This window comes from Diceros bicornis, chromosome 8 (genome assembly GCF_020826845.1).
Source record: "Diceros bicornis minor isolate mBicDic1 chromosome 8, mDicBic1.mat.cur, whole genome shotgun sequence".
Lineage (NCBI taxonomy): Eukaryota > Metazoa > Chordata > Mammalia > Perissodactyla > Rhinocerotidae > Diceros > Diceros bicornis.
Window position 1 is genome coordinate 5,230,405 of NC_080747.1, and position 60,948 is coordinate 5,291,352.

At 54.4% G+C, this 60,948-nt stretch overlaps 1 protein-coding gene across 1 annotated transcript; it reads left to right on the forward strand.

Annotated features, from left to right (window-relative positions):
* Positions 1-7,572: 7,572 nt before the first annotated feature.
* On the forward strand, positions 7,573-50,865 carry MAN2B2 (mannosidase alpha class 2B member 2). The gene is made up of 19 exons (XM_058547629.1): positions 7,573-7,710; positions 8,964-9,110; positions 11,700-11,805; positions 18,194-18,366; positions 20,069-20,157; positions 21,417-21,594; positions 24,891-25,083; positions 27,982-28,172; positions 29,228-29,366; positions 30,982-31,115; positions 32,734-32,996; positions 40,020-40,211; positions 40,686-40,938; positions 42,131-42,241; positions 42,316-42,508; positions 44,536-44,673; positions 47,231-47,343; positions 49,277-49,397; positions 50,603-50,865. Exons 1-19 carry the CDS (start codon positions 7,573-7,575, stop codon positions 50,698-50,700), a joined length of 2,970 nt encoding a protein of 989 aa, XP_058403612.1. The 3' UTR covers positions 50,701-50,865.
* Positions 50,866-60,948: the final 10,083 nt, after the last annotated feature.

Here is a 60,948-nt window from a genome sequence, read left to right on the forward strand (position 1 = left end):
CAGGGTGAAGCCAGGATTCAGTGCAGGCCAGGCCCTGGGCGGCCTGTCGCTGCTCCTGGTCCAGCCAGAAAGAAACCATCAGCCACTCAGGCCTCACAGAGGCCCCGGCCCAGGGCAACCTGAGCAGAGAAGCCAGCGCCTGTGCCGACGGCCCTAAACGCCTCCCAGGGTGGGCGAGTCCAATAGCCCACCCCTCCACTGGACACTCTTTTGGGCCCCTCTGGGCCTGCCGCTGTCACAGGGCTGTCACTCGCCAGCACAAGCCTCGCCCAGCAGGAGTGGCACGGGGGGGCGCAGGCGGCACGGGGGCCCTGAGTCAGCACCGTCGGGCGCTGGCGCTGGCTGCTACAGGAGCGGCTGGAGGCTGCGTGGGAACTGCCTGCCCTCATTAAACTCGTTGGCCTCAGGCCTCAAGCCTGACTTCGGCCACGCGGAGAGGTGGGCTCCACCATGCCTGTTCTCCTGATGAGACACCGCGGCTCAGAGGAGCGGAGCGTTCCCCAGGTTTGCGCAGCCTGCAGGGTTCCAACCTGGTTCTGTGGCGTCCCCTCAGGACCTCGAGAGCACAGGCTCTGGAGTGACCCGCGTATTTCTGAACCCAGCAGAGGCGCCCCTGCCCTGTGACCATGCTTGGGCCAGTGCTGGTGCTCTCCGAGTCCTGCTTCCGGCCCGCGTAGGCACGCCCTCCCTTCCCCTCACCTCTTTCCTACACCCCAGGGCTCCGTGCCGGGTCACGGCGGCCTGGAAGGCTGTGGGGGCTGTGGGGGTGAGGACAGGTGGGGGCTGTTGGGGTGGCACCAGGAGCAGCTGGGCTCAGGCGCCCTCGAGCCCTGCACTGACCTTCAGAAACTTCGAGGTCAGAGGCCCCGTTGAGCGCGCAAGGCTCCTCCTCCTCCTCCTCCTCCTCCTCCTCCCCCCCCCGTCCCTCTCCCCCTCCTCCCCCCTCCCTCTCTCCTCCTCCTGCTCCTCCTCCCTGCCGCTCTGCTCCCAGCACTGGCCCGGGGTGCTGGGTGCATGTGTGGGGTGAAGGCTGGTAGCATGCGGTGTAGGGCGGGGGCAAAGAGTGGGGAGGACACGCGGGATCTGGGGTCTGGACACTGGGTGCGGGACGAGGGCGTCGAGGTGCACAGGTTGGATCCCGGGGCCACTTGCGCTCCACTCTGCCCACCCTCCCTGTGGCCGCCTCCTCTGCGCCCTGTCGCTGCACTGGGGTCGCCAGCCTTATTATGATGCCCATTTTACTGATGAGAAACTGAGGCTGGGAGAGGGGAAGGGACTCAGTCAGAGTAAGCTGCCAAAATGGGACTTAAACTCTGGACTGTTCAACTCTGGTCTGAGATCCTTTTGTGTCCCCATTCTGCAACTGGGGCCCTGCTGGGCGCAGTGGTTGCTGCTCTCCCCGTCCCCCGGGAGTCTGGATGTCCTGTGAGGTGGGCAGGGCCTGAGGAAGCCAGTCCCCTGGAGGGAGGATAGAGGGTCCCCCCCAGGCGTGACCCTGAGGGACAGGTGGTGGACTGACCGTCTCCGGGTCCCAGCCGCCTCACCTGAAATGGGCACAACAAATACCCACTCAGGACACTAATGTTCCTACAGTGCAGGGGTGGATACACAGGGATACACACGGAGACACTGCCTGCCCTCCCCCCAGCCCCAGGAAGGCAGGGAGCGGGGCCGCCAGGGAGGGTGGAAAGCAGAGACTTGAGGAGCAGACTTGGAGAGAGCCCTGCAGGCTCCCCATCTGGCCCTGGCTCTCCTTCCACGCCGTGGCCCCAGGTCTGGGCGGCCTACTGGCCGTCTCCCCAGCACTCTGGCTCCTTCACCGCCCCACCCAGCACCCTGGACCCCTCTGTTTCTTCTGTCATCTAAGCCTCTGACCCCTTCCCTTTTCGTTGCTGGCCTTGGAGGCCCAGCTCCCTCACCCCCTCCTCCAGGAAGGCCTTCTGGTTCCTCCAGGAGCCCTCAAACCTCCCGAGCAGCTTCTCCCGTGGGCAGTGCCCCACCACGGCCATGGCCAGTCTTCCATCACCAGGGCATCCTGAGGCAGCACGTCTTCTGTTCTCTCACCTCCCAGCACAGAGCCTGGCACAACGTCAGGGGTCAGTAGGTGTTTACCGATAAATACTTGAAAGCAGGTCCCAGGCACAGCCGTGCGGCCCGGGGTGGAGCAGCCCTGCTGTATATTATTAGCAGAGTGCCCACCCTGGGTCAGGCACTGGGCAGTCGCTTTAATCCCCTAACAGTTTGATATTCAACAACCCTAAAGAGAGACCTAAATACCCCCATTGCACAGGTCAGAACCCCGAGGTTCTGGGCCAGCCTGCCAGGAGGTGGGCATCTCCCTGCTCCAGGCTTAGCCGACCTGAGCTCAGCAGGCAGAGGTGGAGTTGGAACGAGCTGCTGGGCCGAGCTCTCTACACTGCACCGTGTGTATCACCCATGCTCTCAGTGTAGATGGGAGACCGGCATGTCCACAGCAATTAAGTTCATGGGTCCTTCCAACAAAAAGTAGAGAGCTCCTCCTTTGTCGCAGGTGCTAGACGCAGTTGTGAACGAATGAAGCCTCATGGAGCATATAGTCAGGTGGGTGAGAACGATGTGGACCAAATACACAAATTAATTGGAATTAGATACATCAGTAAAGGCTAACGAGGAGGAGTGGAGGTTCATGGACGGTCTCTCTGAGAGTGCAGGACATGAAGGAGGAGTAGCAATCAGCCAGACTGAAAGTGGAGGAAGATGCTTCTGGGCATAGCAAACAGCATGTGCAAAGGGCCTGAGGTGGGAAAGGGCTTGAAGTGTAGGAAGGATTTGGCCACGCAGTGGTGGCGGTGGGAGGAAGCCAGCTCATTCCAGGTGGAGGAGACACAGCAGCCAGGACACACAGGGGAGAAAAGTCATGAGGATGGGAGCAGCGGGGCCTTCCAGCAGCTGCTAGAAGGAACGCAGGAGAAGAAGGTTGTGGGAGGTGAAGTCAGAAAGGCAGAGTGGGGCCAAGTCCAGAAGGGTCTGAAGTATAGGCTGTGGATCAGGCTTCCAGAGGGCAGACACTGGGAGCTAGGGAAGGCTGGAGGCAGAGGACGCTGCGTCCGTGCTGCTGATCGGGGAGGTCATGTGGCGCTGGCTGCAGCCCCAGGCAGTGTGCCCATTGAGGCACGCTGGTGTGAGCCCCCAGGCCTGTCCCGCTTGCTCTAGGGGATGGAGAACGCCGATGTCACAAGGACTAAACGGGAAATGGTGCAGGTGTGTCCATCCTGCAAACGCCCACACGCCCACAAAGAAAGGCCAGGCTGTTCCTTTTTCTAGATCACCCAGAACAAGTGAGTCATGGCACTTTTCATGTGGAGCTGTGACCCATTTTGAGAAGAGGTCACAGCCAGAGTACCCACGCGTGACACTGGGACAAGTTGACATTGCTGTGTGGGAGCTGCCAGCACCCTGTTCTTCTCCCAGTGCTTGGATTCAAAGGTGGAGCATTTGTGGTGCATCTCATCAGAGGGGGGACACAGCTGGCACCGGCTTTTTTTCTTAACAACAATTTGCTGCTAGTAACCAGAGTAACAGAACCCAGAACCGACAGTAGCCTCTTCCGGCTGGGCACACCAGAGCCTGTTCCTAGAAAGAATTGTTCCTACCCTGTGGCCTGTCCCCTCAGTGAGATGCCCCCTCCCCAGCGAAGGAAAGCCACCCCTCAGAGGCTGTCACAGAAGCTGCCCAGACTCTCTCCCCATTCCTGGGCACTTCCAGCCTCCAGAACAGCGAGAAAAGACATGTCTTTTGTGTAAGCCCCCAGTCTGTGGGATCTTGTTATGGCAGCTGAGGTAGACGAAGACGCAGGCCATGAAGGATGTGACACCAGGAGGCAGTGCTCACAGGCTGCAGAGATGGCTCTTGAAGGTGGAGAGCGTGTTGGCCTACACCGAGTGACAAAGACATGCCAGAACTGCCACGGCACATGGCTGAAGCAGGGATCAAAAGATTCAGGGAAGTGGGCGTGGGCTACAGTGAAAGTGGTCTGTAAGGTCAGAAGACCCACTGGGTGACAACGTGCCGCAGGAGGCCCAGGGGACACTCCATTGAGCGAGCACCAGCGTCACCAAAAAGCTCGGAGACGCGGCTGCCGCCGTGCGCTGGGCCTGACTGGAGAGGTGCCGCACAGCGCTGGGCTCCCTGGTGGCGCTGGCAGTGAGGCGATACAGAAATAAGGGGCCAGGGGCCTGCACGCCGCCGCCAGGAGCGAAGTCGGTGCAGTCACCATGCCACACGTCAAGGTCGGAATGGCAGCGAGACCCACTGTGCGCTGAGGAGGGGGTTACTAGAAAACAGAGCTCCTGGGACAAAATAGGTGGACAGCTGGCATGGGGACCCTCAGCATGTCCCCTCAGAAGTGGTGGAGGCTGGATGAGTTAGGAGGTGAGGGCAGCTGTCCAGTGAAAAGTCCCAACCCTTTGCCCAGTGTCCAGACTGGAGCCAGTTTTCAAATCCAAAGGCCACCGACGGGAGGAGGGACCAGGGTCCTGGGAGGAAGGAGTCTGGGACAGCCCGGCAGTAGCATACGGTCATGATCCCCCATCCCTTCCCCAAGGTGGCTATGGTCATTGACTCAGGTAACTGGCCACCGGGGAGAGGGGAATACCACATATGTTGAGGACTGTGACTTAAAACTACAGTAAACTTTTGTTATCGTCAGAGCTTCTGGGGTGAGGAATCCAGGAGTGGCTTGGCTGGGTGTTTCTGGCCCATGGTCTTTCATGAGGTTGCAGTTGAGGTGTTCATCAGGATTCCTGGAGCGGGGGCTGAGCTGGAGGACCGGCCTGCAGGCGGTTCACTGGCGCCGCTGGGGATTTCAAGCTGGCTGTGGGCAGGACGCCTCAGCTGCTCTCTACCTGGCCTCTCCACAGGCTGCTTGAGTGTCCCATGACGTGGCTGCTGCCTTCCTCCAGAGAGTGCTCCAAGAGAGGGCACAAAGTGACATCAGGGCAAGGGAGCCACTTTCACAAGGAGGCGTGACAGCGGGCACACGGCCATGGGGTCTGCTGGTCCTACTATGCGCCCTACCACCCAGAAGCCACCGGCCTGAGAGAGGAGCAGAACAGCCGGTTGAAGGCTCAGCTGAGCACCAGCTCAGAGACAGTGCCTGTGAAGCTGGGGCACCATCCTCCAGGAGGCATATACTCCCTGAATCAATGACCATTGTGTGGTGCCCCCAGTGGGTAGAACGTGAGGGAGGGAAGCAGGAGGAGCCTCATTTATCTTCACTCCCAGTGACCTACGTGGGGATTTGTGTCTCGTGTACAGCACTGGACTCTGCAGGTCCAGAGGTTCTGGTGTCCAAAAGGGGGTGATTCCGCCGGGTGACACAGCTACTGCTGCCACAGGTCACTTTGGGCTACTCACGCCAAGTGACCTGCAGGCAAGGGCAAGAGTCACCAGTCTAGCAGAGACAATTGTTCTGGAACATGGGGGGAGGCAGGCCCGGTGGACTGTCACAGGAGGCAAGAGAAGCCTCGACCTGGCACTCACGTGGGCTCTCTGGTTGCTGGTTTAGACAGTGAATAGACAGGAGAACGCTGTGGCTCGGGAAGGTGTGCTCACGGAGGGTCAGATCCCTTGGGAGTGGGGATCTGGGGTACCCCACCGGGTAAGCGCTCTCGTCCAGCACAGGTGCTGGTTGAGGGTGAAAGGCACCGAATGCGTAGCAGGGAGGGGGTAATCAGTATCAGTCACAATGCCGAGGTTAGCTGCAGCAGCACAGTAATGCAGAGGCCAGAGGAAATGACCAGGAACGGAAAGCTACGCGACACGGGACAGAGTCTCCACGCGGGTGCAGGCAGATGGGGCCGGAGTGGAAATAGCAGGAGCTGGGGCAGCTGGGCTGGCTTGCCTCTCTGTCCACGCGCTCCCAGGGCTTCTCTCCCGTCTCTACCCTCCCATGTGGGCTGGTTCGGGCTTCCTCGCAGCATGGCAGCCCAGGCTGCACGCGTGAGTGCTCCAGCGAGTAAGGCAGAAGCTGCCCTGCCATCCCTGACAGCCACGCAAGTCGCCCAGGACCACTTTGGCTACACTCTGTTGGTTACAAGTGAGTCTCAAGCCCACCAGCCTCGATGAGAGAAGACACAGAACCCCTCTTTCAGCAGGAGGAACGTCAAGGTCATATCCTATGACGTGCTCCCGGGATGGGTGATGTGATGGCTGTCTTCGGAAATACAGTCTGTGACACTGTTACATCAGCTAAACTCTGTGGCTTAGCCCATGGGAGTTATTTCTCTCTCGTAGCATGGTCTGTTGATTTCCTCTTGGTTCCATGGGGTCCTCCGGAGCCTCAGTCCATGGCTCTGACCTCCCTGAGGTCCTCAGAGTGCCCTCTATTCAGGCAGTGGATGAGGAAGAGGGGGGAGGATCATGCAGAAGGGGAGCACTCCCTCCACATCCCATCAGCTAAAACTCGGCTATGTGGCCACACTGAGTGCAGAGACGGCTGGGAGATGTAGTCTGGCTGTGTGTCCTGGAAGGCCATGAGGACGCAGACGTTGGTGGACCTTTTCCTCCGCTGCCTCAGGTGAGGCTCTGACCTGGGCCCTAGAGTGAGGGCCCTGGAGGTGGAGGGGCAGAGAGGGCGCAGCCTGGCCTGGAGATCGTGCTCTCCAGTTGGACGTGCTGAGGGAACGGACAGGGTGGCCAGCACGGGGAGAGGGAGCCACCGCTCTGGCTGCTCTAGAAGACGCCAGGCAGAGGCCTGGCCATTGGGTTCCCAGGCAGTACACCCCAAACCACAGACCCCTGCTCCCAGGGGCGGCACAGACGGGCTCCAGAAAACACTCTTGCCCCACCGGGCTGCACCATTGTGACCCCACCCTCCTCCAGGGGGACCGGAGATCCTGAGGTTGTCATCTCTCGTGCATTCCCTCACTGAACTCACAGCTCCTCTCCTGCATCTGTTTTATGGATGTGCCACCTGAGCCTCAGAGGTTAAACATTTTGCCAAGGTCGTCATCCAGTGATCTAGGTCTCACTGGGAAAGTTTCCACCAGGCTTACTCCTCCACTCGCTGTGTGACCTCGGGCAAGCCAAGTACTCTTTCTGAGAGCCAGATTTCCTCCTTAAAATGGAGATAGAATCCCTACTGCATGCCCCAGATTGAGAGTTCCATATGGAGCGGGAGGTTATCAGGGAGGGCTTCCTGATGGTGGCACTCCCCAAACTGAGCGTTGAGTTTTTCAGGGCATGCCCAAAGGGAGAAGCTCAGAGAGGCACAGACGAGGGGTGTGGGCACTGGGGTGAGGACGGGGCATCCCCAGGCTGGAGAGAAATCTGACAGGCTTCCCCGGGGCAGATGGCATTTGAGGTTTGGCTTCAAGGTAGACGGGGATGGCCAGGAAACTGGAGATGGGGGTGGAACGCTAAAAGGCAGAGAGCAAGTACCACCAGCCGGCACTGCTCAGGGAAAACACTGCTGCGAGGGCCCCTCCTCTTGCTCCCCCCTCCAAGGGGCGGGTGCCCAGGCAGCTGCCTAGGGGCCGGCCCCACAGGGGAGCTGGGAGTCACCAGTGCAGCCCCTGCCTGCTGGCCACTGGGATGGGACTGCTGTGCTGGCTGCCTCTGCTCGGGCAACTGGTGCTGCTGTGGCCCCCGGGGGCCCAGGCTGCAGACTCCATCAGGGTCTTCGTGGTGCCCCACAGCCACATGGATGTGGGCTGGATCTACACGGTCCAGGTAGGTGCCTGAGGCCTCCCGGGCCACTTCCCCCTTCCTTCCCTTCCAGACATCTTACTCACTGGCTCCTTCATGGTCTGTTTTCCCCACTAGAACGTTAGCCCACGGGGCGGAGGCTTCATTCATTTTCTTTACTGACATATTCTCACTGTGCCTGACACACGGAGTCGGCGCCCCAGGAATGTTTGTTGAATGAATGAATGATCGCAGAGAGAAAAAGAGGAAAAGCCTCTGATTTCCTTAGGTTTCTGGGGTAGGGGCCTGGATATTATTACCCAGGGCTCCTTCAGCTCTGTTTGGAATGAGGAAGGAAATAGATAAATAAATGAGCAAAGATCCTCTGTGATTATGGATATAACAACTTTACAAAAGACATGAACACGTGAGCGGCTGGTTTAATGAGCGAGAGGCAGGAAGAGGATTTGATGCTGAGTGTTAAGTCCGGTCCTGGGGTGCATTGGGCAGCCTCTGGAGGTGATTTTCACCTGCAAATGGAGATGGCTTAAGGGTGGGGGAAGTATGCTTGCTAGCCCCAGTTTTCAGAAGGGGAAACTGAGGCCCAGAGAGGGTCATTGTCTTGCCCAAGGTCACTCAGGAATAACTCACTTGTGCTGACCCCCTGCCCAGTGCTCTTTGCATTCCTTTAAGGAGCATCTCTGAGCACCACTGGGCGCCAGCCTGGAGACCCAGATGGGAAGCAGCTATGAATGCACTCATCCCTGGGAGCCCCCAGCCTGGGGGAGGCAGGCAGGTGGACCCACAGGGACAGCCCAAGGGAGCGGCTCTTCTCAGCTTCAGCTCTCAGCACCTGCTTCCCTTTCATTTCAGCCCAAGCAGGCCCCTTGGTGTCCCTGGACCTCACCCCCTCTCACCCCTGGGCTTGACTGCTGTTCCCCCATTGGACCCTCAGGGCCAGCTTGCACCCCTCTGGGAAGCTGTCCTGACCCCCAGGCTGGGCTGGCGCTTCGCTCTGCCCACAGAGAGTGTCATGGTCTGTTTCCTCGTCTCTGTTTCCTGGAGAGCACGTTCTCATCAGAGGTGGGCGAGCCACGCTGTTCTCTCAGTCCCGGCCCACACCGTGTGTCTGGTACAGAGTGGGTGCCGGGGGTCGTTTGCTGGGAGAGCAATGGGGAAGGCAGAGGAGGAGCCGTGTGCAGACGCCCTGCGGGAGGCGGGGGCCCAGGGGCGCTTTGTCACCCTGGATTTCACTCCCCGGTCCTTGGGGCCGGTGTGATGGTGTGCCCCCTCCTCAGGAAAGCATGGTGGCATACGCCGCCAACGTCTACACCTCGGTGGTGGAGGAGCTGGCCCGCAAGGAGCAGCGCCGCTTCATCGCCGTGGAGCAGGAGTTTTTCCGGCTGTGGTGGGACGGCATCGCCTCAGAGAAGCAGAAACACCAGGTAAGGCTGCCTGTGGGGTGGCCCTCGAGGGGCAGCGAGGGAGGGGCGGCGGGTGTCCCAGTGGAGACTGGGCAGGAGGCCCATGGGGCGTTCTCGCAGCGGCCATGGCTGCGCTGCGTGAACCACGAGGCCCACCCCGCACTGGGCTGTTCACAGCGCTGGTGTAGAGCAGGCGTGTGGTCCGCTCCATGCCCAAGACCATGTTTGCTTTTAATCCTGGCTTTTCGGTCATTTGTGAAAAATTGCAGCTCTGGCAACCCCACTGTGCACTCAGCTGGCGCTGAGTGGGGTCACCTCTGACTCCGGGCACTCCCGTGCTGGCCCTGGGCCCTGACACCCTCTTCCCTCATTTACGTATCAGTGTGGCCCCCGTGGGCACCCTGGCGACCCTGCTGAGGGTGCAGCCGTCTCTGTGGTTCAGAGGTGGACAGCAGATTGGCTTCGCACATGGCAGAGGGTCAGACAGGCCCTGTGCAGAGGCAGCCTGGGACCCAGTCGTGCCTCCACCACCTCCCAGTGTGACCACAGGTGGAGACTGGCATCTGTGAGCTGCAGGTTCCACATCTGTGACTTAGTCTCCTCCCCAGCATTCACCTCCCTTCAGAACAGTCACTGAACGTGAAGTTCAGAGAGGCCGAGGGGCCAGCCTGGTGGCGCACCGGTTATGTTCATGCGCTCCACTTCGGCGACCCAGGGTTCGAAGGTTCGCATCCCGGGCGCACACTGACGCACCGCTTGTCAAGCCATGCTGTGGAGGCGTCCCATATAAAGTAGAGGAAGACGGCCACGGATGTTAGCCCAGGACCAGTCTTCCTCAGCAAAAAGAGGAGGATTGGCAGATGTTAGCTCAGGGCTAATCTTCCTCACAAAAAAAAAAAACAAAAAAAGAGAGAGAGAGGCCAAGAGACTTGCTCAAAAGCTAAGCAAAGCTAAGAAGGTGAAGCGGGGAGTCCACCAGACCCCCCGAGGGGACGTCTTGAACCCGCAGCCTGTGGAGTCGTGAGGAGGAGCCTCACAGCCAGTGGCACCTCCACATGCCTGGCGCTGGGCTAGTACTCATTACACGTTACTTCACTGAATCCTCCCAACAGCCTGGATGGCAGGGATAGTTACCCCACTTGACGGAGATGCTCCATGTTCAGAGAGGGCAGGCGACTGGCCTATGGTCACACAGCTTACACTCAACCTGTGGGATTCTGAGCCGGACATGTCCGACTTGGAGCAAGCCTTTCCAGGGTGTCCAGTGGGCAGTCCATACTTCTTTACATGGACACCCCCAAACTGCATTGTCTGTCTCCTACCCCATGGAGAGAGGCATGGCCTGGCAAAGACCTGGGCAGGCCATGAACTGGCACAGCCTGCCGGAAGCAGGGATTTTTGTCTGTTTTGTTCATTGCTGAGTCTCCCTTGCCCGGACAGTGCCCGGCATGCAGAAGGTGCCCATTTAAAGCTATGTACAGGGGCTGGCCCTGCGGTGTAGCGGTTAGGTGCATGTGCTCTGCTGCTGGCGGCCCAGGTTCAGATCCCTGGCTTGCACCGATACACCACTTGTCAGGCCATGCTGTGGCGGTGTCCCATATAAAGTAGAGGAAGATGGGCACGGCTGTCAGCCCAGGGCCAGTCTTCCTCATTTTGCATAAATAAATAAATAAATAAAGCTGTGCACAGTAGGTCCCCACTCAATATCTGCCGAGTGAATGAAGTGAAATACTACACCTTCAGAGAGAAAATCGAAAATGCAGTCTCTACACGGCACGGGGGCCTCACTGCCACCTTCTCTGTCCACTGTTTAGGTTTCCATCCTTCCATTCACTCATTTATTTTAAAAATATTTATCAGCCAATCATGAGACAAACCCAAATTGAAGGCCATTCTACAAAATAACTAGCCTATAATCTTTGAAATTATCAACCCATTGAGGGGAAAAAAAAGACTAAGGAATTTCCGAATGAAAGGCTAATAGAGAGCAATGACAACTAAAAGCAAAGCGTGGTCTTAGATTGAATCTTGCACCAGAAAGAGGACATTAGTGAAACAATTGGCAAAATGTGAGTAAAGTCTGTAGATCAGGTAGTAGTGTTGAATTAATGTTAAGTTTCATGATTTTGATCATTATACTATGGTTATAACTATCCTGTTCTTACAAAACACGTACTGAAGTATTGGGGTAAAAGGGTTGCCATTGCTGATTTATTCTTTCAAATGGTTTAGAAAAACACACACCATGTATATAATGAGATTGGGAGTGTTAGGCAAATAGGTAAAAGGGTTAACAATGAATGAATCTGGGGAAAGGATATACAGGGGCTCTTTCTACAATTCTTGCATGTTTTCTGTAAGTTTGAAATTATTTCAGAAGTCAAAATTAGAAGCATATGTATATATTGATCAAGTAGCAGCCGCGGGCCAGGTGCTGTTCTAGGTGGTGGTACATGGTGCTGACCAGGACAGACAGACAGTGCCCTGCTTTTTCAGAAGCAATGAGGGCGCGGAGTCTGATGGAAGGCACCATGAGACACTGTAGGCATGTCCTCTGCAGACCACACCAAGCTTGGAGGTTGTAACCCAGCTTTTTTCCCTCTGCCCAAGGTCCGCCAGCTCCTGGCTGAAAGACGCCTGGAGTTTGTCATTGGAGGCCAGGTCATGCATGATGAGGCTGTGACCCACTTTGACGACCAGATCCTACAGCTCACAGGTTTGGTCACCCTTACCCATACCCAGTCCTGGGGTCTCCAGTCAAGCTGGGACTGGATGTCTGAACCCCAGTTCTGGGCTCCATCTTCCTGTCTTAGTGGGAGACTGTGACCAGTGAAAATAGTCATTGGCTAGTGTCATCTTCATGTCTGTGTCATTGAGTGCAGGGTGAAGAGTGTGAATGCTAGACAAGATGGCCTGGCTGTATCCTGGCTCTGCTAATTCCCAACCCTTTGACCCTGGGAAAGGGATGGAACCTCACCGTGCCTCAATTTCCTCATCTATAAAATGAATTTGATGGCAATACCTAATTCCAAGGGTTGTTGTGAGGATAAAATAGAATAATACAAATAAAACATTTTGAGTACAGTATGCAGTTCCTTGAAAATGAACAGTAAAGGTTAGATGCCATCACTACCATTACCACCACCACCACCACCACCACTATCACCATCACCACCACACCACCAGCACTACTCTACCACCACTGCCACCGCCATCACCGCCACCGCCATCACCGCCACCACCACCATCACCATCACCACCACCACCACCATCACCATCATCACCACCACCATCACCACCACCACCATCACCACTATCACCACCATCACTATCATCACCACACCACCAGCACTACCTCCACCACCACCACCACCATCACCACCACCACCGCTGCCACCACCACCACCATCACTACCATCACCATCACCACCACCACCACCATCACCACCACCATCACTACACCACCATCACCACTGCCACCACTGCCACCATCACCACCATCACTACCATCACCATCACCACCACCATCACCACCACCATCACCACACCACCATCACCACTGCCACCACCGCCACCGCCACCACAGCCACCACCACCACTATCGCCATCACCACCACCACCACCACCATCATCACCACCACCACCATCACCACTAACTCTACCATCATCAACATCTCCACAACACCATCAGCATCCACAGTTGTAGTGGGGCACTTTCCTCAGCATTTACCAAATGCTTACCATAAGAATTGCCTCACCCAGTCCTAATGGCAGGCTGCTGAGGGGGTATCATGATTCTCAGTCTCATTTTGCACATGAGACACTGAGACCAAAAGAGGACAAACAGAGGATGAGCCAGGATTGAATCCAGGCCTGTGATGGAAGCTCTAAGCCCACGGTCACTCCGCAACAGCGTGGACCCCAGTTGCCCCACATGTAAAACAGGGTAGAATTGGATGTTATCTAAGGCTCTTTTTAGCACTATCTCTCCTTCTCCCTCTTTATCTGGGGTCTTTTCCATATCTCAGTTTCTCACCGCCTTATTTCTAGACTTCGCCATCTCCATCTAGAAGGAGGTGTTGCGGACAGAACCTCAGACCCTCACCTCCCTTTCTTTTGTTCAAGATGACTTCCACACACAGAGCTCCTATCATGTGCCAGGAGCTTGCCCTGTGCCCCTTGCACATGCTCACACCCTCGGAGGGGGCCTATTACCCCCTGCAGCTGTGAAGGCAGCGAGGCTCAGACAGTGAGCCTCCCCACCCACAGCCACCAGCCGAGCCCACAGGCCGGTACTGGAACCTGGTTCCTGACTCCAAAGCCTGCACTCTTTCCATTTCCCCAGCTAAAATTTGAGCTAGGCATTTCAGTTTTGATGCTATAGCAAGATAAATGGGAATGTGACGGTAATCTCTTTTAGCTACTTTTTTATAAAACTCCCCAGTCTTCTTAATGCGAATCAGGGCCTCACTTCCTGGCCTCCCTCACCAGTCTCACCCCTTCTGCCTCCTGATGCCCTTTACCTGCTCCCACAACAATGTCTCCTGTACCTTTGGTCGTGATGTTTTCTCTTGTTTCCACCCGAACAGCTCAGCTCAGACTCAGCTCAGGAGTCTCATCTGCCAGGAAACCTCCTCTGGGTCCCCACAGTTCCTTGTCACCTCCCTTTTCACCTTGAAACTATAGCTGGCCTCTGACAGCAACCTGGGTCTGATTCATTTCTGGGTCCCCAGGGCTCAAGCACAGGGTCTGGTCAGACAAGTGTTGGTGGGTGTGGCAGGGCAGAGGTGGGCTCTGAGCTGCCCTGCCCTGGGGGTGCCCACAGTGGGGCAGCCCTCGCCTCTGGTCTCAGCTCACAGTGCCCACCGCCTGGAACGCCTGAGTGCTGACCCTGCAGGCCAGACCTAGAGCCTGGCAACCTGCGGCCCCAGCAAATGTGGGGTTGCATCACTTTGGGAAAGGAAGGCCCCCGGGCCCCTGTAGAGTGGTTTCTCCAGACTGGATTCCATGAGGCTCCATTTCCAAAACCACCCAAGCGCCCAGGGCCCTCCAGGGATGGATACTTGATTTCCTTTGACAACAATACCATGGTCTGGGTACAAGATGCACACTTATTTCTTTCAGTCCGCAGGGCAGCCCTGGAGATGGGTAGTCTGACAAATTCCTATTCGTAGAGGAGGAATTTGAGGCTCAAATGCTGCTGAAACTTACTCAAGTCACACCTCCAGCTAAGCGAGGGCTTGCAGATCTGACCCGAGCCCGGCAGGGACAGTGAGGTGACTTGTTAGCTAAGCCCCTCCCCCTGTGGCTGACCCAAACCCTTTCTCTCTGTTCTCCACTGGTTGCCTCAGAACAGCCAGGGAGCAGGTGGTAGTGTTAACAGCTCCATTTTACAGATGAGGACACGGGGGCACAGAGAGCTGCCGGGACTTGCGTGCAGTGAACTGCAGAGCTGAGCTCAAACCCCGGTCTGTGGGGCCTGCTCTGTCTCTAACTTGTGCCCCAGGGAGGGGGAGGGAGTGTGTGAGGTGGGGGAGGGGTGTGCATCAGACTCTCTGGTTTCTTTTCAAACCACACATCCCAGCTGTGCAGAGAACTGGCTGTGAGCAGTGTCCCCAGGGGTCCAGTGTTTCGCAGATTTAGGGGGTGAGGCGTGCTGGACCACCCCGCCCTGCTCCTGGGGCCCTGGCCCTCCACCTCACCTTTGTTGAGCCTCTGCTGCGAGTCAGGCCCTGGACGGGAAGGATGAAGCAGGCAGGCCACGTGGTCTCTGGGCTCAGGTCAAAATGACCTCCCAGTGGAATTTAGGATGGGTGGGATTAGGGTCCTGGGGTGTCTAGGCCGGTGACCTTGTCCTGGGGGTAGCCGGGGTTCTGAGGCAGCTCTTCAACAAAGACCCCTCCGGCTGCCCGCCAGAGCCCCGGGGCCGTCAGCCTCCAGTGAGCTCACTCTTCTCACCTTCCCTCCCCATCTCCTGCTCTTGGCATCACACAACACCCACCTTCATTTTAGACATGACATCTCTATGAGGAGAAAAGCATTTGTTCCCAACACCTCAGGGATTAGGAGAAGCTGGGTGTGCGCAGCAGCCCCTGCGACGGGATTTCTCATCCCCCTCCCATTCCCAGAAGTGACAGCTCCCCAGCTGGGAATCTCAGCAGAGGCCTGGCAGAGCGCCGGGTACCCGAGAGTCATCTCCCGCTACACCTGTCCTGAGTGGGAGAGAGCCCAGCTCAGACCTCAGAGGCCCAGGGCTCCACTGCAGGAGTGGAGAGGAGTAAGAGGTCCTGGTGGGGGCAAAGGAGACATCTGGACTGTGCTGGGCGGCCACTCTGGTCCTGGGTTATTCAAGCCCAAGCTCTTGGCCGTGTCCCCACCCCTCCACGCTGATCCCTGTACTCCCTCTGTCTCCTGCGTTGTTGCCTCTGGTCGATCTCCCTCCTCTCTGACTCCCGTCCAGCAGTACTAAAACTGGCTCAACACTATCTTCAAAAGGAGGAAAGCAAGTCGTTCCTCCTGAGGCTGCAGCCACGTTTCTATCACTCCTCATTCTCTCCTTCACTCTCGGCTCCTGCACCCTGGCCCCCGCCCTCCACACACTGGCCAGGTAGGTCTTGACCTGGTCGTCATACTGGTTAGGATACTGGTCCAGCTACTTTAACTGAGACTGAATGACAGTGGCTTAAACCAGAGGGAAGGTTTACTTCTCTCGTGGGGAAGAGTCTCCAGTTGCAGGCTGTCCTGGGCAATCAGCGGCTCTGCTCCACAGAGTCATCCAGGGATCCAGGTTGCCTGTGTCTCCTTGCTCTGCCATCCCCTAGGGAGTCCTGGCCCTTGTTGCATGGCCGGAGCTGGCTGACCCCACTGAAATGTCATCCCTGCAGGGAAGTGGTATAGGGAGTGGCAGCAAGAAGGCAGGCAGCTTCCTTTGAAGGGTGACCCAGAACTTGCCCTCATCACCTCTGCTCATGTGACCAGAACTTAGTCACATGGCCTCCCTTAACTTCAGGGGAGGCTGGGAATGTAGTCTTCATTTCTGTTCATATCCCATTGGCCAGAACTTAATCACATGGTCTCACCCAGCTGCACAGGATGCTGGGGAATGTAGTCTATTATTTTGCTCAAAGCCCATTGGCTGGAATGGTGTCATGTGACCTCCACTCACCACAATGGAGGCTGGGGAATGTAGTCTCAAGCTAGGAGCCTATGTACAGTGCTAAAACTAAGAGGGAGTGTGTGGTTCTGTTACTATAGGGAAGAAGTGGAGAATGTATCTTGGCGGCCACTTAGCAGATTGGCAGTTTCATTCATTAATCACCTCTTCGTTTAGATCTCAGGAAAGCTCTCTGCTGGAGGGCCAGAAAACTTGAATAACAGTGACTTGAGTCTTAAGGACACTTGCTGTTTACTTAACAAGATGAGTAATGGTTTGGGGACTGAATTGGCAGCTCTTGATGTTTCTGTGATTCTCAAGTCCTTCCCCTCTTGGTTACAAGATGGCTGCCACAGCTCCAGGCATTGTGTTGCCATACATCCACATTTAAGGCAGGAAAGAGGGATAAAGAGGACATTCTTCCTGATTCTCTCTTTTTAAGTGGGAAATCTTCCCCTGAAACCCAAGCAGCCTTAACCCACACATCTTTTTGGCTATAACCATAGTCCTTGCTTACCTCGAGCTTCTAGACAGGCTAAGAAAGCAAACATCTTGCAGAAGGGAGTGAGCTTGCCATGACTGATTTAGACCAATGATAATTCATCACTTGGTCTGGGCATGGTGCCCTCTGAACAAAATGAGGACTCTGTGAGTGGAGAAGGGGCTACTGAGTTGGCAGCCATCAGGCCTGCCCTCCTCGGGCTGCCCTGTCTGGTGAGAGCGTGTGCCCTCCACAGCCTACCTGCCCTCTTTCAGTGTGACACTATTGATCTGTCAAAACTGACTTTAGTGGAGCCATCTTACAGTGTAGTCAGAGTGCCCTTTCCAGAGAAACTGCCTTGCTGTCCTGAACCCTGGACAGGCCAAACCTCTGGACGGGGCCAGAACGGCAATTGTTTACAAGCGGTTGTCTGAGAGTCAGCAGGAGGACGGACATCCTGGTCACAGAGACCGAGGCTGGTGGGCTTTCTGAAGACGGAACCAATAGTCACCAATGTTTAGCCGAGATTAGCTCTGTGCCTCTAACTCCAGTTAACATTCTCTGTGATACAACCTCCCTTTTTTGCCTTTAAAAGTCCCTGACTTTTACTGTCTAGCAGGACACTATTTGGATTTCTACCTGAATCTGTGCTCCCCAAATTGCAATTCTTTGATCCCAAATAAATGGTTTGCCTCTTAAACTGGTTTCTGTTTTTGTAGGCTGACAGACCATTCCCTCCTCCATCCCAGACCCTGCAGGCCCCCGGCTCTTCCCCCTCCCCTCCGGCTGCTCCTTCTTGGTCTCCTCTGCTTCCCGCACCCACTCTGCCTGCTCCCGCTGGTGTTCTGGAGGGCTCGGGGCCCCACTCCAAGTCCACGCTGCCTGGCTGGTCCTCGCTCACCTCCGCTGTGCGTCAGACCCAAGTCTTCCTCAGGCCCACCCACACCTCCCAGCGGTCACCACTCTTCCTGGGTTATCTTTGCTTATGGATCTGATCATAGCTCTGTTCCAGAACCCCGGGCATCGTCTGAGCTGCAGCCAGTGTCCCCATGCTTGGGGAGTTCATCAGGGAAAGGCAGTTTGACTCCAGACAAGTTCCTCGAGCTCTCTGAGTCTGAGTTCTCTCTCCTTAAAGTGCAGACTGTAGCCCCAACTCTCAGGGTGTTCAGAAGACAGTATTTGGGAAAGGGCTTGGAGAACATTGACCAATGGCTTGTATGAGCCTGGATTTTCTTCCTCCCTGCAGGCCCCCAGTGATGTCTGGCTCATCGTGGTGGCTCTTAAATCATGAGTAAAATGAACGGTTGGACGATTCTGGGCTAGAGCCCTTTGAATTAGTTATCTACGGCAGCAAGACCCTGCCTGGGTAGAAGGCTCTCTGGTCCCTGGAAGGGCAGGGGGGGTCCTGTGTGAGCGAGGATGGGAGGGCCCCACCCTGCCGTCACCAGCGAGGCGGTGCTCTCTTTGCAGAAGGACACGGGTTTCTCTATGAAACCTTTGGGATCCGGCCGCAGTTCTCCTGGCAGGTTGACCCATTTGGTGCGTCTGCCGCGACCCCCACCCTATTTGCCCTGGCGGGCTTCGATGCCCATGTCATCTCCCGGATCGACTATGACCTGAAGAGAACCATGCAGAACATGCAGGTGAGTGCCCCACCACGTCCGCTGCCCCAACCTGCCACCACGTCCTTCCCTCTGTGTTCAGGGCCTCTGTACTCTGGAGCACTGGGGAACTCGTGGTGGCTGTGCAGGCCAGTGGACTGTCCCGGCCCCATCCCCTGCTCTTGCTGTTCCCTCCAGCACGAGGGTCCTCTCCTCCTGCGTGTCCGGCCCCTTGCTGAGCTGCAGGCCCAGCTTGGGTGCCTCCTGCGGGTATCTGTTGAGTCCCTTTCCCCCTTTGCCTGGGCTGGGGCTGGGGCGGGGCCTTCTTTGGGTCTTCCAAGGGGACTGGAGCAGAACTGCGCTCAGCCATGCGTGGCTGACGCACTAGAGGAAATGGCTGGGGTGTTCAGGTTAGCTGGGACAAGGTAACTCTCCAGGTGTGCGGGCAGTAATTATGGAATTAAACAGTAACAATAAACAACCAATAAACAATAAACAACAATAAACAACCACGGTAGACGCTGCCTTTCCCACATACGAAGTGCCAGGCCTGGTGTGACGCTCTTTCTTCACAGCTGTCCTATAAGGTGGGCTGTCCTTTCCTGGGCTGCCATAACAAAGTACCCCAAACTTGGGGGCTTTGAACAGCAGAAATGTCTTGTCTCACAGTTCTGGAGGCCCGAAGTCTGAGATCAATGAGTCGATAGGGCCGTGCTCCTTCTGAAGGCATCAGAGAAGGGTCTGCTCAGGGCCTCTTTCCGCTCGTGTTCCTCTCCGGCGCACCTTGGGGTGTATGTGGCCACCTTGTCCTGTGTCTTCACACCGTCTTCTTCTGGGTGTGGCTGTGTCCAAATTTCCCTTTTATAAGGATGCCAGTCATTTGGATCAAGGCCCACCATAATGACCTCATTTTAACTCAGTTACCTCTGTAAAGACTTTTTCCAAATAAGGTCACATTCTGAGCTCCTGGGGAAGGACTTTGATGTATCTTTTTGGGGGGCACTAGTCAACCCATAACAGATAGGTAGTGTTATAATGATCCCCATTTTACAGATGGGGAAACTAAGGCCCACAATGTAGGTATTCTGTCCAGGATGGCTTTGGTAATCAAGTTCTGGAGTGCAACGGCAGTCCTGGCCAGCAGGAGTTAGACCAAAGTGGATTTGGGCTCTAGGTGGGCAAGAAGGTAACTTTTTTACTGAGCCCCCACTAAGGGCCACACTGAACACTGAGCACACTTCCCATGTCGCTCATTTCACCTGCAGGTAACTCTGAGAGCTGAGTGTGGTGCTCTCCAGTTTTCATGTGCAGAAACCAAGTCACAGAGGAGTCAGGGAACATGTGTGTTGTCCCAGAGCTGGTGCTAATAGGATTAGGATTTTATCCCTGCTTTGTAACCCTGAACATTTTCTAACCATCAGAACGATTAAAACGTAGACTGCATACTTAGTGAGAGGAGGTGAGCTCCCTGTGCCCGGGGGTATTCAAGCAGAGTAAAAAATGAGCTTCTCTTGCAGGCCTTGGCAGAGAGAGTCATGCCCTGAGGAGGAGGTGGGTGAATGAACAGGCAGGCTCCTTCTGGAGGGCAAATTCTACACCGTATGTGGCTTTGGGGGGTCAGAGGAATCTTAAGGAGGACGCAGCAGAGGGGGCAGCCAGAGAAACCCAGGTGGGACCAGGGGAGGTGGAACCAGGGCAGCCCCATCGCCCCTTGGCCCTCACCCTGTCCCCTCTGGGTTTGCAGCAACTGCAGTTCGTGTGGCAAGGGTCCCCGTCGCTGTCGGCGCAGCAGGAAATCTTCACACACGTCATGGACCAGTACAGCTACTGCTCGTGAGCACTTGCCTCGGACCAGGCCCTGGTCTTAGCACTCCCCCTGTGTTCCCTCAGCGAAGACCCTCACAGCAGCCCCTAAGGGGGATGCCCTGAGTGCCCCATCTTAAGAGAGAGAAGCTGAGGAATGGCCACTCACCCAAGGTCCTGTGGTTAGCAAAAGCGGCAGAGCCAGCGTTTGGCTCAGGTGGCCGGCTCCGTGGCCTCCGCATCATGGGAACAGCCAGCCTGTGGGCTCTATGGAACTAGATGGCACTGGGTTCAAACCCACTCTGCCCCTTTGACCCTGTGAGGCTGTGGGCCCGGTGGTTAGCCCCTCTCTGCATAGGCGAGATTAGCGGGCAGGATGAGGGGCAGCTGGGGAGAAGGACGCCAGACGGGAGCGTCAGTGCCGGGCGTGACCAGTTGTCAGGCTCTGCTCTGTGTCAGGCACTGCTTCTAGCTGTTTGCCATCAATTTAATCCTCTAACAACCTTCAGTACATTTTACTGATCAGGAGACTGAAGTTCAGAGAGGTTCAAAGTGCCGTTCTGTAGGCTGGCCAGGATCCCCCATAAGGCACCCCCTGCTGCCTTAGGGAAAGACCCTAACTGGGGGCTTTCCAGACCTCAAGGCTCATTCCTGGGGTCAGTGCCATGCCACACTGTATTGGGGCTTGAAGCAAAAGGGAAAATCTGTAATACTGCTTCTGTCCTTATTTAAAACTTTGATATTTTGTTCATCTTGAATTTTTTTGCAATAATTTTTATTTTTTAAAATATTGCATTAAAATATCACTAACGTGACTACGAGATTTTTGGCACCCTCTTAAATTTTGTGTCCGAGGCAACTGCCTCCCTTGCCCCACCCCAGACCCAGCTCTGCCTGGGGGCCTGCGACCCATGTCTGATGGACTCAGAGGTGGCCCGAAGGAATATGTGATCAAATGAATCCCGTCAGACCCCCAGTGACGCATGTGAGGGTGCAGAGGATGTGGCCTCCACGTGATGCTGAAGAAGGGCGGGCCCTCGGGGAGGGCCGTGCCTGAGGTCCCCTGGCTGGTGAACCTTGGCACCTGGAGCTGAGCCACATCTGTCTACAAAGCTCTTGTCTGCCCACTGCTGACCTACCCGTTGTGTGGATGCGGAGACGGAGGCCCCGAGCGAGGATCTGCAGGCCCTGAGCTGCGCTGTGGCCTCTCTGAGCCCTGCCAGTCCTCCCTCACCCCAGGCTCTTCTTTTCTCAAGGTGGGGCCTCCCTAACCCTCCTCTCTTCTGCAGGTCAGGGTTTTACTGGGATGGTACAGCTGTCTTCCCGGCTCCCCCCCAGGATGGGATGTACCCCAGCATGGATTTTCCTATCACTTCGGGCAACATCAACCGCTACGCCAGGATGCTGGTGGGCAACGTGAAGGAGCGGGCCATCTGGTTCCGGACCCCGCACGTCCTCTGGCCCTGGGTAAGGTGGGGTCCCAGGCCCTGGTGTCCTCATCACAGCCCAGGGACTGGACTCGAGTCCTGCTCTAACCTGGCTGGTCTCCATCCAGGCAGCTGTCCTCAGCCCAGAGTCAGTGCTCCTTCCCTGCACACCCCGAGGCTTCACCCACTCTACCAGCTCCTTCCTCCGCCCTGGACCCACCCCGAGGCTCTCCCGCCTGAAATGCAGCTCCTCACCCATGCCAGCTGCCAGCTTCCACCCAGCTCTCCTCCTTTTCCCGTCAGTGTTGACAACTGAGGCCTGGGCTGGAAGCCTGGCTCCCTGCTCAGTTGCCTTGTGGCTTAGAACTCTCTGAGCCTCAGTTTCCTCATCTGTAAAATGGGGATAATGACAGGATGATGACTGCTTCATAGGTTTGCTTTGAGGTTAAGTGAGAGGAGGTGGTCCTAGGGGACAGTGCCAGACATGTCATCGTCATCAGCAGCAGCAGCAGCAGCATCATTGCTGACCTTTATTGAGCTCCTCCTGTGCCCCAGGCACTGTTCCATGGGATGTGTGTGTCTCATCCATTTAATCTGTCCCGCGGGCCTAGGGGGCAGGCACTACTGGAATCCCATTTTGCAGATGAGGAAACTGAGAACCAGAGAGGTTAAGGAATGATCCTCACACAGCTAGGAAGGGATGGAATGTGTGTTCAGACCTGGTCAGGCAGGCTCCACAGCCTACCTTCTTCTTCTTCTTCTTTTTTTTTTTTTGTGAGGAAGATCAGCCTTGAGCTAACATCCATACCAATCCTCCTCTTTTTGCTGAGGAAGACTGGCCCTGAGCTAACATCCTTGCCCATCTTCCTCCACTCTATGTGGGACGCCGCCACAGCATGACCTGACAAGTGGTGCGTCGGTGCGCGCCCGGGATCCGAACCCAGTCTGCCAGCAGCAGAGCGCCTGCACTTAACTGCTACGCCATGGGGCGGGCCGCTCACAGCCTGCCTTCTTAACTCCTGACTGCCTTTTTTTAAAATGACATTTTAGTGTTCTTTTGCTGTTCTTATTTATTATGCCTTTTTTTATATAGGTGCAGATATTAATAAAAAATTTTTAAAAACCAATAAAACTCCATACATTAGGTCAATAGGCCAATTGGTATGACACATTAAATCAAAATATTATAAATATATGTTACTTTTTAAGAAGCTTGGGGCACAACTTAAAATATATGTAGGAGATAAAGAGACAAAATAATGAAATATTTACGTTCTCAATAGTTCAAAAGAGAATGTGATTTTTGCAAAAGGAAAACAGAAACATCTGCCTACAATAACTTGTGTCCAGATCACAAAACCCTGTAAATATCATCCCATGCCCTCCCTCTTCGGATCCAGTATGAAGACTGTCCCAGGGGAGTCCTGTAGTTATAAATGTGGGTTTGCCCCATCAGCATTTTATTCCGGGACTCCTTTTGTGGAGACGGCTGTCGGCACACCTAGAGGTGCCATGAGGCCCAGTCATGCCCTTCCTCCGCTCTGACTCCAGGCCCTTGACTAAGAAGCAGGCAGTCTCTCCGGGGCTGCGTTAGCCCTGTGCTCAGGGGTCTGTGCAGCCGTGACGGTGAAGCACAGCTGTTTATCAGATCATCCATCCTCACCACTTTTTGTTGGGAGCTCATAACTACACTCATTAAGGAAGGTGATGAGAATAGACCTTAGGACTTCACCTCTTTCGCCAGCTGAGAGCTGATAAATCCTGAAGCTCACATCACAGTGGCATCTTGCAGGACAAATCTTGCCTGGGGTCACCTGTCAAAACCTAATGAGAACTCGCATTGTTCCTATCTTGTTTGTCCGTGAGAGTCAGATGGAAAATTTCTGTGAACCAGGAATTGCAGGTTTTTAATATACGCACTCAGAGATGGCTGGGCGTTAGGTTGGGGGCCAAGATGTGAGGCACACATGCAATGAATTTGAACAACTTCATCCAGACTCGTGGTTTATCTCAGCCCAAACTTAAGACTTTGCCTCGTCCAGGCCAGACTCCCGTCTCTTACATGTATTCTCACTATAATTGTATTTCATGTATTACTCTATATGGCAAAATTTCAACAAGGATAACTCAGAATTACTGTGACTATTTCGGGGGAACTGTTTTTTATACAGCAGCTCTCTTTTTTTATTTTTTGACGTATAATCGACATATAACATTGTATTAATTTCAGGTGTGTAACATAGTGATTCGATATTTGTATGTATTGCGAAATGATCACCGCAATAAGCCTAGTTATCATTCCGTCACTGTACATAGTTAAAAAAACTTTCTCTCGTGTAATGAGAACTTTTAAGCTCTACTGTTTTAGCAACTTTCAAATATGCAGTGCAGTACTATTAACTATAGTCACCACGCTGTCCACGACATCCCAGGACTTATTTATTTTATACCTGGACGTGGTACCTTTTGACTCCCTGTGCCCATTTAGCCCACCTCCCACACCCACCTCTGTAATTCTCTTTTCTTGTGGCATCATTTCCTGTTTTTGTATTAGGGTAAACTGGCCTCGTAAAATGAATTTGGAAGTGTTCCCTCCTCTTCTATTTTTGGCAGAGTTTGAGAAGGATTGGTATTAATTCTCCTTTGTGGAGTTCACCTGTGATGCCGTCTGGCCCTGGACTTTTGTTTGTTGGGAGGTTCTTAATCACCAATTCGATCTCTTTACTAGTAATCGGTCTGTTTGGATTTTCTATTTCTTTATGATTCAGTCTTGGTAGGTTGAATGTTTCTTGGAATTAATTGAGTTTTTGACTTTGACTGCCTTTTTGAAGGTGAGCTCAAGGTCAGTAAATTTGGGTCATGGCTATTATCATTGTTGTGAATAATTATCACGTTATTATAGTTAATGATATTGATAAGTAGTAATACTGATGGGCTTTAAGAAATGCCTATGGAGTGAAATAAGTCAGACAGAGAAGGACAAATACTGTATGATCTCACTTATATCTGGAATCTAAAAACACCAAACTCATAGAAAAAGATATCAGATAGGTGGTTGCCAGAGGTGGGGGTGGGAGATGGGTGAAGGTGGTCGAGAGGTGCAAACTTCTAGTTATAAGATACAGAAGTACTGGGGATGTGATGTACAGCATGGTTAAAGAAAAAAAAAGGAATAAAGAAATGCCCAGGGGGTTCAGCTATCGGAGCTGTTTGGGGGCTTCACCAGCTGCCACAGAGAGTGGGAGGGAGGTGGGCAGGGGGCGATGATGAGTCCCCGCTTCCTGGGCTGGGCTCTGCTCCCAGAAGGACGGGGTGTTTTCTGTGCCCGGCCTGCAGGGGTGTGACAAGCAGTTCTTCAACGCTTCGGTGCAGTTCGCCAACATGGACCTCCTGCTGGACTACATCAACAACCACGCGTTCGGCGTCTCGGTAGAGTACGCCACGCTGGGCGACTACTTCCGTGCCCTGCACGCTCTCAATGTCACCTGGCCTGTCCACGACCACCGCGACTTCCTGCCCTATTCCTCAGGTATGAGTCTCTGGGCATTGGGAGCGGTGATTTGGCGCCAGAGAGGGGGCCCCCTTCAGTGTCTGCTCAGCCTTGCTCTTTGAGCCCACGAGGGGCACTGGGGCAGAGACGGGCCCTGTCCCCACCTACCTGTGCCGCCTCGGCATCCTAGCTGCTGCACACAGCCTGGTTGCCCCTGGCTGAACTCTCCCCATGTCCCATACACAGACGGCTCCTGCCTCCAGGCCTTTACACGGCAGTGCTCCCTGCCGGGAGTGGCTTCCTCCCACCTTGTCTTCCTCCCTAAGTCCTACATAGGTTGTAATGTCACCTCCTCCAGGAAGCCTTTCCTGACATTGAGGCTAGGTCGAGTGGCTCCTCAGTGTTCCCAGAGCCCCAGTTTTCCTTCTGTTACTACGTAGTCATTGTCAGGGGACCTTAGCTGCTGATGCCCGTGTCCTCAGGCCGGGACTGTGCTGGCTGCAGACAGCACAGCCCAAGGGTTAGGAGGGCCAGATCTGGAGTGAGCCCACTCCCTGGCTGCGGGCAAGTTGTGAACTGTCCTTCCTCAATCCAGTGGGGACATTAACGGTGCTCAGTCCATCAAGCTGTAAAAATGAAATGAGGCAAGAAAAGCTCTCAGCCTGGTGCCTGGTCCAGAGGAAGGCTCAGCAGAGGTAGCTGTCAATAATGATGATGTCGTCCCTGGTCCTGCTGTGCCAGGCCCTGCCTTGGACGTGATCCGTGCAGTCCCTGCCGAGGAGGCAGATCCAGGGCCTGCAGGGTGCCATGAGGGGAGCCCAGCACCAGCACCCCTCCCAGGCTGGCCCCCGCCCCGCCCCCCATGCTGAGCCCCTTGTGGGCCCCCTGTGGACCCCACCTCCACTGTCTACAATCCAGGCAGGAATTAGACCAAGCACAGCATGGCGGTGAGAGCTGGTGGAGGCAGAAAAAGGCCTCCCCACCCACTCCCAGGCCCTGCCTCGGGGCATCAGAGGGGAATGGTGTTGGCTAAACCACTGAACCATCTAACGTCTTTGTTGCATAAAATGTCAGAGCCCTTGGAAGGCCCATGTTGTCCTGCTCTGCCTTTGCCAGAAGGAGAAGCCAAGGGGCTGTGGGGGGTCGGGGTGGAAAGGGGCCGGGTCATCACGACAGGACAGCTCAGGGGCCCGTGAGCGCAGCCTCTGCCTCCCAGCCAGCTTTGCCCACGCACGGGCTCCTTCCGTCGGAGAGGTCATTTTGGAAGGGAGAGAGGCAATGTGTGTTTATTCCCATCTGACGGGTAGGAAATTGAGGCTCGGAGGGGCGTCCCCCCGCTGGACAGTCACCGCGAGGCCAGGATGCCTGGAGCTAGGCCTGTCCGGGGCCCGCGCCCTGCCCTCCCGCACCGACCAGCAGCCACGGTGCCTGAGGGGGCCTGGCCCGGGCAGCGGTTCAGATGCACACCCGGCTGGATCACAGTTCCCTCGCGCACGGGCGGTGTGGCTTTGGGCGAGTGGTGTCACCTTTCCGAGCCCTGGTTTGCCATCAATGAAGTGGGCTCTCGGGAGGACTGGAGGGGCGTCCACGCCAAGGCTTGGCAGCAGCCACTGTGCTTCTCCCAGTTTCTTCTCTTTCCAAAGAGAAGCCACAATGGACCCAGCTGCAGGGCTGGTTCCGGGCTGGGCGCTGCCCTGGTTCACCCATGACCCAAGAGGTCTCGCCCCTCAGGGTCGCGGTCTCTCCACTGCGTGGTGACAAGGTGGAGCTACGTAGCTCCCAGGACACTTCAGCGGGGACCACTTTGGTGGCAGCCTGGCTCCTGGGGGAGGTAGGAGGAGCTACATCGATGTGGGCGGGGTCGTGTTGAGGGAGGAGGGGATAGTCCATGTGGGTGTGGCTACATCTAGATGGGAGGGTGCTGAGGTGGGCGTGGCTTCATCCAGGCCTCCAGGAGGAGGCACTACTTGTGGAGAGACTGGACAGGTGAGGTGAGCCTTGGGTCCTGCTTGGAGGACGCTGGGGACCTGGGTGGTCTCTAGGCCCGGCTGGTGCCTGGCTTAGAGCTTGGGCTGCGGAGTGCCCCTGCCTGACGTGGACACTCTCAGCGTGGTGGTGGAGCTGTGGGGGACCCAGTCTTTCTGACCCCCGCAGCCTATGGCCTTCCCCCCAGGGCCACATGGCTACCCCTCCTGGTCTGGAGGTCCCTTCCAGGTCCTGTGGGGGAAGAACAGGGAATGGAGGCCGAGCACAGCCCCCGGAGCAGGCAGGAGGCGGAAACAGTAGGGACCAGTGAGGCATCTTCTGAGACACAGCCACGGTGGGGGGTGCCCTCCCTCCTCCCACCCCTGCCTCGGTCAGGCCTCATCCTCTCTGTCCAGGGTCAAGCCAGCGGCTACTAGAGTCTCTCAGCTCCCATTGCCCCCTCCCATCCATCCTCCCTGGGCTGCCAGAGGGACCCGGCTGAGGTGCAGGCCTGTCCTGGGACCCCCACTGCCCACAGATTCACACACAAAGGCCTCTGCCAGGGCTCACGGCCCTTCTCATCCGTGTCCTGCCCACCAGGCCCCTTATCTCATTCTCTCCCCTCCCCCAAGGTCTCTCAGGCCCTTTGCTCACAAGGCTGGTCCGGGTTTCCCAGGTTCACCCCCAGGCTCTCTTGTCTCCCATCGCACTCCTTCAGCACCCAGCCCACCCAGGCCTGCCTCCACCCTGCCTGACCCTTCCACTGGCCCCCGCCCCTCCCAGGATGCCCAGGTAGGGCTTGGCCTGGCTGGGGCAGGAGCCCTGGGATCCCCGCTCCCCTGGGCTGCCTCCCTGGTGCCCCAGGCAGACCTGGCCCCTCTCTGGCCCCAGCTTCCTCAGCTCTTCGTGGGCTAGGGCTTGGCTGGCTCCCGGGCAGGAGTCTCACGCCCACTGCCGGCGCTTGTCTCCCAGAACTGTTTCAGGCCTGGACTGGCTTCTACACGTCCCGCAGCGGGCTCAAGAGGCTGGCGAGGCAAGCCAGCGCTCTGTTGTACGCCGGGGAGTCCATGTTCACACGCTTCATGTGGCCAGCCCCCCGCCGGCCACTGGACCCGGCCTGGGCCTTGAAGCAGCTCCGGAAGCTCCGCTGGGCAGTGTCTGAGGTAATGCCACGCTCTCAGCCACAGTAGCGGGATCGGCACCTCCTGTGCAGTGTGCTTCTCCATCCCTAGGCTAGCAAATCCTCCCAGCCCCTGGTCACTAGGGGTCCACTTTACAGATGAGAACACTGAGGTCACCTTTGATCACAAGGCCCCTGCATGGTGAAGTAGGGCCGAGGCTAGAACCACAGTCTGACAGCATCCGACTGGTGGCTTCAGTAGGCTTAGGGTCAAATTTACCCAGGGAGTAAAGGGCAAAGTGGAGTGGCATTGGTGTCCAACAGTCAAATTTCAGCTCAGCTGTGTGGCCTCAGGCACGTGACTTTCCCGCTCTGAGCCCTAATTCCCTCTCTGTACAATGAGAACCACGTGCCGACCCAGGAGGGTGGTGGCACAGTTGAACGTGATAATATACATAACCTGCCTGGGCGGGGCTGCCACATAGGAGGTTGTTCATAAATTTCCATCTGCACTTGTTCCCCCTGTATGGATGGGAAAACTGAGACCTGAGAAGTCTAACTTGTCCTCAACACGCAGCCAGGAAAGGGCCCTGGCAGCCGTGACATGTGTACAGCTACCTAAAGGGAAGGGCTGGCAGAACTTGTCACGTGTTGGGGTGAAATGAGTTGACTGTAAAGTCCGTCAGAGTGGCTGGGCCAAGTGGCTTCACCTTGTGGAGCCTCGGTTTCCCTCCTGGGAAGACGAGGTAATCCCGCCCCTACCTCAGGAGAGGTGTAAACGGCTGGTGGGGAGCGTGCCTGGAGCGGACCAGCGGCACTTACGGGAAGACTGGATCGCGCAGGTGCAGCGGGGCAGGCCCCTTCCGGAAGTCTGTCGTCTGCCCAAGGCAGAGGACTCAGGTTGTGGGCTTCCATCAGGTCCGAAAAAGTTGGGCAGGTTCATCAGCCTCTCTGAGCCTCGGTTTCCTCCTCTGTAAAGTGGGAGGACCCCCACCTTCTCCACTAGCACCAGGGAAGGGACTGAGAGCCAGCGCCCAGTGGGTGCTGCACAGAGGCAGGTCCTGATCCCCTTCTCCCCTGCTCCGGCGGGGGCCGCAGGTCCAGCACCACGATGGCATCACCGGGACTGAGGCCCCCAAGGTGAGAGACATGTACGTGGAGCACCTGAACGCGGGGATGCGGGGCGTGCGCAAGCTGATGGCCTCCCTCGTTCTGGACGGGACCCCGGTCCACTCGGGTAAGAGAGGCCCCTGAGGGGCCCTGCGGGTCTGGCAGGGGCTCTGGCCGCTTTCTGAAAGGCTGGGGGGTCTGGGGGGGGGCCTGGACCACCTGTGCTTCAGACTCTGAGACCACATCCCTCCTGTGCCCTGACCCTCGGCCTGACCGCAGGCAGGTGCCTTCTCTTCCTGAGCGTCCATTTCCTCTCTGTGACCCGAGGCAGGGCTGACATTAGCATTAGAGCGAGTGATAACTGCTGACACGGTTTGGGGGTTTGCTAAGCACTCTTCATGCATATTTGACATAATGCCTCACAAACTCACCGTAAGCCAGGAGCTGTTATTGTCCTCACTTTATAGCTGAGGACCCAGACAGAAACAGAGAGGTTGTGGACTCGCCCGTGGTCACACAGGTAGGAAGGAGCAGAACAGGAATTTGAACGCTTAGCCCTGTGCTGCCCTGCTTTTCAGAGAGGATGCAGGTGTCCTCAGGGACCAAGTCCCAGACTGGCTCCCATCACTCCCTCCTGAGCTCAGCTTGGGTGCAAATCATATCAGCGCAGCCATGTGGCCAGCCTCTTTGTGAGAGTTTCACATGTATAAAGTGACAATCATACCAGTTTACCTGCAACTGAGAGGGTTTCAAACCCCGTAAGTCCTGGGCAAACCAGGCCAGGTGGGTCTCCCTACACATGCACGAGATCTTACTGTGCACAAGGCCTGCCGCCCTTTCCCCTAGACCCCCACACTCGGCCTGCCCTCTGCCTCTCTGTGCTTCTCACTCTGGCCTCACTGCTCGCCTGCCCTGCTCTTCCCTCCCTCTGGGTCTGTGTGCAATCTTATCCAACCTTCAGACTCTGGAAGGCTCCTGGGGACCCGCAGGGACTGGGGTCAGGCGGGAGAGATAGCCCAGGAAAGAGAGCAAGAATCTGGGGTCTGACTTCACTGCCAGGTGGGGCAGCCCATTCCCGTGAGCTTACAGGGGCAGCTTCCCCTAGCTAGGGCTAGGTGGAGAAGACCAGGAAAGGCATTCCAGCCGTAGGGAACAGCCTGGTCAGAGGCCGGGGGTCTAGAAATTGTGTGATGTGTTCAGGGATCCAGGAGTCATCAGACGTGGCCAGAGCTTACGGCACATGGGGTGGAGGATGGAATGGAAAGGAATCAGGTCCACACGGCAGGGGCCTCGAATGCCGGGCTAGAGGATTGGACTTGACTCTCCAGGCTCTAGAGAATTCTCTGGTCAATCACAATGCCAAGCATTCAAAGCTTTGGAGCCAGGCCCTAGAAGCTGGGTCACCTTGGGCAGGTGACTCTACTTCTCTGGGCTTCAGTTTCCTCATCAGTAAAGCAGGGCTAACAGAGAGCAGTGTGAGGGGCCTGTGGAACTTCAGCTTCCAGACGGACGCGGTGTGTTCCCTTCCCACCTCCCTTGCCTGGGAACCGGGACGCAGCACTGGGCAGAGTGCAGAGCGCACTGCACAGATAATTGTCACCTGTCCCCCTGTCCCTCTCCTCAGACCCCTTGGGAGCTCTGCAGGGCCGGGTCCTGCCTTCCTCGGTTTCCCTTGTATCGAGGGCACCCAGGTGTTTGAGTGAGTCAGATGGCAGCAAGTAAAGCCTGTTTTCTGTGTGCAGGCCCAGAGCCTGGGGGACACTTGGCTGTGGTCTACAATCCCCTGGCCTGGACGGTCACTACCATCGTCACCGTGACTGTGGGCTTCTCCAGTGTCAGCGTCACAGACGAGTCGGGCCACCCGGTGCCTGCACAGGTATGGTGTGAATCCCGCAGGAGGCACATGTGATATCTGCTGACGCCTGCTCTCCCGGAGGTCGGAGACATGAGAGCGGACATGTGACGACCCGCCCTCCCTACGAGGACATCTGCATGGGGCACCTGTACAGGGGGGTCAGGGGACTGACACTGGGCTTCGGGCATGTGACATGACCAGAAGTCCCTTCCTACAGTCCCCTCGCTGGAGAATCTCGGTGTGGTCTGCACTGCACGGAGGCCTCCCCTCATCCCTGCCTCAGGAATATTGATATATTCTGATATGAGTTTCCCCTTTTGCAAGGGAAAGGCCTTCAAGAGTCTTAAAAGTGTCCTTTTTGGAGCTGCTCATGTTGGGGGGCTGGACCCAAGCTGCCTGTCTCTGCAACACCCAGACACCAGCATGAGTGTACTGTCCCTCCTCATCTCCTACAACAACCTGGAGCGGGCACGGGTTCCAGAAGGCACCCTAACTGTCACCTGGCCCCCACTTCCTTGGGAAAGTGGAGGAGGTGCTGCCATCAGTCAGTCGTTCAGCAAACACTCCTGAAGGCCCCGGGGCTGAGTGCTGGGTCCCTGGACAGGAGTGTCACTGTGAGGTCAGGGGAGCAGACACCGAGATGGACGCAAGGTGTGGAGTGATGCCTGGGAAGCCAGCGCGGCAGCCCTTAGCTGAGACAGAAGGAGGAGGAGTTCACCTGGCAAAGGGAGGGGTGTTGGTTTGAGCGGACCCAGCACATAAGACCTCTTCCCCATCCAGGTGCAGCACCAATTAAGAGTAAATTCACTTAAATATTTCTGGAGTCCCTATTGTGTGTCAGGCCCTGCTCTAGGCGCTGAGGATACCATAATAACCAAACAGACAAAAGTCGCTGCTCTCAGGGGGCTCATATTCTAGTAAGGGGGTGAGGACAGGCAGTAAACAAAATAAGGAAATATAGAATGTGACAGACGATGATAACTGTGGTGGAGGAAAATCACCAGGGCAGGACGGGGGGTGGGGTGGGACAAGACGTCTGTATTTCAGATAAAGGCTGGGTGGGAGGGTGTGTGCAGCAATTGTGGGTTTGCTACATGGGCCTCCCCAAAAGGCCTTCCGCGGGGGATCAGAGATTGCGTGCTTTCCTTAGACAGTCAGGGGGCTCCGCTGTGTGTGTCCCGGCTCCTCGCCCAATCCTTTCCCCAAATCAAGTAAAAAGAGATGGGGAAAGGTCAGGAGGGTTCATCTGAAAACATCCTTCCAAGGGGAAGTTGGAGGATTGGAGGACAACGGCACCCCCCTCCCAAGAGAAGGCCCTTCAGGTAGAGGGAACAGCATGAGCAAAGGCTTAGAAGCAGGAAACAGCAGGAGTGTTGGGAAGGAAGGGCACGGGGTGATCTGGCCCCAAAGCAGCGAGGGGAGCAGGGAGGGGGATGAGGCTGGGGCAGGATCCTGTTGAGCAAGGAGGATGAGGGGGGCAGGGGGAACTCAGCACGGTCCAGTGGTGGAAACACCCTACTCCCTCAGTGGGGAGTGAGAACCCCACCCAGGAGGTGTGTGAGCCGAGGATTACTGGGGAAACTGAGGCATCTTCCAGCCCTGAAATCCACCATTTCCTCCTGTCCTGCCGGCCCTGCAGGTCCAGAAGATGCGGTCTGCATACCTCCTGCATGTGCTGACCACAATCCCAGGTCTCAGTTACCGGCGCTACAGCATCAGGCCCACCAAGGGGGCCCAGGAGGACACCCAGAAGACGGCCACCATGGTTAGCGTCTTGAAGTTTGGCCGCAGGCCAAGGACACCCACCGGGGTGGGGGGCAGCCACCTGGTGCCTGTGAAGAATGACTGCTACACTGTGTTCCTGGACCAGGACACCAACCTGATGCACAGCATCTGGGAGAGGTGAGGTACAGCCATTGCTTGTTCTGAGGAGATGGCGTTCCCTGGGGTTTGGGCATGTCATGCCCCCACCTGGGGTCTCTGTCTCCTCACCTGCCCGGGGGAAAACCAGATGGTGGTGAAGGCGCTTCCTATAATACCATCTTTATATCTAGGAGTGTGAGTCTAGGCCAGTGCGGGAAAGCCTTTCTTGAACTTTTTCACTCCAGGGCTGTTGATCCATAGAAAAAGGGGCATTGAGAGATTCACTTGGGGAAAAATATAATAATCATTTTATCCACTTTTTTAAGTTTAGAGAAACATAAACTCCATCCATCCACTTACCCTCCCACCCGTCTATCCATATACCCACTTCCCATCTATCCATCCATCCACTCACCTTCCCATCCGTCCACTCACCTTCTCATCCATCCATCCAACCACTTACCTTCCCATCCATCCACTCACTCTCTCACCCATCCATCCACCCTCCCATCCACCCACCCATCCATCCATCCATCCACCCATCCATCCATCCATCCATCCATCCATCCATCCATCCATCCATCCACTCATCCATCCGTCCACTCATCCATCCGTCCGTCCGTCCACTCATCCGTCCGTCCGTCCGTCCATCCGTCCGTCTGTCCGTCCATCCATCCATCCATCCATCTGCTAACGCTCCCACTCACCCATCCATCCACTCACCCTCCCACCCATCCATGTACTCACTCACCCACTCCTCCATGCACCTACTTGTCCACATATTTGTGCATCTGTCCATTCATCCGTTCGTGAATTCACTCATTCAGCAGCTACTTGTTGAAGGCAGCAGACTCCCAGGAAAGACCTCCCAGTGGTTCGGGCCAACCTGTTCATCCTCACACCACATCTCTGACAGTTTTGATTCCACCCCAGCTGTCTCTGCCAGAACACCCACTTCCATTTCCTGATGTGACCTCCCAATGTGAGGGAAAGTGTGGGAGGAGCAGGAAGTTTGGTGGGAGTACATGGCAGAAAGTGAGAGGAAGGAAAGAGAGGGAAGTGGGAGACAGAGGAGGGAGAGGGGGATCATTGGTGTGAGGTGAGTGCCGTCTGGAGCTCAGCCCCAGGTGGCTGTCAGCAGCTCTGCAGGCACCGAGCACTAGGACTTCCCTCCCACGGGGCCCCCGTCAGAAGTTCTGTCCTTCAGTCATTCCACAGATTCTTCTTGAGAGAGCGTGTGGAGGTAGGTGGGGCCGGCAGCAGCCAGCGTGGGTGGTCAGGGAGAGAGACAGGGAGCAGCGGAGATGGGGTGTGGCCCCAGCGTGTTCTGAGCCTCCCTGGCCAGGCTGGGAAAGATGGAGTCCACAGGCTGGCTTTGGGGTCCTTCTTTGCTCAGACACCACGCCCCTTCTAGAATACCCCTGCAGGGGACAGCTGCAGCTCACAGTCTGTTTCTGCCAGCCCACAGATGCCCCACACCTAAGCCATGTCCACACCCAGGTTTTCCAGTAGTAGAGCCCGTGTTGTGCTGTCCACCTCCTGACCCCTGACTGTCTCTCGGTGAGGAAAGTGATGTTCCTTATTGGGCCCCCTGACGTCCCAGTAGGGGTAAACTGCAAAACCAGCGCCTGACACCTAGTCAGAGGGAGGAGGAGCTATTGGAATTGAGAGCAGTGATGCTCAGAGGAGGCTTGGTGAGGAGGAGACATCTGGAGCCAGGCCTGAGGCCTTGAATGGCCAGAGAGTCCATGGGCACAGCCAAGCGGACAGTTGTTCATAGAAGGAAACTGCCTGTGCAGAGGCCTAAGGTGGGAAGCCACAGCGTGCAGAGACCAACCCCCAGGGCAGGTTTGGTTGAAGGGAGGTTTTTTTTCCTTATATAATAGCTGTATCGATATAATTCACATACCATATAATTTTCCCATTCAAACTGTGCATATCTATGTTTTTTTGTATATTCACAGAGTTGTGCAGTCATCACCACAAACAAGTTTAGAACATTTTAATCACTCCAAAAAGAAGCCTCAGGGCTGGCCCCACGGCCTAGTGGTTAAGATCGGTGTGCTCCGCTTTGGTGGCCCAGGTTTGGTTCCCAGGCATGGACCTACACCACTTGTCGGTGATCATGCTGTGGCAGCAACCCACATACAAAATAGACGAAGACTGGCACAGATGTTAGCTCAGGGAGAATCTTCCTCAGCAAAAAGTAAAAAAAAAGAAGCCTCGTACTCCCCATTTGCCCTTCCCCAAGGTCCCGGCAACGCTCATCTCCTCTCTGTCTGGATTTGCCTAATTTGGATGTTTCATACAATGGAAGCATACCACATGTGGGCCTTTGTGGCTGGTGTCTTCACTTAGCGTCGGGTTTCTGAGGCCCGTCCAGGTGGCAGTGTGTCTGAGTACCTCACTCCTTTTTATGGCTCAATAACATTCCACTGCATAGATACACCGGGTTTTATTCATCTAGCCTTCAGTTGATGGACATTTGGCTTGTTTCCACTTTTTGGCTATTGTGAATAATGCTGCTATGAACACACGTGTACAAGTTTTTGTGTGGGCGTAATTTTTTGTTTTTCTCTGGTTGATTCCTAGGAGTTAAATTACTAGGTCATGGGATAACCCTGCGTTTAACCATTTGAGGAACTGCTGGACCGTTTCCCATTCCCACCAGCAGTGTACATGGGTCCAGTTTCTCCACTTCCTCGCCAACATGTCATTTTCTGTCTTTGGAGTCTAGTTATCTTAGTGGATGTGGATTGATTTGCATTTCCCCTCTGACAACTGATGCTGAGCATGTCTTCATGTGCCCTTTGGCCGTTTGTATATCTTCTTTGGTGAAATGTGTATTCAGATCCTTTGCCCATTTTAAAAACTGGGTTTTTGTTATTGAGTTGTAAGAGTTCTTTATATTTTCTAGAAAAAAGTCCGTTATCAGGTATATGATGTGCAAACCTTCTCCAATTCTGTGGGTTGACTTTTTTCCTCCTTTTTTTTCCTTTTTGTAGATGGTATCTTCTCTCTTTTCCTTATATGTAGAATTTGCTGTCATCAGTTTGTATGCTGTCTCCATAGAGCTTCTGTTCAAGTGTAAATTGCTCCCCAGTGAAGTGTTGGGCATCCAGGCCCCTCTCAGCTCTTCATCTGTACAGCGGAGACCTGGTTTTCATGGAGTGTTGGAAGAGTCTCAACAATAGAGATCCCCCAGGAAAGGAGGGAAGGCTGCTTGTTGTCCAGGGGCATCCTGGCAGCTCAAGCCCGGGCAGAATAAGGGCGTGGAGCTCAGAGAGGGAAGAAAGAGAGCCACCTCGGATAATGCTCAGTTTCACTTTCCTTGGGGCCGCCCGCACCAAGTTTTCAGTCAGTGACTCATCAAATTCCATTCTCCTAAATGTGACACTCCTTCTGTCTGTCTTAAGAAGTTCAACAAGAATTTTCTGCCAGCAAATATATGTCCGGTCAGCAGAGGTTCTTAAGCATTTTTGAACCACGGACCTCGGATGGCACCTGGTGAAATGGTGGATCCCTTTTTTGAATAATTTTATTAAAGGTATAAAAGAAAATACTTAAGATTAAAGGAAATCTATTATGTTTAAATACAATTTCTCAACATACAATAAAAACAAACTTGTAATATATACGCTCCTTCAACATATTTAATAATAGGATCTCTTATTATCTAATTATCATCATAATTTTAAAGTAGTGGTGAATATAAATATTTCGAACTATTTGCAACAACTATAATGTGCTATGAAAATATCTGTGATTTCTTCTGCTGACAGAGCCACAGACTCTGTAACAGCACTGAAATTCGTGGCCCATGCTCATAATGGAAGGAAAGGCTAAATCTGTCATAGGTTTGTGGGAAACCAAGGGTATAATTTTATGCATCCATATTCATGGACCTCCTGAATTCAATCCACAGTCTCCTTGGTGGCCCATGTTCCCAAGATTAAAAATTCTTGCTGCATAGGTTAAGACAAATAGATAAATCAGATTTGTCTTACATGTCAAAGAATGGTTTTAATATATTTCTCATAAGTTATAACAACTGAAAAATTGTCTTTGAAATGATATTTTTACAGGAAAATTGGGACCAGATTTTGTCCTTTTTGCTTTTGATTTTTTTCCATCATAAAGCCAAGTGCTCCCTTGACATGCTCAGCTCAGTTAAATGCATTTAATAACATCCCTGCGTTATTTGAATACTCTAATATTGCTGGGAAAGGGTGTCTATTTATGAAAATAATGTTGTTAGACTAAAAAACTAAATAAAAGGATCTCATGGTGAGAAATAAAACAAATTTCTATGGGAATAGGGCATTTATTTACCTGTTTAATTGAGGTATAACAACATATAACATTATATTAGCTTCAGTACAACGTAATGATTCGATATTTGTATACATTGTGAAATGATCATCACAGCAAGACTAAGTCTAGTTAACATCCATCACCATACATAGTTACAAAATTCTTTTCTTGTGCTGAGAACTTTTAAGATTTACTCTCTCAGCGACTTTCAAATATGCAATACAGTATTATTAACTATAGTCACCATGTTGTACATTACATCCCCATGACTTATTTATTTTATAACTGGAAGTTTGTACCTTTTGACCCCCTTCACCCATTTCACTCACTCCCCACCCCCTCTCTGGCAACCATCAGTCTGTTTGCTGTATCTATTAGCTCATTTTTTTTTTCTTAAATGATTTCAACTTAAATCATACGGTATTTGTCTTTCTCTGTCTGACATTTCACTTAGCCTAATGCCCTCAATGTCCATCCATGTCGTCACAAATGGCAGGATGTCCTTTTTTATGGCTGAATAGTATTCCATTGTGTGTGTGTGTGTGTGTGTGTGTGTGTGTGTGTGTGTATGTACCACATTTTCTTTATCCATTCATCCATCAATGGACATTTAAGTTGTTTCTGTGTCTTGTCTACTGTAATGATGCTGCAGTGAACGTGGGATGCATATATCTTTTCGAATTAGTGTTTTTGTTTTCTTTGGATAAATACCCAGAAATAGAATAGCTGGATCATATAGTAGTTCTATTTTTTAAATTTCTGAGAAACCTCCATACTGTTTTCCACAATGGTTGCACCAATTTACATTCTTACCAACAGTGCACAAGGGTTCCCTTTTCTCCACTTCCTCGCCAACACTTGTTATTTCTTGCCTTTTTGATAATAGCCATTCTAACAGGTGTGAGGTGATATCTCGTTGTCGTTTTGATTTGCATTTCCCTGATGATGAGTGATGTTGAGCATCTTTTCATGTACCTGTTGGCCATCTGTGTGTCTTCTTTGGAAAAATATCTTTTCATTTCCTCTACCCATTTTTTAACCAGATTGTTTGGTTTCTTTTGCTATTGAATTGTATGAGTTCTTTATATATTTTGGATGTTAACCCCTTATCAGATATGATTTGCAAATATTTTCTCCCATTTGGCAGAGTGCCTTTTCATCTTGTTGATGGTTTCCTTTGCTGTGCAGAAACTTTTTAGTTTGATGTAGTCCCACTTGTTTATTTTTGCTTTTGGTTTCAAATCCAAAAAATCGTTGCCAAGGCAGATATCAAGGAGCTTACCGCCTATGTTTTCTTCAAGGAGTTTTATGGTTTCGGGTCTTACTTTCAACTCATTTTTCAACCCATTTTTAGTTAATTTTTGTGTATGGTGTGAGATAGAGGTCCAATTTCATTCTTTTGCCTGTGTCTTGTCCAGTTTTCCCAACACCATTTATTGAAGAGACTGTCCTTTCTCCGTTGTATATTCTTGGCTCTTTTGTCATAAATTAGTTGACCATATATGTGTGGGTTTATTTATGGGCTCTGCATTCTGTTCCATTCACCTATGTATCTGTTTTTATGCCAATATCATACTGTTTTGATTACTACAGCTTTGAATATAGTTTGAAATCAGGGAATGTGATGCCTCCAGCTTTGTTCTTCCTTCTCAAGAGTGCTGTGGCTATTTGGGGGTCTTTTGTGGTTCAATACAAATTTTAGGATTTTTTGTTGACTTTTTCCTTTCTTTATGACACTGAGGGGAGCTCTGAAAGGAAGCCAGGGGCGGGGAGCCTGGGGCCTGATGGGAAAGGCTTTGGGTGCCAGACTAATGAAAAGGATTCTTTTCTCTCCTTTCCAAAGGAGCCCAGTGGGACCCTTCTCCGGTGGTCCTTTTCCTTTCCAGTCTCCCCAAAATCCCACAGAAATCCCCCAAATGGGTGGGGAAGCATTACTTCTTCATCTTCTGTATCCAGGCAGGGCCACGCCAGAATACAAATATATCCCTGGGTGTTTGTTTAGAGCACACACAGATTTACAATCAAAACATGTCTACAAGGCTCTGAGCTGCTCCCCACTCTTCCCGCATCCTCTTCCGAACCCGAGGATGCTAACATGACGGAGTGAGCACAGAAGGTGGCGTTGGGACTGAATCTGAGTCCTGGCGTGTGCATGTCCTAGATGTGTGGACATGGGCAAGTGACGTGCCCTCGGCCAGCCTTGTGTGCCTCAGTCGTGAACGGGTTAAGAGTCCGTGCCCAAGCGGGTCGAGAGGACTTGACTGGGTGAAGCGAGTGAAGGCCCTGGCGCATGACATCCAGTAGCTCGGAGTCAGTGTGACAAAAATCCACCCTTGCACTGGTTTGGGGGCTGCTGAGAGAAGAAGGGTAGGCCCCTGCTGGCGGCCGGGGTGACCGGCGCTAGCTCCGTGGGGAGTTTCCTTGGTGGCGGCACGAGCGCCTTCTGCTTAAGCTCTCGGGCCGCGTTCTCCTCCTCCCTTGTCCACTCAGGGACATGGAAGGAGTCTAAGGCCACGTTGGCTCTGGGGGTGGGGTGGTCTAAAGGGCTTTTATCTGAACCCGGTGCATGAGCCTCATCTAGTGGCCTCGTGACTGTCACTTGGGCCCGCAGAGGTCGTTTTTCTTCACTCCTGGCTCGCGGCTGGTGTCTGCATAGAGGGGTTGTTAGCCTGGCTCCAGATCATGAGGACAATGCCCAGAGACATTGTCCATGATGGTAGCACTGTTTTCTCTTTCCCGCCTCTGCAGGCAGAGTAACCGAACCGTGTACATGACCCAGGAGTTCATGGAGTACCGCGTCAACATTGACTCCGATGAGGCTAGCTTCTCTGATAACTACTTGTTTACGCCCAAAGAGGCCGCGGTGCCGTCGTGGGAAGCCGTGAGAATGGACATCGTGGTGGGGAAGCTCATGACCGAGATCCGGCAGTACTTCTACAGGTGCAGTGGGGACCCCCTGGGCTGTGCCCAGCGCACGTAGGTGCACACCGGCGGGGAGAGAAGGGAATGAGGGTCCGTCGCTGCTCCAGACACCCAGCTCCTGGACCTGTGCTCGGCACAGGGTCGTTGGTTGGTGAAGACGTGTATTGCTCCAGTGTCTGGGCATCCTGGCTCCGTCTGCAAGTGCTGTATCACAGCGGGTGGTTTCTAAGTTCAGAGCTGGGACCGGGGCCCACAGTGGCAGTGACTTACCCACGAGAGGAGTCCTTATGTTAGCAGTAACAGACTCCAGCCCTCCAGGCCTGGCCAGGCAGCCAGGGGGAACGGGGCTCTCCCATCATATTGCCTAGGAAGGCTCCCTGCACGCTGGCCTGCAGGAAGGAGGGAGGGAGGGAGTGACACAAGGCAGTGAAGGAGAAGGGAGGGGCATCCAGAAAGCTCCCAGAGTTTGACTTGCCGATCCTGCTTCCTCAGGACAGCGAAGGCCAAGCATCACTCATCCGCCATCTACTCCCGGCTCGCCCACGTGCCGCGGGTCCATGACGGGGAGCTGCTCTGCCATCGCATAGAGCAGGAGTACCGGGTGGGCCCTTTGCAGATGAACCACGAGGCCATCCTGAGGACCAGCACCAATCTAAACAGCCACCAGGTCCTCTACTCGGACAACAACGGCTACCAGATGCAGCGGAGGACCTACCTGCAGTATGCCAACAACAGAATCGCTCGGGTATGCCCTGTGATGCCCCGGGGGAAAGCGCCCGCAGATGCAGCCCTGATGGCATTTTTCCAGAAGGCCAGAGCACCTGTTTAAGCACCAACTCGTAGCAGCAGAGGCCTCTGGAGAGAGTTCTTTCGGAGCCCCTTTCCCATGCGTGTGCCATGTGGGGACAGAGGCACGGGCTCAGGTCAGACCTGGCGTCTGAACTCTGGTGCCACCACGTGCTGAGGAAAGTCCCTAAGGTATCCTGTCTGTACCTCAGTTTCCTCTTCTGTGAGATAAGTGGGTCCTCAGAGGTTCGTTCTGAGGGTTCATGAGCTGACGTCTGTCCAAGGCTGAGCGGGGCCTGACCCACCTCAGCTGCTCCTAGCCGAGAACGCTGCCCGGCGGCTTGGCAAACGGTGAGCGTGGCCTGAAGTCAGATGTCAGGTTCCGCTCCCAGGTCCTTTGCCTCTGCGCCACGCGTGACTGTGGGCAGGTGCGTGGCTTCGCTGCGCCTCGGTGCTCTCCTGGGAAAAGGCAGTGGCCTCCTCCCTCCCAGAGCTGAGAGGGTCGGCTGGGATAATCCGGGGGTGAGCGCGGCCCTGGGCACCTGGTATGCCCTCTATGATTGTTAGTTCTTCTTCCTTCCATGGGGGCCCCGGAAGGGGGTGTCCCCACTCTGCTCTGCTTTCGATGAGTTTCTATTCCTTTCATCCCTCTTTTCTAGTTGTCACCTGCTGTGGCTGGGTCCCCTGATAGTCCACGTCCATCGGCCCAGGATGTCTTGCTCCAACAGAGCAAAGAGCGTGGCCATGTGCCTCCTATTCCCACCCAGACCTGAGCCCTTTCTCTATCTAGCACCCCTCGGCCGAGGGCCTGTATCAGGCTGGACTGGCACACGCTCCTCCCTTCCCTCCCTGCCGCAGATGTGTGGAGTGGGTCTTTGGGCCCCATTTTACAGATGGGGAAACCGAGGCTTGGGCAGGCTAAGTCCCCCAGCTCATATGGTCAGGAAGCAGTGGAGCTGGATTTGCATCCCAGTCTGTCGGTCCCCAGAGTCAGAGCCCCCACCCCACGCCGCCCCATGCTGCCCCACGCTGTCCTGCACTGTGGCTGGGCCTGTGCAGGGGGCTGGCTGGGGTGGCCAGAGGGTGATCCCTGACCAGGTGGCCTCCCTCGCCCTTTACCCCCCCCCGCCTGACAATGTTTGTGTCCACAGAATTACTACCCCATGGTTCAGTCGGCCTTCATCAAGGACAACAGGAGCAGGCTTGTGCTGCTGTCAGAGCAGGCCCACGGCGTCTCCAGCCAAGGGAACGGGCAGGTGGAGGTAGGAGACCCCTCAGGGCCACCCGCGGGCACGCCCCGTGCGAGGGGGGGCCCGTCAGATGCTCTGCCCTGCAGGTCATGCTCCATCGGCGGCTGTGGAGCAACAACATGTGGGCCCTGAGCAACAACCTCACGCTGGACGACACCTCGACCATCTCCCCAGTGCTCTGGCTCCTGCTGGGACCCTGGCCCGCCATCGCTGGCCTGCACCAGAGGAGCGGGCTGGCGCTGCAGCACAGGCCCGTGGTGCTGTTGGGAAAGCTGACCGGTAAGGGGTGTCCTTTCAAAGCACATATCATCACCGCCCCAGAACGAGCTGACCTGGCCAGAGCAAACCTGGGGAGGGACTTGTGCCCTCAGGGATCTGGGCGACTTTTGGGCAGGAAGGGGCCTCAGGGACCTCTGTTCCAAACCCCTCACTTAATCTATGGGCAAACTGAGGTGCAAGGTTCAATGCTCGCTCGTGGTCATACACCTGGGAAGTGCAGAGCTGGGACTCACTCACATCACCTTACACCTTTTCCCTGAGTGTCTTCCATTTTCTTCTCTGATGTGTCTTTTTCTTTCTTAACACAACATATATCACCATGTTACTTCTGGTCATGGGCTCAGCATTTAAAAGACTAGCTTTACCTGAATCCAGGTATGCTGTCACCAGGTGAGGGTGATTCCAGTCCATGGTCTGATCTACAAAGCTTATGCAATGCCTCCACTCATACTTCTGTAGAGTGCTTCAGTTCTAGGGCCAGAACTTTCCCAAGGCATTAGCAAGCAGGTGGGCTCTTGCTCGCTCATGCAGCAAACATTTGTTGAGTGCCTGCTGTGTGCTGCATGCTGCAGATGTGTGATGCCCAGCCCCTCTCCTGAAGGACTTCTCGGGGGTTGTCCACTGGGATCTGTGATCATACAGATCCAGAATTCAGGGTGGAGAGCTCCGGAGAGGGCGTGGTGCTCTGTGGATTCGGGAGAGTGTGAGACTGCCAGCTGGGAGAAGATCAGGGATCAACTTTGAGGATGTCAGTTGAGGCCTCTGGTTTGGAAGTCCCAGAAACCGAAGGGTCAGCTAGTTGGGCAGAGCCTGGGGAAACTCGTGGGACCGAGGGAGGAGCTGGACAAGAGGCCTGGGTGGGTGGGAGGCAGGGCAGCCCTGGGCCTCTCAGGAGCACATGCTCATGGCTGTCTCACCTGAGACTGCCTTTGAGCTGCCTACCCAGCCACCTCCTGGTCCCAGGCTTCAGATTCCCGGGAGAGGGGGTCTGATTGGCCCAGCAGGTTCGGGGTCTGCTCCTGGGTCAGTCATGGTTCCTTCCTGGCAGTGGGAGCCTTTCCTGAAGAGGGGGATGCTGCTGTGTCTGAGAAAACTCCATGGCTGTTGTCAGCTCCAACCTTCTGGCCCCACTCTGGCCTCTGTTGGTTGCAAGAGACAGAAACCCCCTGTGAGGCAGCTGATCCACCAGGAGACTTTATTCTGAGGCCCTCACAACTGAGGGAGGGCAGGGGGATAACTGCGCCTCGGGGCTGGAACCTTCACGAGGCTGCCCCTCTCCTTCCATCATTCATCTGTGCTTCTCTCTGTCTGCAGACCTTCCTTCTCCTCCTAACTGGGACATGGCTGTGACCAGCTCTGGGCCTCTATATCTCCCCCACCCAGAAGGAATTGAGACTCAAACTTTCCGGTCTCAAGTGCAGAAGTCCCAGGGAAAGATTCTGATTGGTCTTGATTGGATCATGTGACCTGAGCCTGGCCCAATCCTTGTGGCCTGGGGTATTGCGGGGACATGGCAGCTACAGCTAGAAGCCCAGAGTTGAACAGTGCATTTCCTGGAAGGAGGAAGGTGGGGAGGGGGCTGAGGTGCCTTCTGAGCAGAGAGACTGCGAGATGAGAAGACAAGGGAGGAGCTGGCATCCCAGACCTTGAATAGAAAACAGGGCTCTGCTTGAACTTGCCGTGTGATCTGGAACGAATGTCCCCTCTCTGGGCCTTTGTCTCCCTACCTGTAGTTTGAAATTGCTGGACTAGAGATGCAAGGTCCTTCCAGCTCTCAGACTCTGTGATCTGAGCAGCTGGACATGTGGGAGGAAGGGCATTCAGGTGGAAGGGCCTGCATGGGTAAAGCCAGGAGGGGGATCCTGGGAGTTTGGACCAGCAGATGCTTCAGGCAGACTGCAGTGTGTCTACATGCAGGGAGGGTGGGAGATGGGCTGGAATGGGGGACACAGTGTGGAGAGCTCTGGATGCCAGGAGGAGGAGTTTGGCCCCAAACCCTCCCCTTGCTCCATCCGTCTGCCTTGCAGAGACTGCCTGGAATCGCCCAGGCCCCTGGCAGCAAGAGGCTGTGATGCTGCCCCTCAGTCTTCACCTGCAGATCCTGAGCATCCCCGGCTGGAACTACAGCTCGAACCATGCAGAGCACCTGCAGAATCTCCAGAAAGGTGAGGAGGCGGCCAGGGGTCCAGACTCCATCCTCCCTCCCTACGTCAACAGGCTCCAGGACCCATTGCCAGACGAAAGGGGCTCTCCTCAGAGTGTCGTGGCTCTGAGGTCACCTGGTCCTCTTATCTGCCAAATGGGGAGAATGAGACCCACATTCAGGTCAGTCAGGGTCATTCAGCAAGCCGGGGACAAGGTGGGTCTGGACCCCAGCCCAGGACCTGCCCACACCATTCTCTGATGAATCCCTTCTAACCCCTACCTCAACTCCAGACCATTGTCTACATCGTGACCCCCTTCAGGCTGCACTCGGGTCATGCTTCCTCCGGGGACTCCTCCTGGAGCCCCCAACACCTGAGTTCCCCAACGTCCTCCGAGCTCAGACAGCCTGACTGTCTGGAGCTTCTGTTCATTCATGAACAAGTGTCTCTTGCAGCAAGTACTGGGAAATGAGCAGTGACCAAGGCAGGCAAGGTCCCTGGGCTCACGGAGCTCTTGGTCTAGAGGAGGAACCAGCCAAGTTACCAGACAGTGATGACAGTGATCAGAGGCAAGCCCCCAGCAGGGCATCAGGGAGGACTTCCCGGAGGAGGCAACACCTTGCAGGAACCAACTCATCCTGTTGCCGAAGTTCTAGCTGCTCCCTGTCTGTCCTTTTATACTGTGAGCGGCTCAAAGACAGGGTTGACTGAGCCTTAGCCACCCTCATGTCCCCAGAGTCCCCCCCAGGGCCTAGCATCCCCCTAAAGATGGCTCAGTAAGAATCTGCAGAATCAGGAAAGAGGAAAAGGAAGAGGCAACATGCCAAATGACACCTTTGTCCCTGATAAAGTGGATCTTGGAGACTGTGGATCATTCTGCAGCTAAGTGGCTTCCTGACACTGAAGCCCAGCATCACGACCCCCGCCATCACAGAAGACGCTGGGTGGGGAGGCCTTCCTGCGGCAAAGCCTTCCCTTCCCCCCTTGTGTGTGCGGCCAAGCAGCACTGAGAACGCGCTTCCTGTAGGCAGCTTGTTCCCAGACAGGAGGAGAAGGGGGCTGAGCTGAGTATGCCCCAGACCTGCTGAGGGGAAAGTCCCTCCCCCTGGAGGGGAGTGGGTGAGAGGCAGGTGGCGGGATCATCAGGGGATGGCGCAAGGGTCCCCCCTGCTTCCCCAGACACTACAGCCACCTTATGAAGTAAGTTTCTTCATCGTGATCATCATCATCTTCATCACCATCGCCAATCATCATCATCATCATCATCATCATCATCACCATCACCACATCACATCACATCACATCGTCATCACCATCACCATCACCATCATCACATCACCTTCATCATCATCATCTTTATCACCGTCATCATCACCATCATCATCATCTTCTTCATCACCATCATCATCGTCATCATCATCACCATCACCATCATCATCATCATCACATCACATCATCATCATCACCATCATCATCATCATCACATCATCATCATCATCATCACATCACCATCATCATCATCATCTTTATCACCATCATCATCACCATCATCATCACATCATCATCATCATCACCATCACATCACATCATCATCACCATCACCATCATCACCATCATCATCACCATCATCATCATCACATCACATCATCATCACCATCATCATCATCACATCATCATCATCACCATCATCACCATCATCATCACATCACATCATCATCACCATCACCAACACCATCATCATCATCACATCACATCACATCATCGTCACCACCATCATCACCATCATCATCACATCACATCATCATCACGATCACCATCATCACATCACATCACATCATCATCACCATCACCATCACTATCATCATCATCACCATCATCGTCATCTTCATTGTCGTCATCAGGAGGCAGGAGGCCTTGCCTGCCTCTAGAGCTCGGATCCCTCACCATGGCCTTAGGAACACAGAGAGGAGATTTTACAAACCTCTAATGCTGCAGTAACAAAGAGCCCCAAACTCTCCCGGTCCTAACCCAGCGCAAGTCCATCTCTCCCCATGCTTGTGTGTCCAGGGGGGTCGACAGGAAGGCCCTTCTCGCTGGGGTCACCAGGGCCCCAGCAGATGGAGGCCATTACAACATGTGCTCCTCCATCATCGAGGCAGGAAAAAGTCCTGTGGGACGTGGCGCATCACTTCTGCTCACTTGGCCTTGGCCTCGGGATTACGTAGCCACACCACGCTTCACAGGGGGCAGAGAAGGAGAGACTATTCCGGAGAACTGGAAGATCTGAGGACAGGCCCGGTGACGACCACAGCAATGAATGAGGACAGAGACATTCTGGACGTCAGCATCGGCCTGTGTGGGTGGCGGGAGGCCTCGGATCCTCCCCCTGTTGCACACTGCTGTGTGGCCTTGGGCAAGTAACTGCCTCTCTCTGAGCCTTGGTTTCCTTGTCTGTGAAGAGAGGCGTGTCACAGGATATGAAGGATGTGACTAGGAGTTGAGGATATGAAGTGAGCGAGTGTGTGAAGCACTGGGCACAGACGGGGGTCCTCACTGCCAGCTTCCTTCTGTCCTCAAGGCCATCGAGGAGAGACCAAGGCCAACCTGCGCCGTGTCCTGCTGCGGCTCCAACACCTGTACGAGGCCAGGGAGGACCCGGTCCTGTCTCAGCCGGTGACAGTGAATCTGGAGGTAAACTACCCCCACCCCATGTCCACCCCTGGACCCCCGTGTCACGCCTTCCTGGGCAGACGCCGCGCCAGGGAGCAAACCCCAAGTGTGAGCATCCTGGCTTGAAAGCGACCTTGGTAAAGAGATGCATCAGGGAGTGCTCGCAAAGGGGCCGGGTGTGGGCTCTGAGGGGGCGAGGGGGCGCCCCCGCCCTCCTTCTTTGTGTCTTCTGGGTTTTTCAGTCATTACAACAGCATGCATTTTATTTATTTCCCCTTTATTCTTGTTGTAAAACTTTTTTAACAACACAGATGTTGCTTGTGTGCTCAGAAAACAGAACAGCTTCTCCCACAGAGCTCCTTTGAGGGTGATGCAGAGTCAAGCAGTTCGGGGTCCGAGTCCCGGTGCCTTTGCTGGGGTCTCGGGGAACTGAGCCTCTGGCCTCAGTCCCCTCACCTTTAAATGGGGGGGGAAGGAGTGCTTTGTCCCAAGGGCTGCTGAAAGGCTCTGGGGCGATGACGTGTGCACGGGCACCTGGCAGTTAAGGCGGCTGATCAATGTCGGCGCCCTCCTAGCCCTCTGACCTCTGACCTCACTCCCCTCTTGGCCCCCATGTTGCCCTGTGAACCTCCACTAATGGGTGAGGCTCCCGCTGCCTAGCGTGACCACCTTCTTTCCCCAGAAGGTACGTGGACACCTCCCTTCACCCCAGTTTGCATTCTTTGTGGGGCTGTGAGCTCCTCATCCATCTCCTGCTCACAGAGCAGGTCTGTAAATCTCTGGCTGTGCTCTGGGCCGTCTTTGATGCCTGTCTCCTCAGCGGAATCCGGGAGCATCCCAGCAACCCAACCCAGAGGTTTCCTCAGTAGGGCCTTCCTGATGCCCCTACCCCCACACGGGCCTTAACGCCGTGGGGTGGGAGGACAGTCTCTGTCCTCGCCGGGCTCCCACCCACCATGGGCCCCGTGGAGGGCCGAGAACAGGTCTGAGCTGTCTGTGCCCAGTAGGCCCTGGGCGAGTGTAACGGGTGCAGGGACAACAAAGGATCTTGGAGGTGGGTCATCTGGTGCTGCCGCCAGGGAACAGGTGGAAGCAGCGAGGCCCTGAGCGGAGGAGACGGTCGGGGCGGACACCATGCGCCTCTTCTGGATGTGGACGGAGGCGCGGAGGCGACAGCATTCATCAGTTAGGAATAGGCTTGGCCGCATGGTCTAGCGTACGGGCCAGGAGTGCTTGCGACGGCCGGGGGCGAGTCCTCACCCAGCAGGCGTGGCCGGGATGGGCTGTGGCTGTCAGCAGCAGCTGTCCAGCGCCGTCCTCAGGAACCGGTGGCCTTTGTTCTTCTGGCCTTGGTCAGCACGGTGCCTCTTTTTCTCCCTGCCCGTCACTCGTGGTCAGAGGCTGGCACAGGCCTCACGAGCAGATGTAACGGCAGAAGGTTGGACCGAACAGCAAACAGGGCCTTGCTCTCGATGCTTTCTCCTCCTGGCAGCACAGGGCAGTTGCTCCAGAACCCTCCCAGCCCTCCCGGCCAGCAGACTGGCCTTTTCTTTATGATGGCCAGAGCGGGCCGCCTGCCTCCTTCTGCACAGGGGGCTGGGTTGATGCCTATTTGGCGAAAGGGGATGGAATACCTGTGACTGGCCTCATCCTCGGGGCTGGGCATGGTGCCAGCTGAGCAACGCGGGGGAGAAGGGGGACTCGATGTCTGAGGCAGCTCCGAGCGCCTGCCGCCTCCGGCAGGCTCCTCCAGCTCGGCCATGGGGGAGCTGGCCTCCGTTTCCTCATCCATAACATGGGGCTGCAGTCCTGTCCTTGGAGGTTTGCTGAGAATTAAATGAGGGAGGCGTGTTCCATCCTGGGCCGTGGGGGCCGTCCCTGCTGCTGTTTTGTTCCCTGCTCAGATCTGGGTCCTCGGGGTAGCTCACCCCTCCCTGTGCTCCTGTCCCTGCAGTCCGTGCTGCGGGGGCTGGGCTCCGTGGTGGCGGTGGAGGAGCGCTCCCTCACGGGCACCTGGGACGTGAGCACGCTGCAGCGCTGGACCTGGAGGACGCAGGATGGCCACCAACACAGAGGTTCGGGAGCCCCTGGTTCAGGCCCCACCCGGGATTCCCAGCCAGGCGGGGGAGCTGGGCAGACCTGGTTCAGATCCCAGCTCTGCCCCTTACAGCCTGTGTGACCTTGGCCAGGCTGCTCTCCTTCTCTGATCTGTAGCCCACCTAAGCCCCCCACAGTAGGTTCAGAAAGGCTTCGGGTTCGTCCCCACCTGCCAGGGCTCCCACACAGGTGTGTGTGTGTGTGTGTGTGTGTGTGTCCACAGACCACACCCCCTGCCTGTGCCCTGGGTGAGTCCAGAACTCGCAAGAGTACCCCAGGGGGTTCTGATGTCGCCATGCTGTGCCTCACTCTGCACACACCACCATGAGCTCCTGTGAAACACAGGCGGCTTCATGCCTCCCAGTCTTTGCTGTGCTGTTCCCTCTGCCTGGAATGTCCTTGTCCCCTTCGTTCTGGCCAGCTCCCACCCAAGGTCTACCAAGTCCAGGGCTGGGTCAGATGCCTCCTCCGCTCTCCCCGCCTCCCGTGTTTCCTCTGTCCCATGCATCTTGTCTCTGTCCACCATCATGCCACACGTAGGTGGACACTTAGTCATGGGAGATGGATGGATGATGGACGGATGGAAGGAAGGAAGGAAGGAAGGAAGGAAGGAAGGAAGGAATGAAGGAAGATGGATGGATGGATGGAAGGAAGGAAAAAAGGAAGGAAAGAAAGAAGATGAATGAGTGGATGGGTGGATGATGGATGGATGACGGGTGGATGGTGGATGAGTGGATGGTGGGTGGATGGATGATGGATAGAAGGAAGGAAGGAAGATGAGTGGATGATGGAAGGATAGATGGATGTGTGGGAGAACAGGCTCTCTCTGAAGGGTGAAGCCTGAACCCCAGGGGTGATTTCACTGGAGCCAAGTGAGATTGGCAGGGCTCCCCAGTGGCCTCAGTGAGAAAGCTCTTCGGCACTGAGTGCCACACGCCATGGGGAAATGAGGTCAAGTGGGGCCAGGACCAACCTAAACATTACCCTCCACCTCAGGGGAGGGCAGAAATGCAAGAGGCCCGCTGGCAGGAAGGGGGCAGCCCAGGGCTGTCATCACAGTGGGAGCCACAACAGCCACCTGTAGGCAGGTGCCACGTTGTCAGGAGGATGCTGGGCGGAAGGGTCCTGGGAAAGCAGGGGGCTGCAAGGGGCAGTGCTGGACCGACCACCTTTGCTCCCCCAGGTGGCTCCAGCTCTCCCTCACCGCCCCCGGGAGGCCCCAACGTCACCCTCCACCCAAAAGAAATCCGGACTTTCTTCATTCACTTTCGAGAGCAGTGAGCCCTTGGCAGAGTCTGTGGCCCAGGGCTGCCCCGCGTCCCCAAGTGAAGGAACAGGACCTAGACAAGGAAACACAGCCCAGAGGGATGAGGGGTGAGGGCAGGAGGCTAAGGGCAGGAAATGGGCGGGTTGGGGGTTTTGTTGTTTTTTCAAATAAAACTTGCATTATAAGGACCTCACCCACTGGGGCCAGCTCTCTGCTCTCCTCTCACACGGATGATTCTTCACACATGCTCGCCCCTCCTCGTTCATTTGAAAAGTCAGACAGGGAGTTCTACTAGATGCAGAGAGAGACCCACAGTGATACCAAAGGCGTCTGTCATGCAGGCCCTGTTGGGTCTCACCGAGGTCACTTGTGTTAACTGTGGCCTTATTGTGCGCTGGGGCCTTCACAGGCTCATCCCAGGCTGGTGACACCCCTGCAAGGGGGCATGGCTGTGCCACTGGACAGGGGAGGGCCTGCAGCCTTGAGCTGAGGTGCAGTGAGGCCAAGCTGGGATCCCAGCCCCCTACCCTCTCCTTGGCCCCAGGGGTGCACCTGCCCAGCAGGAAGGCTCTGCAGCCGGCTGGGTCCAAGAGATGAAAGGAGACCACACAGCAGGTGAATCAATATAAGAATTATTAACAACTGGAAAAGTGTAACTTCCACTCCTAGGAGTGTGCCCAAGAGAACTAAAAACACACCCACACAGAAACTTGTTTGTGAGCATTCATGGCAGCATTATGCACAATTGCCAAAAGTGGGAACAACCCGAACATCCATCAACTGGATAAAGAAAATGTGGCGCCTCTATGCAATGGAATATTACTCAGCCATGAAAAGGAACAAAGTACGTTACATGCTACAACCTGGTGAACCTCAATAACAGTATATAAGAGAAGGAAGCCAGACGCAAAAGGCCACATATTGTGCGATTCCATTTATATGAAATGTCCAGAATAGGCAAATCCACAGAGACAGAAAATAGAGTCGTGGTTGCCAGGGGCTGGGGGAGGAGAGATTGAGTTTGACTGTTAACAGGTGCGGCGTTTCTCCGAGGGATGATGAAATTGTAGAATTAGATAGTGGTGATGGTTGCACAACTTTGTGGATGTACTAAAAACCACTGAATTGTGCACTTCGAAAGAGTGATTTTACTGGTATGTGAGATGTACCTCCATTGTAAACATTTGTACAGAGGGAGCTGTGAGATAGAAGGAGTTGTGTGGTACCCAGGGCGGAGGTTCGAGGGAAGGACAGATTGGAAGGGTTCAGGCCTCTTGGGCGAGGGAGATGTAGCTGCCGGCTAGCAGAGACCATCTCCGGTTTGGCAGTGGGAGCTGGTCTGGAGTTGGGGCAGCAAAAGGCGCCCTGGGCACCAGACGGGAGGCAGACTGGTGACATGGGGCTCAGGGGCTGGGGCTGGCAGGGCAGGGGGACTTCAGAGCCTAAGAGACGTGCTCACACTACACTGGGGCCCCAGTCGTCCCCAGCAGGGACGTCGGAGCACAGTCTCAAGGTTCTGTGTGACCAGGAAGGAAGTTTCATCTGAACTGAGTCTGGGGTGTGTTGAGGCCCGCCTCCCAATGACCACTAGCTCAAGGGCCCGCATGGTGCACACCCTTCGGGCACCCAGGGCTAACGGTTCAAAAGCCCCGATGTGGGGACCAATCGCTCTAATTCAAGGATGGTCTGAACTCCTGCAGGGACCTGCGGGAGCTGGGTGTGAAGGGTAGTAAAGGCCGACACGGGAAGAACCTTCACATTACCCGCGGCTGCGAAGCCCCGAAACCCCGGCCGCCTCTCGCCACAGCGAAGCCGGGCTGAGAGGCCCATGCGGAGCACCGCACCAGCAGCTCCAGGAGAAGCAGTCATTGTGACCCAGGGCTTCTTTTAAGCTGGAATAATTACCTAGAGATAATTCAGACCTGGGATGGATTTTCTGACAAACTCTGCTTCCCTTGCACCACGGCCACGATGCCGTTCTCTGATCGCCACGCATCAGCCCAGATGCTGCCATAAAATGTAACTGGCTGGTTCTGGAACAGAGGAAGCGATTACCAACCGGGTCTTTGAGCTGCAGGCATGGGGCTGGAACCTGGGCCGCTCCCTTCCAGCAAATGCTGATGGAGACCCATGGGGTCACCAACTGGCTCTTGGGACTGGCGGGGGCGGTCAGCTGGGGTCTGAATGTCCTCCTGAAATCCCCCCAGGAGATCCCGTGGAGCACCCTCGGGAATCACGTGGGTTCATGTATGTTAGCAGCATTAATCCTCGTGACACTGTGACACATTCATTCACTCAGTCGATGGCCCTCCGTGGGCCCTGGGCTAGCTGCTAGAGAAAGCAGCAGTGGGGGGAAGGTACGTGGTCCCGGTCCCCGTGAGGAAGGCACGGCCATTGGCCCATTTCACGGATGAGGAGGCCGAGGCTTAGGGTGGCCCGGGGAGCTGCGGAGTCACTCCTACCCTGTCCCTTTGACCCCGTCTGCTCCTGGACAGTGGGACTCGGGCCTCCAGAGTGGATGTGGCACATCTGGTCCAGATCTTCCCCATGTGGGGTCCATCTGGTGGGTGATGGGGGCTTCTTTGTCTTTTTGGCCCCGGAGCCCAGAGCAGGACTGGCACATAGTGGGGCTCAGAAGTCACTTGTTGAAAGAATAAATGAGGAAGCGGGAATCAATGAGGATTTGGTCTGGAAAAGAGATGGCTGGGGATCATCTCTGTCCTCAGGGTCTGAAGGGCCTTGGGAGCAGTAGGAAGGAGCGTGGAGGGTATGGGGTGGATCTCTGGGGAGAGGACAGACGGGACAGTGTGTTTCTTTTCTGTACAAATGAACTCTCTGCCATCAGTGCTTCTCAGTGCTGGAACCAGCGAGCCCGGGCAAGCCTGGACCTGAGACTCCAAGTCCAGGGTGCCTCCTGTCTGCCAGGAAATCCTGTGGGACTTCTCTTTAAAAGAAATGAGCAAATCTCCCCTCTGGACTGCGACACACAGTGGGGCTGCACAGAGGAGCGCACACTGGCTGAGAGTCTGAAGGAGGCTGATTGCGTGGCCTTGGCCTCGGGCAAGGCTTGACACCTGACCTGCCTCTCTTCCTCCCCCTTCCTTCCCTCTGTCTCTCTCTCCTCTTCTTCCCTCTCTCTCTGCCTACTTCCTTCGATTTCCCATCCTTCCTTCCTTTCATTCCATAATATTTATTGAGCTCGTACATCTGCCAGAACCTATGCTGGGCCCTGGAGTTTCTTCCAGTAGGGCGCAAAGACAATAAATAAGCAAATGAGAAATTAAACTATTTCGAGATGCTCAGGAGAAACCAGGCAGGGTAATTGGATAGAGAGTGACTTCCGCACCTCCTGGTCCCCCTCTTCCAACAAGGGTCTGTTACCACTTCGCTGGATCAATATCCAGCATTTACATTACTCTGCACTACTCAGTGTTTCCACCACTCGGTCTTAAAACCTTTGGAGCCGTCCTGGATGCCTCTCTTTCTCTCACACCCACATCTAATCTGTTGGCACATCCTGCCGGCTCTGCCTTCAAGATGATCCCAGTCTGGCCGTGTTGACCCCCTTCATTGCTGCCACTGAGCCCCCATCGCCCGTGCCTGGATGTCCCAGGAGCATGCTCAGGGGCTCCCCACTTCTCTATCCTTCCCTCGACTGTCTCTTCTCAACACACGGCCAGAGCAACTCTCCTCTAACCTTCATGGCTTCCTGTCCCACCTTGAGTAAACTCAAGATCTTAACAGTGGCCCATGAGCCCTCTGTGGTCCGCCCCAGTACTTCTCAGACCTTATCGCCTCCTACCTCCCTCAGCCACTCCACTCCAGCCAGCACCTCAGGGCCTTTGCCACTGCTGTTCCATCTGCCTAGAAGATTCTTCCTCTAGATCTCCCCATGCCTGGGACTTCAGTCATCTGAAGGCTCACCTGGGCTGGACGTCCAGGATGACTCTTCACATGGCTGGTAGTTGACAGTGGCAGTCGGAGGGAAGTTCAGCTGGGGTGGTTGACAAGAGCACCCACACGTGGCCTCTCTGCATGGCTTGGGATTCTCACGTCAAGGAAGCTGGCTTCCCCCAGGCTGGTCATCTCCAGAGTGAACTCAAGAGACGCAGACAGAAGCTACACGGCTTCTTATGATGCAGCCTCCAAGACCTAAAACACTCCTTTCACTGCGTTCTGCTGAGTAAGTAAGACACTATGGCCTGCCCAGAGTCTGGGAGAGGGGAACCAGGCTCCTCTTGATGTGAGGAGCAGCATCACATTCAGGGAGAGAAGAAGTTGACAGTGACCATCCTGGAGACCCTTGACCGTAGACAGGAAAGGGCTGGGAGCCTCGAGGGAGAGGAGGGAAGCCAGGGTTCCTGGAACACAGTGAATGAGGGGGAGAGTGATCAGACACGAGGCTGGAGGGAGGGATGAAGAGGTCAGGTCAGGCAGGGCCTGGGAGGCCATGGGAAGGAGTTGAATTTCCTTCTAAACTTTACACATGATCGGATTCTCATTTTTAACAGGTCACGCTGGCTCTCGCGTGGACCACGGGTGACAGAGGGCGAGGATGGAAGCAGGGGGACTGAGAGGGAGGATACTGAGTTTGTCCAGGGTAGAGGCGCCGATGGCAATGAAGGTGGAAGGACCGGGTGGATTCAGAAGACATTCTGGCAGTAGAACTGAGGACCTTGCTGAGGAACTGGATGTGGGGGCAAAGAGAGAAGAGGATCAAGGTGAACTCCTAGGTTTGGGGCCTGAGGAACTGAGATGGAAAAGTGCAGCCAGGAGAGTGGGGGTGCTGGTGAGGGAGAGGACTGGGGAGGAAAATCAAGAGTTCCATTTTGGTCGTGTCAAGTTTGGGACGCCTGGTGTAGAAATGAAGACAATATCAATCATAGAAGGGGACAGAAGCAAAGGAGCTCACGGGTGGGTCCTGGGCCTCGGTTTCCTCAGCTGTGACATAAAGGGCTCAGCCTGGATAATCTTGGGGACCTTTCTATCTCTCACCATGTACAACTTTGGGACATCAAGTTCTGGGGCAAATGTCTTGTTGCTGTAGAGCTCTCACAGGAGGGCTGGACTGTGCTGCTGAAGGCTAGAGCGTGTTCCCGTTGCTCTGAGCTAGCCTCATAAGGCCCTAACCCCTCAGGCCACTCACTTATTTTAGCCGCAGAAAATCTGAAGGAGCACTGACTTCGTGTAGGACTCTGCCCTGAGAAGCCCAAGGTCATTTTTGCCAGTCTTCCCCTAAACCAAGATGGCGACCGAGCACTCTAGTCTTCCAGGGGAAGAGAGGCAATAAATTATGAAACATGAAAACCATTAGTCCAGCCGCTGCCCTCGGCTTAAAACTTCAAACAGCTGCTCCCCGCTGGAAGAGGCCAGGCGAGAATGAAGAGACAGCCAGCCCTTTCCTCCCAACTCATCCATTGGCTCCCCAACGCTGGCCAGTCACAGAGGCAGGATCAACCGGGGCCATTTATCAAGCATCCACAGGCACATCCAGGCCAGGCACCGGGCTAGGAAACTGACAAACCCTAAGTTATCCGCCCAACTGGGGAAACAGAAGCTGGAGAGCTTAAATAATTTGCCCAAATACAGGAACGTGGTATTAAGAGTTCAGCCTTGGATATGAGAGTGGCCAGGCCCAAAATTGCTCCATCACTTACGATCTGCCATGAATTCTCCTTCTCCAACCCTCAGCTTCTTCATATTGACCTATGAGTCAATAGAAGGACCTAGCTCATTAGATTGCCAAGGAGTGAGTGAGATAACCCATATGAAGTGCCTACCATGGGGGCCAGAAAGTAGTAAGCACTCAACAAATGTTCGCTGCTGTTATTACGTCTTTCTGATCCTAAAGCTCTAATAAGTTAACAGGTGACATTGATAATCACTGTTGTCATTTGTTGGATTACCATGGGCTGGCACTGCACATTTTTGTACCATTTACCTTCAGAGCAAACCTTGAAGTAGAAGCAATATTCTCAGGATGCATGTGAGGCTCAGTGAGGTGGATTAACCTGCCCAAGGTCTCGCAGCTGGTAAGGCGTGAGCTGGGACTTCCTCTCACATGATGACATGACACTGCCTGTCATGGACAGTCAGTCTCGCCTAATGCCTGTTACTTCTCTGTAGAGCCCTGAACCTGGGCAAGGCCAGCACTGTCCCAGGACTCAGGCCATCTTGGGTTCAAGTTGCTGCTCACAGGTGAGGAATTCAATGCAGTTCAGCAGACAGTCCTTGAGCCCTGGCCCAGGTGAGGTGCCAGACCTCGGAGATCCTAATTGAATGACCTCAGAAAGATCCCTCCCCTCCTGCGTGCCCATCTGTACTGTGGCTTTGCCACCCCTTCCTGCAAGAGGTGGAGTCCATTTCTGCTGTACTGGAATCTGGGCTGGCCTGTACCTTGCCTTGACCAATGGAAAGAGGCAGAAGTGACACTGGGTGACTCAAGCGGCTTTGCAGCTTCCACTTTTACCCTTTTTCAGCCCTGAGCCACCACACACAGAAGGCTGGCTCCCCTGCTGGACTCTCCATGTGGAGAAAGAGCGGCCCAGCCAGCCTCCAGCTGTTCTAACCATCCTGGTTGAGGCATCTTGGATCACTCAGGCCCAGCCAGCATCCGGATGACTGCTGGAGGTCACCAAGTAACTGCAGGTTGACCAGCAAAAGAACCACCCCACTGAGCCTGGCCCAGACTGCAGAATCGTGAGCAAATAAGTGGTTGTTGTTTTAAACCACTAAGTTTTGGGCCGGCCCCGTGGCTTAGCGGTTAAGTGCGCGTGCTCCGCTACTGGCGGCCCGGGTGTGGATCCTGGGCGTGAACCGATGCACTGCTTGTCAGGCCATGCTAGGGCAGCATCCCACATACAGCAACTAGAAGGATGTGCAACTATGATGTACAACTATCTACTGGGGCTTTGGGGGAAAAAAAGGAGGATTAGCAATAGATGTTAGCTCAGAGCCAGTCTTCCTCAGCAAAAAGAGGAGGATGTTAGCTCAGGGCTGATCTTCCTCACAAAAATAAATAAATAAATAAATAAACCACTAAGTTTTGGGGTGATTTGTTCCACAGCGATAGCTAACTGGTACACTAAGTAAAGTCCATCTATCTACTCCCCATGTCTTACACTGAACTGGTCCCCTGCAGATCAGCCTTGATCCTCTGGGCACATCACTTTCCTGGCTTAGAAGTCAGTTTGCTCACCTACCAAAAGAGAGGGTTAAACATGATCATTGAAGTGCTTTTCAGCTCTGCAAATTCAGTAACCCTGAAAGACCCAAACCAATCAAAGTTAGAGTAGCTTCAGAGCATGGAAACAATGACAACGTAGTGTTCAATTCTTAAGAAGAATCATCTGACTCTTGCTTTAAATGCAGTGTTTAAAAATTCTCAGATGGGAAACTGTACATGTAACTGATTTTCCTGCAGTTGAGAAAGGACAGTAGCAAAGCTAAAACACTCTAACTTGAAAACAGAGGATAAAACATGAAGGTCTCAATCAGAAGCCGTTCTTGAGAAATGGTGAACCAGTCTGCATCTCGGTTCTTCCCATAACCATCCAAAGACAGGGCCAGTGCAGTGTGTCCAAGATTTATGAGCTGAAACACAAGAGATATTCAAGGGGAAAGTCAAAATGTCATTTAGCAATTGACAAGTAGAAAAAGTCAATTGAGCCTCTGGCAAAAAAATGAGTGAGTGGGAGGTCAACCTTGACACCAGAGAAAATGGTATGTCCACTGAATCTACCCAGAAGCTCAACTAGAGGAATCCACATTTTCCAGTCGCGTTCAAGGGGCCTGTCTGCCTCTGATCCCATGACGCCACCCTTGCCTGGAGCTAACACCTGCCCTGGTGCAGTACCTGGAGCTGTTGTCAGGGTCCTTAGCCTCCCTTCCCTGCACTCGCATGTCTAACTGATCAGTTATTCTTGTTGACTCCATTTCCACAGTGGATCTCAAATGCTCCTGACTTCCTCCAGTTCCCCGGCCACCACTGCAGTCTGGACAACTACCATGTCTCGCCTGGATGACCGCAGGCACCTTCAGACTGCTCTCCCCATCTCCATTCCTGCTCCCCTTCAATCCATTCTCTACCAGGCAGTCCAAATGGCCTTTTAACACATGAGAAAGACCACGTTACCCACTTGCCTAAAACCCTTCCCATTGCGCGTAGAAGAAACCCAAACTCCAACCTACATCCACACGGCCTGGCCCTGCCCCTTGTCCCCATCTCACCCTGCCACTCTCTCCCCTGCTCCGGACCCGGAGACTCAGCAGCCTCTTTCGGCTCCTAATATGGCTGGATTGAGCTGGCATGGGTCTTTGGCACTTGCTGTCCCCTCTCCCTGGGACGCCACCCTCAGATCTACCCCTTCTTTCCTTCCAGTCTCAATTCAGATGCCATCTACTCAGATGTCCCCTGTCCATCCATTGTATTCTCAAGTAGCCATGCCCCATCACCTTCTGTCCCAGCCCCCGCTTTAGTTTCATCACAACACTCGTATCTCTCGGAAACTGTCTTTGTTCACTTAATGTTTACTTCTCTGTTGTCTGTGTCCCTGACCCACCCACATGTACACACATGCGCGTGCTTACAGGCATGCACACACACGAGCACACACACATGCACAACATACGAGCATGCATGCACACATGCACTCTGAAATGTAGACCTCCTGCCTCTGTCTTGTTAGTTCTGTACCTCCCAACCCCTAGAATGGTGCCTAATACATAGGAGTCCCTCTCAGAAAATGTTTGTTGAATGAATGAACGAGACCAAGCATCTGATATGATTTCTAGCTCTGATACTCACTAGCTGTGTATTTGAGAAAGTCCCTGAGTTTACCCTAATCTGTTTCCTCATCTATAAAAATGGAAATAATAATAATCATGCCTGTTCATGGAGTGTGTGCAATGGTTACCTAAGAAAAACGTGTCAAATGCTTAGATGAGTGCCTGACGTGGAGTAAGTGCTCAATAAATGTTGGTTGTTCTGGTGATGATGCTACTGGTGGTGGTGGTGGTGATGGTGATGGTGATGGTAATGGTGGTGGTGATGATGATGATAGTGGTGGTGATGGTGGTGATGGTGATGGTGATGGTGGTGGTGATAGTGGTGATGATGGTGATAGTGATGGTAATGGTGGTGGTGATGATGATGATAGTGGTGGTGGTGGTGGTGATGGTGATGGTAATGGTGGTGGTGATGATGATGATAGTGGTGGTGATGGTGGTGATAGTGATGGTGGTGGTGATAGTGGTGATGATGGTGATAGTGATGGTAATGGTGGTGGTGATGATTATGATAGTGGTGGTGGTGGTGGTGATGGTGATGGTGATGATGATGGTGATGGTAATGGTGGTGGTGATGATAGTGGTGGGGGTGGTGGTTGTGATGATGGTGATGGTAATGGTGGTGGTGATGGTGATGGTGGTGGTGGTGATGGTGGTGATGGTGATGGTGATGGTAGTGGTGGTGGTGATGATGATGGTAGTGGTGGTGATGGTGGTGATGGTAATGGTGGTGGTGGTGATGATGATAATGGTGGTGGTGGTGGTGGTGGTGGTGATGGTGGTGGTGGTGATGGTGGTGATGGTGATGGTGATGGTAATGGTGGTGGTGATGATGATGAAATGGTCATGGTGATGGTGATGGTGATTGTGATGGTGGTGGTGGTGATGGTGGTGGTGATAGTGGTGATGATGGGGATGGTGATGGTAGTGGTGGTGGTGATGGTGATGACGATGGTGATGGTGATGGTAATGGTGGTGGTGGTGGTGATGGTGGTGGTAGTGATGGTGGTAGTGATGGTGATGCTGCTGCTGCTGATGAGGATGGTGATGATGATGATAATATGGTGATGATGGTGGTGGTGATTACTGACGAGGAAAAGCTTGAGGATGAGGCATCGCCGGGTCCCAGGGTTCTGGACAATGATATAATGCATCCAAAAGCTCCCCAGGGTGGTGCTTGACAAATGGTAAGAGCCTAATAACTGTAGGTTTCGGTTCAGTTCAACAGCAAATGTGTCATCTTATGATAAAACCCAGTGAAATCCGATCCAATAAAACCACACTTTATAAAATTCTGATTTAACAGCATTAACTGGTCATATCAGGATTATAGAAAGGACTTAACTGCACTTTCTTACATCTTGGGCAATTTTTTAAATAATATAATTAATTTTCTCTAAATGTGAGGGTTACAATGACTTGCTGCAGTTAGTATAACTTGATTACATCTTAGAGCTAGAAAATTCTCCAAAGGA

What these genes read in the sequence shown, in the direction of transcription:
- MAN2B2 (XM_058547629.1), top strand. Translation starts at nt 7,573, where the DNA reads ATGGGACTGCTGTGCTGGCTGCCTCTGCTCGGGCAACTGGTGCTGCTG. An exon ending in CAGAGAAGCAGAAACACCAG is followed by an intron (nt 9,111 to 11,699) that starts GTAAGGCTGCCT and finishes CCTCTGCCCAAG; the next exon opens with GTCCGCCAGCTCCTGGCTGA. An exon ending in CCAACAACAGAATCGCTCGG is followed by an intron (nt 40,939 to 42,130) that starts GTATGCCCTGTG and finishes TTGTGTCCACAG; the next exon opens with AATTACTACCCCATGGTTCA.